This window comes from Podarcis filfolensis (assembly GCF_964270895.1).
Source record: "Podarcis filfolensis genome assembly, chromosome: 3".
NCBI lineage: Eukaryota > Metazoa > Chordata > Lepidosauria > Squamata > Lacertidae > Podarcis > Podarcis filfolensis.
In genome coordinates this window covers 43,482,170-43,554,258 of record NC_139606.1, presented here as the reverse complement: position 1 = coordinate 43,554,258, position 72,089 = coordinate 43,482,170, and the positions used below count along the sequence as shown (strand labels likewise).

At 41.9% G+C, this 72,089-nt stretch overlaps 1 protein-coding gene across 1 annotated transcript; it reads right to left on the bottom strand.

The window, feature by feature from the left end:
* Nucleotides 1-11,958: 11,958 nt before the first annotated feature.
* Nucleotides 11,959-31,207, bottom strand: SPACA1 (sperm acrosome associated 1). Its single transcript, XM_083608431.1, has 7 exons — nucleotides 30,629-31,207; nucleotides 28,803-28,859; nucleotides 23,891-23,992; nucleotides 23,493-23,599; nucleotides 21,128-21,263; nucleotides 14,462-14,582; nucleotides 11,959-12,468 (listed from the first exon to the last, which is right to left on the bottom strand). Exons 1-7 carry the CDS (start codon nucleotides 30,780-30,782, stop codon nucleotides 12,234-12,236), a joined length of 912 nt encoding a protein of 303 aa, XP_083464557.1. The 5' UTR covers nucleotides 30,783-31,207; the 3' UTR covers nucleotides 11,959-12,233.
* Nucleotides 31,208-72,089: the final 40,882 nt, after the last annotated feature.

The following is a 72,089-nucleotide window of genomic DNA, read 5'->3' as shown; positions in this document are numbered from 1 at the left end:
TACATTGTATCAGTAAATTTAAGACCTTAGTAAATTAGCTCTTTACTTGTATCAATCAACTATCAATTTTGAAATAAGCAGCATGTTAATACAGTGGTACCTCAGGTTAAGAACTTAATTCATTCTGGAGGTCCGTTCTTAACCTGAAACTGTTCTTAACCTGAGGTACCACTTTAGCTAAAGGGGCCTCCCACTGCTGCCTTGCTGCTGGTGCACGATTTCTGTTCTCATACTGAGGTAAATTTCTTAACCTGAGGTACCACTTTAGCTAATGGGACCTCCTGCTGCTGCTGCACGATTTCTGTTCTCATCCTGAAGCAAAGTCTCTGCTTAAAAACCTCCAGTGATAAAACCAGGCACTACAAGTGCAGAGGCTTGATAGAAAATTAGAAAGGCCATTTGGAGAGAGACAGTGCTGCATATAAATATTTATATGCTAATGCAAGGATGGGCAAACTGGAGTGCTTGCTCATAGAGGAGGGTACATAATAGGCAGAACTGAAACCTAGTGAAATGAGGCACAAGAGTTCCCATTGCTCTGTAAATCAAAGAGGAAGTAAGAGTCCAACAAGCTAGAAATCCCCAAAGAGGCAGACTCTTCCACAGAACTGCTACGAGTGGCGATACCAGACCACAAGAGTAATTTAGTACTGGGTACATGTGATATAGTTAGGTGTAAAGAAGACAAGGCCACATGACAATAGCACACATAATGCTATATTGGAAGCAACAAAGGACACTGATGATACTCGGTCAGAGGCCTACTTCAGAAATTGTGTGCTTTCTGTTTTGGTAGCAGCATTAACTGTCCACTTCAATGGTGTTCAGCACTTAGCAAAGGGAAAAGGAAGGTTTCATGTGGAAATATCTCACTATATTTGAAAGTGATGTGTTAATAAATCAGGAAATAAAAAGAAGAAAGAGGAAATTTCCCCCAAATGTGGGGATTGGTAAAAAAAGGAAGCTGAAAGAGATAGTCAAGTGCCAAATCTCTAACAAAAATATTAGAATTGTCTGAAACCACAATAATGAAGTTCAGCTAGAATATGTATCCTAGATCAGGAAAGTTACCACCAGGACCAAGAGAATGACAGTGGAGAGCATTATGTTATGAGCATGATCAGGTTAATGAGCAAAATTAATGAAGCTATTAGATTAAGAAGGCTCCCTTTAAGGAATAAAAACAAACCTGTGCAGCGGTGGTGAGCTCCCGTTGCTCTGTCCCAGCTCCTGCCTACCTAGCAGTTCGAAAGCACACCAGTGCAAGTAGATAAACAGGTACCGCTGTAGTAGGAAGGTAAATGGTGTTTCCATATGCTCTGGCTTCTGTCACAGTGTCCCATTACACCAGAAGTGGTTTAGTCAGGCTGGCCACATGACCTGGAAAGCTGTCTGTGGACAAATGCCAGCTCCCTCGGCCTGAAAGTGAGATGAGCGCCTCAAGCCCATAGTCGCCTTTGACTGGACTTAACCGTCTGGGTCCTTTACCTTTTACCTAACTATCCTTGTTTCCTAGGAAGTTTCACAGGTGCAGTTATCCTGCGAGTTCAGTTTTGAACATGCAGAAGGATACCCTGGGTGTTGTAAGTATGATTACTCGGAAGTGTGCTCCACGCACATGTCCTTGTCCTAATGTGGTGCTTGGCATTCCTGGCAGAGTACCCAGTGTTGTGTGGCAGCTGTTGCCAGGCCCTCAGAAGGAAAATGTGTCAGCTTTCTGCTCATTCTCATGCATTTTGCTCAAGGCAGATCCAATGGCTTTAGTTTTAGACAGACTGTTTCTTAACCATATAAATATAAAACATGAGTGTTATATAGCTTGGGGCCGTGGCAGTTCATTTTTGCTCCTTTCTGCACCATCAACTCTCATTGCAAACATCCATCAGTGTTCACCACAATCCATAGCTTCCATATCTCAATATAAATGTTAGATAACTTGGAGAGGGGGCACTTTAGGAAAGCAGTAAATCCCTATGTTGGGGAAACACGGGAGGGAGGGAGGAAGAATGGGAGATATTGAAAGAAGCCAGTGTGGCTGCACAGATTGCTCTCTGACAAGCTGAGATTCAAAGAGAATGTGTATAGGAGATGGAAGAAGAGATATATAAACAAAGATGAGTTCAACGGATTAGCTTGAATCTACAGGATAGTGTCAGGGAGTCTAAAGCCTAGAAAAACCTGAGCTGTCCTTTGCTAGAGGTATTTAAGGCTAGCAGAGGCTGGGCAGAGAGGCTGCAGTTGTTGCACTCCGCATTGCAGATCTTGCATTGAGCAAAAGGTTAGACTAAATTACTTTCAAGGTCCCTTCCGACTCTATCATAAAAGCTGCTAAGCAGTCAAGAAATGGAAAGAAGAAAAAGGATTATCAGCAAACGAAAGGGAATAAAATACTTCTCCTGTGCTGTGCTTACAGCAAGGCAGGTTTATGGGGCAAACGTCTCCCAAACCAGGAGATACAGGCAACTCAGCACTTTCAAAAATCACTTTGCTTATTTAGGTGTGTAACTAGGCACTTAGGATCCTAATTTTAGGCTTCCAGCTTCTAAAATCTAGGTCTGTTTTCTCATTGGTGTATCACAAGGGAATTTCCCCAGCCCAATTTTAAACCTGTTTCATAACAGTGCTGCAGATGTTGCAGTTCTACAAAACTCAGGAACTCTGGCTTCTCTTTAAAAAAAGCAAAAGCAGAAACTTAGCTTGTTTCAGGCTTTGGAGCACCAAGATATAATTCAGGGTGCAGGTTTCCATTAAACGTATATAGTGTGTCCCAGTAGAGGAATTCCATTTGTTTAATATATTCCAGGGATGTATTTCTGGCCAATCCTTGCTTCCTCACCAAAGGTACTGAAGGAAATATTTATGATGTGCTTGAGGAAAATTCCATCCTTTCAGAGCTCCATTCAGAGTAGACATTGCCCCTTCCTTGCAAGCAGGCAGGGAGCAGTTATGCTGATGCAAATGGCTTGTTTGGTAAAGCAGGATTGCCTTTTCCCTTGCAAAGTAGAATTACAGGGCTATAGCGTTCCTCACAGTCTGTTTAAATTCCACCGGCTTTGTGGGATTTGAGAAGCCTAACTGTGTGCAAGATTGCAGATGGATTGTATATACCCAGTCTGCACTGCAGTCTTAACAGGAGACCCTCTCATCCAACTCTCTCCTTAAGTGTTCTGAGTAGGAACAAAGAGCAGAGGATAAAATGGCAAGGGCTAATCTCTTCGTCATGTCCAATGGTAAGAAAAGCATAGCACATATCAGCAGTTTGTCTGAGATGAAGACCTGTCGGTTGCTACGCAATATTTTAATTTAGCAGCATGGAATTCACCATAGTGTATCAGTTTGTGCTAGAGATTGTAATCATGCAACTAAGTGTAAGAAGAAGAGGAGGACTGGGATAGCAGCTGTTGATATCACGAAGGCACTGTCCTTTCTGTTTTCCCTTTTGTAGTTCCTGTGGGAAAGTGGCATTTGTGAAGAAACGTTAAAACTGGAAAGTTACAAGCTGACCAAACCAAGGATATTAACTTTCCTTCTCTCTGAGCTTCTAAGCAGTAACTCTCTCACCTAAGCCAGTTAAGCTAGACAGATAAATGTTTCACTGCTAGTATTGTCTATTGTCTTCTTAAGCAAATACATTTGGAAACAGAATCAGATTATATTCTTTTTGCTAGCAGCAACAAATCATGCTACAATCCCATTTCCACAGAAACTGTATTATTCCATGGTAAGATTTCAAAGGGATGCTAATTGCTCTCTTGAATTACAGTATATGCACATAAATAATAAAAATAATAAATTTGTTCATTTTTAAGAAGCAATTTCAGTCGTCTCCCTGTCTCCTTCTTGGTTTAGGCTAAAGTATCAAGTGTGGTTTCCTGTATTCAGGAATCACTGAATGTAGCTAAAACCAATACAATTTCAATTTCTTACATGAAACACCTTATTTAATTGAGGATTACTACTACAGCTACCAAGCTACCAAGGGACGCGGGTGGTGCTGTGGGTAAAACCACAGTGCCTAGGACTTGCTGATCGCATGGTCGGCGGTTCGAATCCCCGCAGCAGGGTGAGCTCCCGTCATCCGGTCCCAGCTCCTGCCCACCTAGCAGTTCGAAAGCACCCCTAAGTGCAAGTAGATAAATAGGTACCACTTTATAACGGGAAGGTAAACGGCGTTTCTGTGTGCGGCGCTGGTGCTGGCTCGCCAGCTGCAGCTTCGTCACGCTGGCCATGTGACCCGGAAGTGTCTCCGGACAGCGCTGGCTCCCAGCCTCTTAAGCGAGATGAGCACGCAACCCTAGAGTCGGACACAACTGGCCCGTACGGGCAAGGGTACCTTTACCTTTACCTTTTACTACAGCTACCAATTAACCATTCATTTAGTAGTAGTACTCTCTCTGTACTAGAAATTGTATGGGGCATTAACTTAACCCATGACTGGTTTAGACATCACATAAAAACAATAATTTAGAGCCACAAAGTGGTGTCTCAGAAACTCTGGTTCACAATGTGTATTTGGAACTTCAAAACATGGGCTTCACACACTAGTGCTGCATATGAAACCTGAAGCATGCAGAGTTCTCTGACTCCTTGCAGTAGGCCTGCCACCCACAAGGCACTGGGCAAACCAGGCCTACTTGCTATTTCTTGCTCAAACTTGTTGAGACCTGGTTCTGGACCACCCCGTTCCCTGTCCCCCGTCCCATCAAGTTTGGTGCAGCAGCAGCAATGAGTTAGGCATGTCTGTGATATGGCTATGAGATGTGTATGTGTGTAATTCTGAATTTACAAGTGGAAAGAGGCATCAGTGATGCTCACATCTGAAAACTCCACTTGTGTACCACATCCAGCTTGGCCCACGTCTGGGGGATTATCTAATAAGACACAGCTATTTGCTTCGTCACAGATATCAGCTGAAAAATGTGGGCTTCGTTCACCTTTTACCTGGTATACTTTCATCTTACTAAATCTTGCCCTCCTAGCAACCTTTCAGATTTTGCCATTAAGTTCTTCTGCTATCAGGCTCAAATGTTCCTCTATATAGTCAGCAACATTAAAAGAAAAAAGAATGCCTTAGATAGCATGAAACTATTTCATGACTTTCCTATAAGATGGGGAACAGGAAGAGGGCAGAATCACAGGCCAGAATAAAGAATGGGTGGAGCAATGGATGTCACCCTTACCCTTGTTCTGTATGCAGGCCCTCCAAGCGTCCTTATTTTCCAGGGACAGTCCGTCCCAGTTTCTGATTTGATCCCAGAATGTCCTGCTTTTACTTAGGACATCCATATTTTCATTGGAGAAATGTTGGAGGGTATGGAGTTATGTGATAGCCAAGCCAAGGAGATAAGTAACAACCTTAGAAGACATCTGAAGGCAGCCCTGTATAGTTTTATTATGTATGTTTTTATATATGTTGCAAATGCCCTGAATGGCTGGGGCAACGTAGTCAGATGGGTGGGGTATAAATAAATAAAAAAAATAGTAGTAGTAATAATAATATTAATAATAATAATGGAATAAGATGTCCCTATTTTCATTGAATAAACGTTGAAGGGTATGTTGGTTGTTGTTGTTGTTGTTATTTCTTACCTCACCCATCTGGCTGGGGTTCCCCAGACACTCTGGGCAGCATACAGCACATGTAAAAACATAGTAAAGCATCAAACATTAAAAACTTCCCGACACAGGGCTGCCTTTAGAATCTGAGGTATCAAGACTATTGACCAGGAATAGAAAACTGGGTCTTTCCCCCATCCTTGCTGGAATATTTTGACAGGTGGAGCCCACCCAACTGTCAATCATCTGACATCACTATGATGTCACATAAGCCTTCTTTCCTCTGCAGTATTTCATATAGCAGGGGTGAGGAACCTGTGCCCCACCCCCACCCCGCCACCCAGAAGATGATGGACTCCAATTCCTATCCTTCCTAATCGCTGGCCACACTGGCTGAGGTTGATGTAAGTTGGAATCAAATAAATAACTTCTGGAGGGCCAAATGTTCCCCACCCCTGAAATATCAGTTCAGTACATCTGCTGAGGATGTACAGAAGCTGGCATATTCCCTTCATGGAGAGGCGTGTGCTTCTTAGTTTGCCGAGCAACCTAAAAGTGAATTCTAATACCAAGAGTGGGAAAACCTGCCTATGGGAGACATGCAAAAGAAGAGCAAGTGGAAAATCTTTTCAGTGCCTGCTGGTACATCTTCCATTTTCTTCTGCTTGGCTTTTCCACTTTTTAAAAACAAAACAAAACTAGTCACAAATTGATTTTATCTAAGGGAACTGAGAGGGATGTCAAATTGACAAGCGGATAGGAAGAAAACATAGACTTTAAAAAGAATGAACCCTGGGTGTGAGTAATAAGGAGACCTGGGCATTTGTGTGCGAGCAAGCAAAAGAGAGCGAGAGCGAGCAAGAGAGAGATGGGTGAATTCCTACATTGGAGCTTGAACCAACCAGACTCTAGAAATAAGAAAAAGGAAATGAAAATCTGAAATGATTAGATCACACCTTTTGCAAGGTCAAACAGCAGGGGAAGCGTATTTCAAAAGGAGTGTGCTTCTAATTTCCTGTCTTCATTAAGATTAAAAGCATGAAGCAATTTAGGTGTGAAAGTTGAATAACCAGCTTAACTTTACACTTTCTGATAGACAACAATTTAGCAGTATCTACTTACGTTTCTGTGGTCTGGGTTGGGAAATATTCATTTTCATACCAGAGGTTTTGGCAAAACCATTTGAAATATATCACTACTGTAAACTCTGTGTGTGTGTGTGTGTGTGTGTGTGTGTGTGTGTGTGTGTGTATTTCCCCCCAGCATTCAAGTTTATCTGGATACTATGTTTCTCCACAGACAACGGTATCGATCTAGTGGTTGTCTGATAAGCATACCAGCAACGGAAAACAAAAACACCCAATACCATATACATCAAAATACTTGCTTTTTTCTTGCATGCTGCAAGAGACTGTTTTCATTGTTTCTCAGTTGACCTGATTCAATGCCAATGCTTACCACAGATGGGAAATGAATGTTATCATTAACTCAAGGCATATATTTCTAGGTTGCATGACAGAACACCCATCATGTGCTAGCAGTTCCTAGCTATCACAAACAGAATCAGATCCAGGGGAATAATCCATATTGCTTTCCAACTGCTTCCAAGACCAACTAATTCGACTAAGCACCATGGAAAAGCAGTTTGCCGAATATCTGTGGTTTGCTAGTCTAACAATCATACAACATGTCACAGTGCAATCCTATGCAAGGAGACCATCTTGGCTGCAAGTCCTGGTAGACATGTTCCCTGTCTTGCAGGACTTTTTCCACTTGGTCCAGGAGGGCAGGGAGTAGGTCTTACAGGACTCACAGCCAAAAGGGTCTCCTTGCATAGGATTGCACTGGAAACTTGCACAACTGGCAGAACAGCAGCAGATATGTTCTATGCTTAGGATAATATTTTAGTCCCTTGTTTTAAATATGCATTTCATATTTGACTTCCTTTAGTAATGCTTTCTTTTGAAACATTGATATTTTTTTTGTTAACTTTGCTGTGTTAAATATGCATTTTGCAGTTTAATGTTTTATTTTGGAATCTTTTCCATAACATTTTAGTTCCCTGTTTAGTATGTTGCTTTGAATGCATACTTTATATCCAACTTTCTTCAGTAATGTTTTTATTCTGGATTGTTTTAGTTGATGTCCTGATGTGTGGTAAACCGCTTGGATATTTTATCTGATAAATGTAAAGCGGTATAGAAATTAAATGAATAATAGTACTTAGAAGTAAGTCCTACTGTGTTCAGTGGGGCTCACTTCCAAGTGTGTGTGGATTTTAGTCTTCATAATCTTATCCTGAAGTCCTTTATATACTTACCAGGGGATAAGTGGGATTTCACTTCTGAAGAGATATGTCTACAATTTCACTATTACAGAAAAACAAATGCAACAATTGTCAGTTATTCTGGAAATCTAGATTTTATTTTTAAGTAAGTGAGATTCTGACTTCCTATTATTCATAGCACTAATTAATTGCACAGGCAACATAGAATACTGCAAATTTCATTAAACATTTAGCTGAAACTATTCCTTGATTTACAAAGGAAATGCTCCCTGAATCTTAATCACACTGGAGTAAATATCACCACTAATAATACAAAATGAGATCTGCTTTCAACTGTAACTTTCCTTCATTTTATGGAGCATGTGGTTTTTAAAACTGTCTTTTTGGAAAGAAATCAATGGCGCAAGGCACCACAGGGGAACACCCCTCCCCTGGTTTATTCCTTAGTATTTTGTTAAATGTCTTTGACTAAATGAAGTAATAAAATATAATGAAAATCTTTCGGATTCATCATTAAGATTTCATTTTAAGCTAGGAATGCATAAAAACTGTCAAGAAAAAAAATTATTTCCATCACTTATGCCATTAGATCACACTTTTAGTGAAACTGGCTCATACATTATGAACTTAAAAATATTTTAATATTTCCTCAATTTCCTGAGAAAGAGATCGTATACAGACAAGCTGTGAATTTCAAAAAGATCGTCCCACTTCCCTCCTCCCAAGAAACAGGGAATGATCAAGAATCTACACTGATATGTGCAAGTTCAGATGGGGTCTGCAATTCACAATTGGAAAGATTATATCCTTATCTGGAAGGCAGTTATACAGACCACAGGATCTGCACAGTTGCCCTTATAGCCTTGTCAGCCCAATAAGATTATGTCAATCCAAATAAGATTACACAGGTGGGTCAATGCAGGGCAGGTGGGCTGCAGTTGGGCTAGCCCAAGATATTTTGTTGCCTGAGGTTGTCCCGTCTTTGGTCAAAATGAATAGCATCTTGAGTCAAGGTGAGGTGAAAATCCCACAAGCACCTGTTGTATTATAAACAAACAAACAAACAAACAAACAAACAAACAAACAAACAACAACTTAATTGGTTCCCTTATGAGCTGCTGGGATGGCAGCCTCACTCTACCTCACGATATGTCTGGCCCTGATCCTGGTAATTATCATTGTTTAATTGACACTGGAAATGGAGAATGGCTAAACTGGGGTTTCCCAAAGTAGCATGCTATAGACATAACGCACTGGCTTTATTGTTCAAGTGCTTTATTCTGTCAGAATTGGATCAAAACAGTAAAGCACCCCTGGCCTAGCATATATATGGTTTGTTTAAAAAAACAAAAAACATGTGTTTTACCTGCCCTGGTATCTGTATAGGTGAAGTATATTTATAAGTATTTTAATAAGAAAAAAGATAAGGTGTGTTCTATGTGTTTCCGTCAGTGGTGTATAATCATCCATATACACACATTTGCAAACTGTGGGATTTCACAACAAGAACCTGAGGGGTGTTTTGTGCTTTTGAATAGTTAGCAGTTCTTAAAAAGCAAAACGAAACAAATGCTATTTCTATTAAAGTATTTTTTTTTTGCGGAGGGGTGTGTGTGTTGGCATAAAACACCCTTCTACAATATTGGGCCCTTTAGATATTTTGGGCTACAAGCCCCATCAGCCCCCCCAACCCCATCCTTCATTTCCCTTTTCAAAAGTTACGATGACCTTCTGTACATTTGTCAGAGTTTGCAAATACAAAGTTCAGCAGCCTATTAATATCAGGAAATTTGTACAAAATGGATTCATAATTTGTATATTTGCCATTTTAATTATTTCTTTTAGTGCACAGTTCTCCTTCAACCACAAACATTTAACAAGATAAAATATTATAGAAAATTGCATTGACATTGAACAGCAAGTGAAATAAAAAGCTTTGGCCTTGACTAATGGAGCAGCGGACAGCGCTGCCACCATTGTATTCTGGGCTGTTTTCTTATCTACATTTTCTCTTTAGATTTTAGGATGCTTTTCCTCAATAACACAATAAAGCATTGCCCATCTCAGTGATTCAAATAGTTGCCAGTTTTAAGTGCAGAGTTCTATGAGAAGTAATGGTTAGTGTTCATTTTTCTTTTCTTTTTCTCTTTAAAAAGAAACCAAAAACATACAATTATGAAAAATGTTGATAAGCTCTTTTAAAGAGACGCAGGGGGTGCAATTAGAACATCTGCACAAATATCTGAACTTTGGAAATAAACCTTATGTGTTTTTCCTTCGATGAGCTCCCTTTTTAAAAAATGAACAAACGTTTAATAATGAGCTTTCTGGTTATTGAAAACCAGTTCTGTCTATACTTTTGTGTATTTGGCATAAACTCTTTTATAAAATTTCCAGCACAGCTGTTAATGCTGGAGCTACTCTGAGTCCCCATTAAATGTCAACGGTTGCTACTTTCAACAGCTTATTCTCTCCCTCCCTCCCCCTGGAAGTTTTGCTTTCTATAAAACTGAAAATATGTGATATAGTTTTACTATTTAACAGTTCTGCAGCCATGAATTCAAAATGGGGCTCAACTTGATCTATAAAAATGTGGTGCCAGAAAAGGGAATTTATTAAAGGAAATTGAGAATACAAGGTTTATTTCCTTTCCCCTACACAGTCATTTTCAAGCACAAATCTTTTTGTCTCAATTTGCAAACGTGTAACATTGCTCCCTCTTCTGCAGTAACCAAAGTTATGGTACTCAGACTTCCCTGAGGTTTTAACATTTCAGGAAAGTAAGGAAGGTTGATGACAGGACAAGTGACATGATATGAAATGTACTTTGTGTAGGCTGCTAAACGTCAGTGCTGTATTCCAGCTGAAATTTAGACCCATTGTGAAGGGAAATTACATGAAAATGATATATAGATGGTACCCAACGCCGAGTGAATTAGCGAATATGTACAAATCTGAATTAGGTATGTGTTGGAAATATAAAGAAGCAGAAGGAACGTTTTATCATATGTAGTGGACATGAATAATAGATAAGGATTATTGGGAAATGATTTAGAATGAGATGAAATTTTTTTAAAAAGAACACCCCCCCCCAAAAAAAACCCAGAGGCATTTCTTCTAGGAATAGTGCAGACAGAAGTTCCCAGGGGCCAGAAAAAAGTATGTATTCAACTACAGCAGCTCGGATTTTGTTAGCCCAAAAATGGAGGGTGGGAGAGGTCCCAAAGGCAGAATGGCATCTTAAAAGGATGGGGTGTGCAGTTAGCAGGTCTAAAGCAGAATAAGAGAACAACAAGATAGAGTTCATAGAGAGGAATGGAAAATATTTGTGGAGTATCTGGAAAATAACTGTAAACAAGTGAAAAAGTTAGCAGGATTAAGGTAAATTCAACAGTATAACCTACAGCAGGCACCCCCAAACTCGGCCCTCCAGATGTTTTGGGACTACAACTCCCATCATCCCTAGCTAACAGGACCAGTGGTCAGGGATGATGGGAATTGTAGTCCCAAAACAGCTGGAGGGCTGAGTTTGGGAGTGCCTGACCTACAGTAAGTAGAGGTAATATGTAAAAGGGGGGAATAGATGGCTGGAATAGAATATGAAGTAATAATGGGAAAATTAAAAGAACAATGGAAGGAGGAGAAGTCAATGAATGTACTATCTTATTGGATATTTTATTGTGGAAAATGTATAACTGAAAATTGTAAATATATATGACATTTAGACCCATTGATTTTAATGGGCTTAAAAGGTGCAAAGACCTGTGCTTGATTATGGTCTGCATGCACCTGTGCCAGCATGAAATTTATTGGAGTATCAGTCAATAACAGAGTGATCTTCAGTCTGGCCAGGAAGCAAGGGGGGCAGTAAGAAATGGTGGAGCCCTCTGAAACCCTGCTCCCCACCCCAGCCAGGATGGCACAGCACAGAGACCCCATCTCAGAGCATTGCTTGCGCCATACTTTCAAGACCAGCAGGTGGAGACGTCTTCTGGATCTTAACCCCCTCTACCAGTGTGGATCAGGGTTTGGGGCTCTAGCCTAATTCCACTATCACCATCTCACCAAGCATGAACTATGTCACAGACAGATACACCAGCATAGATATGAAGAACTGGAGTGCCAATGTATTTTATTGTGCGAGTTTGGGTATGCGAAAACATCTCACTTTGGCTTTTCAACAGCTCAGAAAGGCAGAGGCTCCTGATGAACCAGACTAATCTTGACAGCAGAAATCAGTCCTTAAGTCTGGTTGATGCTGTTTCCCACTACTGTCTCAATGTTCACAACCAAGCTTAATCAGAGCAGCAAAAAGCACTTCTCAGACCTGGTACTCTTAATATATCGAGCATACTTTAATCTCTCCCTTTTATAAAATAATCTCTCTTTTCTAGTAATTCCCCTTGTCTGCATCTCCTCCTTCTCCTCCTCCCCCTCCTCCTTCGCTGACTCTTGTTGGTCCAGTCCACTCCTGGTAAGTAGAAACCGGTTCTCCTGCATTGTTGTCTAGTTGCGACATCTGGTCTACTGCGGTGAATTGCCCTGATGACGTCCTCAATGAACTTGAGCTTGGCTCCTCTCTGCTTCGCCAAACTTTTGTTTGCCAGAACATTTTGACAGCAGCCCTACAAGATAAGCCGCAACCAGATTGTAAGACAAACGCCACCTGTCTTTGTGTCATTTTTAAAAAGCAGGCTAGAGACAGAAAATACTTTTTTTAAAAAAGTCTTGAATAAAGGTTAAGGGCATAGCTGTCAACGTTTCCCTTTTTGTAAGGGAAATTCCCTTATTCCGAATAGGATTCCTCGCAAGAAAAGGGAAAAGTTGACAGCTATGGTTAAGGGTCGCATCACTTCCAAAGGTGTACACAAGCTTTTCTTCTGCCCTGTTCTTGACTTCTGGTCAGAAAACGGTTCTACCTCTAAACCTTGTTCACCAGAGGAGTGTATGCACTATGAGCAATGGAACAGATGAAGCTGCCTTATACCAAGGGCTCATCCACACTTGTCCCATGTGTGGGTCTGTCTGAGTGGTTTCCCCCTCACCCTGCTCCTTTCCCAGGAAAACCCCACTTTTTAGTGCTAAATCAGAGCAAACATCAATCTGGAGAAAACCTAAATAGCTGTTTGCTCTGACTGAGCACGAAATAGTGGTTTTCAATGAGCAGGGGTTGCAAGCAGTAGGACAAGAAGAAGTGGGGACAAGCCCTGGATCGGACAATTGGTCCACCTAAGACTGAACCATGCAAGCATCATCTTTCCCCTTTATCTCTCTCTAAAAAAGCTATTTTCAGTCTTCAGCCAGACGGACAGCATACTATAGCACAAACCTTATCACATTAAAATGAATGCAATGCTTTTCAACCATTCTTCGAATGTCACTCTAAATACAGTACTGGCATTTAAACTCTTGACCTCTCCACTTCTAATGCTCTCTTCTCTCGTCTCCTCCTATTCTACTTCTCACTCTTTCTATGCCTCATGAGCCAATTTCCCCACCAGCAGCTTCCTTTATTCATTTCTTCCATTTTTCTTCTTGCAATCTGCCATGATGCTTCCTGTATCTGGAACAGTTCCTCTTCCCCTTTAAAGGTCTCCTCAGGGTTTTGTTTTGTTTATGATGCCTTTGCTAGTTTTGCAGATTCACCTGTTCTTTACTGTTTGTTACCAGCTAAACCAGATTCATAACTGCATCTAGAAGGGACATGGTTGGCGCTGTGGGTTAACCCACAGAGCCTAGGACTTGCCGATCAGAAGGTCGGCGGTTCGAATCCCCGCAACGGGATGAGCTCCCGTTGCTCGGTCCCTGCTCCTGCCAACCTAGCAGTTCAAAAGCACGTCAAAGTGCAAGTAGATAAATAGGTACCACTCTGGCGGGAAGGTAAACAGCGTTTCCATGTGCTGCTCTGGTTCGCCAGAAGCGGCTTAGTCATTCTGGCCACATGTTCCGGAAGCTGTACGCCGGCTCCCTCGGCCAGTAAAGCGAGATGAGCGCCGCAACCCCAGAGTCGGCCACGACTGGACCTAATGGTCAGGGGTCCCTTTACCCTTTAACTGCATCTAGAAGCCCCTGGCCAGCCTTATAAAAGAAGTTATGTAAAACAATTGCTCAGGGAGACAGATTCTTGAGTGGGGCACCTCTTTCTACGAATTTCATTTCGCAACAAGCAACTATGTGTGGATTGTTCTTGTCTTCCCACCTAAAGTATGGAGATGCTTGTACTTGGCACCGTTAGAAAGCCTGCTTTCACGCCTCATTGCCAGAGTGTATGTCTGCCCTAGTACCCTCCTTTTCCACAAAATATTTGTACTGTACTGCATATAACTTCTGGAGTTCTTACATCATCATATACAATTTCCTGACCAGTACTGTACTTGGCTTCTGCAACATAAATGCCATAAACTGAAAGCACATGACCTTCCCCCAAAAAATCCTGGGAACACTGGTTTGCCCTGTGCAGAACTACAATTCCCAGCACCCCTTAACAAACTACATCTCCCAGGATTCTTTGGGTGATGTAATTTGATTTAAAAGGCATGGTGCTTGTTGCAGCCATAATGTGACAGTTCGTTGTTACCCAACTGCAAAGTCTGTTTCAGTTTAACACTGTTTACCTACCAATTAAGGATGATGAAGATTATTGCAAAGACCACGCCAACACAAACAATAACTCCAGTTATGAGGACAAACACCAAAACTATATCTGTATTTGGCTTCTTCAACCGTCTTGTTTCTAATTCTAAAGAAAGGCAAAACTGTTATTATGGAAATGTTGGTAAACAGAATTTTGAAAAGGATGAAAATAAAAAAGGGTTCTTTTTAAACATGCTTTGTTATGTTTTATAGAAATCTCCACTAAGTTTTTCTGTGATGTAAGAAAGCAATTCTAAATTGTACAAAAGGTGCATCTTTTAAAAGGCAGGCATCACAAGGCAGACCATTATGAACTATAAACTTAAGCAAAACTGTTATGTCACTACTATGTACCATCCCTGTGCACAGTTTGAAAGAGTGCAACACACCAGGAAAGATTAAGAGCACAGCAGCAGAAATTTTAAAGAACTGACATATGGAGGAACTAAACAAGTAAATAAGCACAAGAACTTAGAACATCACTTCTATTTACAAAAGAGACACAGTATATTGCAGTAGACCTTTAAAATGCTCTTATATAACATGCTAATGAGTGTAAGGTTAAGATAGCTTATGTAAATAAAATGTTGATCATCAGAAGTAATAAAATTTAGCCGCAGATTGAAACAGTAAGATTTAAAGGGGTAGGTCCAAATAATGCCTCTGAGTAAAGCAACCCTTGGAAAAAGTGGTATCCACCAGCTGATGACTTAGTTCCTGAAACCAGATAAATCAGCCAAGGAAGCTTTCAGACATCATACCTTGCAATGATTATTTTCACCTACTAATGGAGCTGCCCTGGTTTGGTGGAAGGTGAATTAAAAACCAGCACCACCGTGTTGCCATATATATCACTGTTGGTCACCATGGGGTGGAAAGAAATGTGGCAAAGAATAAGGCATTTTTTAAAAAATCACAGGTAAAGCCTTCCTGTGGTTGATGCTCGCCTAACTACATGCATGCAGAAAGCGTGAGCAGTTGCACTCTAGCCTTCTCAGGACAACCTAGTTTCCTATGCACAGCTTACCTTGCTTTTATGTACTGCTGTTCTGTTTTTATTTTTAAGTGATAGCTCCAGGACGGCTGCACCATAACCATGCAAACAAGCCCACAAATATTATTAACATGCACTCTTATTTTATTTTTTTGTTACTAGCCTGATAGAACCCTAGTATCCTGCATTTCCTTTCAGGGAGGGGGGGACAGGGAATTGCCTTCTGCCAAGTGAGCTAGCGCTGGAGGGGTGGCACTGTGTTTCCATGCAGGTTGCAGAGGAAGGGGCTTCCCTTCCACCATGGCCAGCACAAAGACTGAACAGGGTGGCAGATAAGGAATAAATTGTCCCCTGCACTGGGACCAGCATGGAAATGCAGAGGAAGAGACAGGGTAACCTATCCCTCCGCCAGCCTCCTGCAAGCCCCCTCCTTAGCAGACCTCTGGCAATAAAGGAAAGCGATAGGGAAATGAGCCAGGAATTGTGGGGAAACGCTTGCTTGGTGCAACTGTAGTGTAACCTCCCCACCAACAGATCAGAATGAATGCTGCTTAAATAGCAGGCCCTGTCTAATCTCTCCGCAAACAAATCAGGCTTAATGTACATTAAGCAGGTAGCATGGAGGCAACCTCACCCACTTGCAGGGAATTCCTTGCTGTCTGGCAGCCAGGTGAGCAGTTAGGCAGAAGGTTGCTGCATTTAACTTCTTCTGAACATGCTGTTTGTTTGTTTGGTAGATTTTTACCCTGCCTCCCAATATTTTAAATGCAGCTCACAAATAAAACTTACTTTTAAAATTCATTGTGAGAATACCTCCCTGCACCAAGGTATCAAATAAAATAGTGTTCACCTGTAGTATATATTTTCTGAGCTGCTGCAAACAATCGAGTGTGCTAGCAGAACACAATCCTTTCTGTTTCTGAACTAGGATTTATAACCATACAATATTACACAGAGATTCTCCTAAATCCTTTTCTTAAGGCCTCCAAAGGCTTGAGATTCTGGCAGGAGGCAGGAAATGTCTGCTAGTACAGAATGTAGCATAATGAATTCCTGCTTCTAAACACTACTGTAAATACCGTGGAATAATCCAGCAAGCAAGATGACCTAGTTTGCAACACTACCTAGTTCACAATACTGCATTCTCACAGTTCAAAGTAAACTCCCCCCATGTGCAAATGACGTCAGGTCTGTTAAAAGGAACAGAATGCCAAGACAGACTTTTTGTTCCAAAATCATTAGAATTCTTTTATCTTTAGAGGAGGGATAGCATGGGAAAGACTGCATTACTGGAAACAAACCAATGTTTTCTATATAAGCTCAATTTTAGTGTGTTAACTCCATCCTGAATAGAAAAGGAGGCGGCTGCAGCCCCACAAGGAAAATGAGACAGAAAGGGGGAGGCGGCAACACAACAATGTGCTCAAAACAGAAAATATAGAACAATATGGCTTGCCAAACACATTTTGATGTGTCACATTATTCAGAGGCAAGATGATCTTAGAGCCAAACTACATGTTACAATAGCACGCTCCCTCTCTCTCTCTATATATATATATCTGTGCTTTTAAGTTTCTTAAAAACCAGATTGCTAGCATGGGGAGGAGGGGTTATATTAGCCTTTGTCCTTAACTAGGTGCTGACTTGCATAAGAAAAAGGTTGCCATGGAAGTGTAGGAGACACACACACAAACTGGAAGTGTAAGGGGCTAAAGGTGAACTGGAATAATAGGAGGTGGCAAAGAGGGCCACCCCTGGCCCTCTAGACTTATAGATGCAGGTAGGTAGCTAATTTAACATGTGCTTTGGCCCTTTTATTGCTATCTTCTTGGAGCAGTTTACTGAGAATATGCATCATTCTGAGCAAGTTGCTTGCACTTTACAGGGCAATGTGCTGCAATGCCATAGCCCCTGCCTGCGCAGGAAATGACCTGAATGAAAGCTACTCTACAAAAATTGCCTCTGCACAGCCAACTGGATATCACGTTCATGTGGGTGACGCTATCCTTTCTGAAAACTGGCCAGCTGCTGCGTCCACCTCCTCCCCTGTTGTTGCCAACACACACTCACTCACTCACACGGGTGATGGCACAAGGAGCACGCTCTGGATCTTGTCTGGCTGTCTCTTCCCATGGCAAGAGGAGGAGAATAACCCCCTTCACTTACAACACACTCCCTCCCACACAGAACTATTATCAGAAAACATGAATAAACTGCCTTATGTCACTGGTTTTGTCAGAAGTAAGCTAAGGCCCAAAATAGGCTGGAGTATGGAACAGAGCAACCGTAGAAAGGTTGCCTGATGCAGAATACCATTAACAGTTACGGTGATTTTCTTTGCAATAGCCAGAAGAAGTTGAAAAGACATGGAGGGCGGGGTTTCCAATTTCTGCTGAGAAGAACCAGGACCTATGAGCCTAGGTCTCTGCTGAAAACCAAATAGAGAACCTCACCAATGATGAGGAATTAATAGAGCATTAATGAGAAACAAATCATCCTGTGCAAAATACTTCTTATGGATAACTCTTGGTTTATGCCAGCTTTATCCTAACCCACACACACCCCTCTTAGAAACTGGAGCAATTGTTCATGTAGATTCTTCCTGCTCTTTTGACACACCTATCCACTCATCTCCCTGTTGTCTCCAAAACTACACTAAAAATTGCTGCAACACACATTTTGAGCAAGAACACAGTTATAATCTCTTATAGGAAAATTTCCCACCAGGCACAACATTATATCATTTACACACTACCTGAGAAAAAAGTGGTATGATCCCTCCTATAGTTCCTTTTTTTAAAAGAAGTCCTCAATTTTTAATGCAAGATGTCATCACTTGAATTAATTCCTGCCTTCTTTCCTCCGAAAGGAGATTCTATTTGCAGAGTGTACAATTGAGCCTAGATTCAGTTTCCAAGCTAATGTCATTATAGGGGTCCTAATGGTATGAAGAACCATTAGCAACAGAACAGAGCCCAAAGCAGCTCTGTTCTGATAGCAGATTGTTCTGATAATCCAGTTTTCTTCTCCACCTCCCAACTCTTCATTTCAAGAGATGACGGCTCTCAGCAATCATTGCTGCAGGGGTGTATATGCATGCATATGTATGTTGCTTTGGCAGACACACAAATGTTTAGGATGGGGCTGTACCAATGGCAACACCACTGAAGTGTCATGAAAAATGACACACACCATCAGGTATGTGCACTAGCTTCACAAGCTGACGCATCAATGCAAATGCTCAGGACAGGAATATGTGAGCAAGGATCAGAAGAAGCCAACAGACACAGCTCACCAGTTGAGGCCTGACATTCTATCCATGAAGACACAGCAGCCCAGATTAAATGCATTTTGAAGCTGACCAAACATAATGCTTTTTACTGGTCTCTGGGATTCATGAGTTACTCAGTAACAAGAAGATAAGTAAAGACCTACTGGCTCAGACCATTGATAAAAGTAGCCCATTATATAGTCTTTCTTAACAGCAACCAGTTTATCTAATAGCACCTGATAGTAACAGGGGAAATAATTCCTTGTTTTATCCCTAATGCCCATCAACATGAATTTGAGAATTTATAGTAACCAATTTCAGCCAATGTATGTTGATATTCCATTCTGATTTCTTTTTATCAGAGTATAGGGAAAGCCTTGATCTTCATTTCAATCAAATGGAGAAGAAAATATATATTGGAACCTGTAGGCTTTAGAAGGAGAAACATCCATGAGAAATATTTCCCATCCCTCTCTAGTTCCAGTAATTATTCACCTATGTTTGCCCTTTTGGTTTATGCTTTGACATGGAGGTAGCCTTAATTAAAAGGAATTACAGGCTGCTTTTTCCTTCAGAAACCAGAGCCAGGTGGATACTATTGAGAGTCAGGCCTTAGCAACTGCTTCCTCCTTAAAGATTCTGTGGTTCAGAGATCCAGCATGGGTCTCGAAGGTACAGCTATGCATTGGCACAAATTCAAAGGACAGTCAACTAAGGAAAAGAAACAAAGAAAACAAAGCACAAGACACAAGACAACACTGCATCAAAATAGGGCACTGCATAATTTCTCTCATTTTTAAAAGTAAATTTAGTCCATTCTGTCAAATACTTAAATTATGCCATTTGCTACTGGATCCTTTAAACTAATGTTGTCAAGGACTGAAGAAAAAAATGTCATACATAACTTCAAAATACCTATTAGGGCTGGGCGATATCTGGTTTGCAACATCACAATATAGCACCAGTTAAGCATTGTGATATACCAATATATCATGACGTCTGAAATAAGGATGGAGCTATGTAGAGGCATTGGCTGGCTTCATGGTTTTTCCTGCGTCGTGATTTTTGCTGACGCCTGCTCTTGTGATTTGATGCCTCCTCTAGGAGGCAGGGGAGAGCTGAGCCAGCAGAATTAACAGGAGCTGCAGGAATCGAGAGAAGCATTGACTGGCTTCATGGTTTTTCCCACATTGTGATTTTTGCATAGCACACACACACACACACACACACACACACACGGGAGACGGTATTGTGCAGCCCGCAGGTTCCATGTCAACGTACTCTTTCAGCCCACTTGGTATGAAAAGTTGGGCCACCCTGAATTTTAGCTATTTACTTTAAAAAACACATTTTTACAATTAGCAAATAAGGGGTAAACAAAAGACCAGCAAAGGGAGCAGCAAATGGAAATACAATCCTAAAACCAGAATAAAAACAACAATGACATCATATAGCATAGCTCCCACAGAAAAGTTATCCCTCTAGCAACAATACAATCACATATATCTAATCGCGTAGTGATTCTTTTTAGTTTTTGGTTACCAGTCTGAAGGCCATTTTCCATTTCACAAAGTTCAGTTATGGTTGTGTTCTCATAAGGAGATTTCTGTTCCGCGTAGCTATGTCTTTCTTGCAAACAGACACACATATCAATCATTTTCATGTTGATAAGATGGTGATTTTAAGAGAACCCCTTTTCAGGAACGCCTGTAACCTGTAACCACTGCTGCCTCAACATGGGTATTTTAACTGCAATAGAATAGGGAAGAGAACTCTTTTGGGAGAAATGGGGGGAAATTATGATATTCTTATGCTGATGGGCTTCTTTGAAGCTCTGGAACTGATATCTACTCTGAGTGGTAAAATTCAAGATGACAGCTGCAAGAAGTACATCAGTTAAATTCTTACTCTGTGGCATTGAAATACAACAGAGGGCCTGGGGAGAATTGAACAAGGTGTCAACAGCTGCTTCTGTTAAACTGCCTGATCTTTCTGTCTTTTGAAATCAGTGAGGGGGGAAAGCACAAAAGATATGCAGATTAATGCAGTACAGTAACAAATTAACAGATAAGGAAGTTTTACAATAAATCAGCATATATGTTTTTCAATTAAAACACTGCATTTCCAAAACAGTCTGCTTGATATGGGTGCAGTGCATCAAGTGTTGGCAGTGAGCACATTGCCCAGTCATTTTAATGGAGTCTGCACCATAGACACTATTCCCTCCGGCCTCCGCTTCCTGCAGAGTACAAGAAACATCACATGTTTACCGGATTGCTCCATTTGTAGTTTGCAAACTACAAGTGGAGAGTGAAGATCTTCTCATAAAGATTAATTTAACGCAAGCAACGTCTGACTAAATATTTATGAACTTCAATGAACTTACCAGCTGTTGTGTACACTGTATATTTTACAGATGCAATCAATTCATCGTTTTCTATTGTATCGCACTCAAACGCAACGGGGTGGGTATCTCTGTGTACCTCCAGAATAGCTGAATCATTAGGAAGAATGAGTGATTGCTATCAATTCAAAGGTGACAAAAAAGACAAAGTTGGATTATCTCATAACGAGGTATGTACTATGTGACAATGGGGGGGGGGGGCTTTTCTTTCTTTCTTGGTGCTTCAGTGATCCCTCATGATATATCCTAAACCATAAACTATCTGAAATCCCCAACTTTTTATTTCCCCCTTCAGTTCTTCAGTGGATAGGCAATGTCGGGTGACCCATAAATTTTGGACAATTTTTAATTCTTCTCTGAAAAACACAAAATCTGTGTGGGACCAATTAAATGGAAAGCCTCTTTCATCAATATTGTTTTAAATTAAGGAAGGAATCGCATGATGACGTGATAAGCAGATTGTTCTAGGAAATGTCAGAAAGCAATGGCTTTCTTGTAACTTGCCATGCCCTCTCCCCTTCCATGCCCTGTGCTGGGAGTAGTTAAGGCTCAGAATTTGATTAAGGAAGGACAATTTTATCCATTTCCAGCATGGAGGAAGTAGTGCAATAGAAGTGTGGGTATATGGAGAGGTGTTTGTTAAACTGGGAGAGTTTCATCTCCTTAGGGAATGGGACCAAGGAAGGTGGAGGGAAAGAGTGCTGCCTAGATGAGGAGTACAACAAGTAAAAATTAAGGTTTGGTTTGTCACACACCTTTTGATACACACTTGTGTATCATGTATTTTCTCCTCTAAAGTAGATGACAAATTTTGAGGGTATATGGATGCATATGGTGTAACTTGCCACGTATTGCAAAAGAGCCAGTTATGCTGTCACTGTCTTTGTGTGTGTTCATGTTTGCTCTTCTGGATATGTCTTACTAAGCAGGAGTGACTCAGCTGCCAGAAGGTCAGGTGAGCACTGCTGCCACACCACATCACCCACTACTGATACCTGGGTTTGTGAATAAGACAACAATGGCCTCATTTATGGCAGACTGCTGAGAGTGTGCGCACCCAAACCCACACACCCCACCTTGAGAGAGGCAATACATGTGCTATAATCTCATATCTCCAACTCAGTCTCTTCTCTCTTTTACTTAACTTTCCAAGAAGCTACTCATTCCACTTCAGGAAATGTGCAATTTAGATTTTGGACTGTTTTCTCATTTTGCTTGGACTCTATTCCCTCCCATTTCCTTATGTGGCAATAGCTTATACGTATAGAACTTGTCATACCTCTGACATACTTCTTTTCCTCACCCAATCTTCTCTCATCCTTGCCTTTTCTACAGCTTTAACATAATCATTTCTGCTGTCCTCTAAATGCACAACACACTTATTTGACTATCTTTGCTTTAAATCATGTATTCAAGTACTCTAGACCCTGACTTGTCATCTCATTCCCTTTTTCAGGAGCTGCTGTTCTTTCGTAGCATACTACAACTCCAGATTAAAGATACCAATGTGTCTTTTGGATGTATGTTTACATTGGTATACAAGTGTGGAAGAAAAAAAATAGCACGTAGTCATGCAAGAGTCACTGGCATAAGGTGAGATCCAGTAACTATTAATATTGTTCCACGCCACCTCAGTCTCTAATGAACAGTGCACAAGATTCCAGGGGTCTTGGCACTAAACCAGGGTTTGTCTTTCTTTTGGCAATGAGGCACAATGGAGGCTACAGTGTCTTTATGATATATGGTTTATTTACACATATACACAACCTGAAGCTTCAATGAAGGGGCTCGCAGCAGAACTCTAAAACATGCCAGCTTATTCCATAGTAGAATTAGCATCCTTCCTCTGCAGCCTCTCCTGCTCTGCAGGGCACATATCAGCTTAGCTGCCCCTCTCTGCTTCCTGGTTACATCACTGCCAACCCCTTCCCTAAATGAAGCTCTGTTTATCTACAGAGGAAGACTCCATAAATTCCCTTTCTAACACCTATTTCCTTTGAACACCTTATAGCTAAAGATGGTCACCTCACAAAAAAAGTTTGCCTGACTTCATTAACATTTGCTGATTGGACTAGGATTACAATGTCCAATAGGAATGTCCCAGGAACAAGCTTATCAGTGGGTCTATCACACCCCTTGCAATGCCTGAAAATACACACTAGGCTCTGGCTATTTCCTCCAAATAAATTAGCTTTGACACCCCCAAACCTTAATTAAATTCTAGCATCTATAAATCTACAATATTATACGCAAATAAATACACTCTAGGAAGCCTAAGTTTATGTGGAATCGTTAGAAATAAAATCAGTTCAGTATACATTGCACAGGATGGAACTAGATTACGTACCTGGTCCGGAATCAACATTTTCCAAATATACTGAAATCGATTTTCTGGAGGTACAAAAATACACGGTATCTTCACACTAGCAAGACTTTCAGAAATTGGTTTACCCCCTGCAGAACATAGTTTTAAAAGTCACTTTGTACCAATACTTAAACATTATTGTACACCTCAAAATACTACAAACAACTCCACTAACAGACTGTGGTTAGAGGAATTATCATTTAATCATTATAAATTGCATGTTACTGGCTTTTATGTTTAAACCTGCTATTAATTAAGAAGCAATACAGGGCATGTCACTTTTAAACCACCTCAGAATAAATGTATGGCATTTTGGAAATGATGCATGAATATTCACAGAAGCTAACTGGGAATAACTGTATCATTACATCATTACTCACATCCACAATCTGCTGGTCCTCTGCACTCTTCAACACGAACAATACACTTAGTTTCACCTCCAGGGCACCCATTGGTTAATATAACTTCTCGAATGCCAATACCTTTGATCAAGATGAAAAAGTTAGCATTACATGTCTGTTTGTGTTTTGGTTTCTTTCTCTTTCTCTGTGGCAGATACTCCTTTAAGTTCACCTTCTAAAATCAAAACACTCTGGTCTCTGTCAAAGGCCTTCAGAAAAGCAGTTGTCTTCTTTATAACCAAAATTTAGAAGATACCACCCATTTGTGTCTGAGACTATTGTCTATTTAGATGATGGTAACCCATCCATTCCACAAGGTAAAAACTTTCTCCTTTCAGTTGAATTTTATATGCGCTTTCATTTTAATGCATTGCTAAAAACAAACAAGTTAATTAAAATTTAAATATCAACGCTAGCTTGCAGCCTCTGTGAACCTGGCCTTTCAAAGCCTCAACCATCTGGTGCTTGGAGCATTTTTGCTCTGATGAGCTCATTCCGATCAGGTGCTGAGCATCCTTAACTCTTATGGATACCAATGGAAAATTACAGTGCTGAATACCTTGCAGGATTTGGGCTTCTCAGGAAGGAGGGTAAGTACTCTTGCAAATTAAGGAAATCTGATGTCACATTGATCTCACCTTGGTGCTAGCTTTAATTGGTGGATTCATCAACATAATCAAAGCTTTCTGAGGCGAGCTCAATTCTGATTGTTACTGTAGCCACATGTTAATGATATATTCCATTTTAAGCAGTTTTAAATTATCCAAGTTTTTAAATGATAATAAAAGAGATTGCACTGCATAACTTCCACCTATCAGGTTTATTCAGGAAGAAATCCCACTGAATTAAAGGGCACTTACTTCCTAGTGAGTGTGTGGAGGGTTGCAGCCTACAGGGAAAAGAACTACCTATATGTAATTAAGATTAGATAAGAATTGCAGATCTCAGACATCAACATTTCACTTGGGAACTTCATGTTATTTTCAAAAACACAAACATATTCAACACAAGTGCTGTGTTTCTTTGCTTTTCTCTTTTTTCCTTCTGCCAAACACTGTGTACCCAGCTCATTCAAATGGCATGGCATGCGAGGGAGGAGAGAATAGTATGTTTAGTCCCAGTAAATACAGAATAGATTGCCAGCCGTTATAGAAATATTTTGTTTATTGAATAAGGAATGGAGGAGATGGGGGAAAAAACCTTTTGTGACCTAAGCAGAATACAACCTATGCATATGAAAAAACAACAACCTTGTGGTGAGGTATTTTTGCATCCCTAAATGCTTAGAAAACCTGATATATTTTGTAATATTTCTTATATGACATGTAACATTACCTCAAGTGGCAGACGGAACGAACAACACTTACTGGAAATGTTGCAAAACGAGAATCATGCTAAGCTGCTGAGAATTTCTCATTTCAAAGGTTAAGAAAACAGAGGTGTATATAGCAATGAACTGACATTTTTATTAAAGACATTTTTCTTGTTTTGGAGAGAGATTTTTAAAAAACTCACATAATGGGTGTATAATGGGTGATACTGGAGATACCTATAACAAAGGAAAACAATGGACACGCCTTCTCTTTTAGTCCTGAAACAGGGATGTACAAATGGACAGTGTGTGTGTGTGTGAGAGAGAGAGTTGACAGTCTCCTTTTATTGGGCCACCAATCACTCTTAACCCCAACTCCAATCTCCGAGCTGTTCATGATTCCTTTTACTTCCACTATCCAAATTCCCTTGAAAACAGGAAGATACAAACTTCTGGGTAACAGTACAATCCTAGGGATTGAATTGTGATTGCAGAAAGATGGCTTCATCAGATTTGGAATAAAGCATGGTGGGACTAGGAGCACTAGACTTTGACTAGGGAGGACTTTTTGCTTCTTAGCTCAAATTGTGAAAATCCTCTGTAACTGACACCACAGGGCAGTGGTGTAGTGTGGGTTGCCAGGGCCCAGGGCAAGGTGGAGTACTTGGATGGAGTACGCATGTGCATTCAACTGCCTAACGGTATTCATATCACCCAGGAGATCATATTCACAGAGATAAAAAAAGATGAGTTGTACTGTTGTCTGGAGAGGTCATTTCCTGGTTTGCATGGAGAAGCCGTTTTCAATGGAGCCCAGCGACGGGTGCAGCTGTATTAAGGCAGCACTGGGTGTTGAAATTTTGCACCCTGAAGAATTTTGCACTTGAGGCAACCGCCCTTGTGCCCCCCCATGCTACGCCAATGCAATAGGAAAGTTGCCTTAACTGCAGCTACCTGAATAATAAATTTGGAGTTGTCATATATTTACAAAATATTTTCAGATACACTTGCACGACCAAGATGCAAATCCATAAGAGAAGTGCATTCAAAGTGAGAAAATAGCCCTGGCTAAGCCTTTTTCCTGGTTTTGTCTTCGGGGGTAGAGAGCAGGGAATAAACTTAGATCAATTTTCTAGGTGGCTAGATCTTGTATGAGATGCCAGATTCTGTGTTCATGCAGTGAAACCATGGATGCATGAAGCAAATATGGGCCAGGGGCAACAACCTTTGTGTAGGCTAAATTTAAATTTCAAGTCCTAAGAAGGTTGTTTCAGAAGATCTCAAGTTCCTTTGGTGTTTCACTATTTGGTTACTTTTTCTCCTTTTATTGCCTGGCAAGTTGGATAGTTTTACCTCCATCCTGCTAATTTTCTCATTGGATGCATCTGAACGTCATGACAAGCCATTAAATGTGGCTTACCATGCACAAGCTTTGCTCCTCCTCACTTGTGCTGGAGAGATATAAGACATGATCCTTGGCTTAGTACTCCATCAAAAACAAGGTATTTGGGTTTACTGACTTTAATGAACATGGCCATTGAGATATTCATTCAAATTCCCTCAAACTAGCAATGTAATTTGCAATGAAGGTTGGATGTGAAATGGTATTAACAAGTCAACCTTTGGGGGGTGGGGTTGGGGCTTTAATGAGGCATGTAGTTAAGTGGCATTAGACCACATCTAATCTGGCAGCTTTATCAATAATAACGAAGAAGTTAATGAAGAACTATGTTAATTCAATTAAGTTAAGGTGCTAAATTGAGAAGAAAGAAAGCATAGCCAAAAGGATTTAGAACAATTGATGGCTGGAAGATAATTTAAAAATGGTTCAACTTGCAGCTACATAGTAAAAAAAAGATGAAATAATGAATAAGAAAAAGTAAAAGTTTAGTTGAGCTGAATGGAGGGCTCGTCCATACTGTTCTTTAATGTAGATAATGTACTTCCATTAATTCTCTGTGGTCTTTAGGACATTCTCCTCCACTTTTCCTACCATAAATCTGGATTTTTTCACTCCTTCTTTTTGAAGCATCCCTGGTATGGTGTGGGATTTGGTAGAGAATGTCACATGGACAATTAATAATTAATGTTGTACAGGAAGCTTATTACCCAAATTAGACATCAGTATGGATGAGCCCAGATTTTGGGATTTCAGCAGGGAGACACGAGTTGTAATTCAAGTTGATCATGTTGCTTTCCTGATCAGGTAAAAATGGGAATTGCACAAATCTATCTGACAAGATTGTCATGAAGAAAAGCATGACAAGTACAAAGTGCTTTAAGATACTGTATAAAATATAAACAACAGCATAGTATAAAACATTTATATTTTTAAAAAAGGAAGTGGGAAAAGCTAGGAGCACATGGGTAACACTGAATTCTAACAATTATCAAAAGGATATTGTGAATTTGCACAATTACCATAAATATATCCTGGGAAAAGCAATGAAACAGAGGCTTCTACACATTTCAGGGGAGGGGCAGTATTAAAGAAACATGGATTTGCTGAGATTTGGGGGAATGGACAGCAATGTAGCCTCTCTGCTATAGACCAAATTATAGATGTGGCTACCTTAAAATAAAATTAAAAAACACTCTAAATGAGAGTGACACAATCAGTAAATGCAACTCTTTCATTATAACACCAACTGTTCATATTTCTTTTTTAAATGTTACATTTATAATTAAAAGAACCCTGTGAATATATGGAGTGGGTAACTTAAAGTATGGAAACATTGCCAGAATGGAGAGCATTCTGCAAATTTTTCAAATTTTGAATAGGGAAGGGATGCAAACTGCGCTAAAAAAAAGTATTAACTGGAACAAAGAACATAAGAATAATATTAAAAATGTTTACTGGCACAAAATAACAAAAATATGCTGCACTGATGGGGGAAGTAAACATTTCCTTTCTGATGACAAAGGCGTAACCATCAGATTTATGAACATTTGCTTCTCTTGCGAACTACCTGAGAAACTGAGCCATTGTAAGAGATGCAACAATTATCCTATTTTTATTTGCTCTGCATGAACACAGGCATATTCGACTAGAAAATGGTTACCCTATTGGAGATCACTCTTTCCACTCATTTTTGAGACCTCAGCTACCTTTAGCATAACTAATAAGCTGCATGATGAATACAGCATACACTATTGCAGAGAAGCCATTTGCTTTATAGGACTGGAAATATTGTATGTGGGAAGACATCTGTGAGATGCATCAGGAGGTCTTTCAGCTTCTGAACGTTTCACAGATGTTCACAAATAGAGAAAATTGTTACTCTGGTGAAGGCAGCTCCATGAGCCAATAAACAAAAGGAGCTGTTTTTTTAAAAAAAGAGCCTGCAGGCTGTGAAATTAATAAAACAACAGATCTGACCTAAATTTATAATGACAATCAACTGGATTGTTTTTGTTAATTATAGTTATCAACAACTGAAATCAATGGAAGGTGAACGAGGGCATGCAAATTACAATGGTTCAACAGCTAATGTTAGTATATTGTTCCTAAAAAGTTTTTTAAAAAAACCAAAACCCACCCAATTATACTATGTTTTATCCATCTGCTTTTCTGCTTACCACATGTAACCGTGCATTCTCCAAATTCTACTTCCTTGGGTTGTGTCAGATTTGCTTCTGAAAAAGATATCAAGTTACAAAAAGCAGGTTACAGAAGTAAGTTAAGTATACGAAAATATAGGGTGGAATTCAACATTATGGTATTGCAAATGTTCTGTCTGCACAAGCATGTCAGCTTGAGAGGTGGAAAGATCCCTTCCCCCCTTTGATGTTCTGGAGGTTCTCCTAACCCCCTCAGAGCAAATTTTGGCAGGTGCAGGAAGAATGACAGGGCAGGAGAGGGGAAGCCCCACTGTGCAAGCCGAAGCCCTTGTGCAAGACTTCCATTGACAGGGTTCATTGGGTGACTCTCACCCACCTGTAGCTATGAAATTCTTCCCCAGTGCTTTTCACCTGAAGCATAACATTTTCTCATTCAGTGGAGCAATGGGAAAGAAACCAGGATTTCTGGAGCAATAAATTATACTAAAACAAATCAAGCTGGACACATCTCATTATTTAAATATTAACTGATTTTGAGAAATAGGGTGTACATCCCTACATGATAATTTATTCTTTTAATATAGTCCAGCAGGGAAATTGAAAAGCACAACATTATCTTTATTTCAGTGACTGGTGAATCACATTGTAAATATGTAGTAGAGAACATTATTATACTGCAGGATGCCTTACTTTTCAGCTTGCCAAATCAAAGCTATGTTACAATAATACAGTGGTACCTCAGTTTTCGAACGTAATCTATTCCAGAAGTCTGTTCAAGTTCTGAAACGTTCAAAAACTGAAACGCAATAGCTGGCAGATAGGCTTCAGGATCTTGCACACAGCGGAAGCCACATTGCATGTTCGACTTCCAAGGTGTGTTCGAAAACTGAAGCATTTATTTCCAGGTTTACAACATTCAAAAACCTGTTTGTCAACAGAGATGTTCTAAAACCGAGGTGCCACTGTACAAGCCTATGCATGTTTACTCAGAAGTAAATCCTATTATGTTTAATGGCACAGACATCCGGGTAAGTGTGTATAGAACTGCAGCCTAACATCTAGTGGAAAAAAAGTTATGTAAAGAGTTTTACACATGAACAATCATCATCGGAGAGTTAAAAACGTAATAAGAGCCTCCTGGATCAGGCCAATGGCCCATCTAGTCTACCATCCTGTTCTCAGAATGGGCCGGGAGTAGTATGTACACAGTCACAGTCTTGGAAGGATGGTCCACTTTTGGAAAGCAAGTCCTTGCACAACGATGTCGCACTGACAGCGCATCCAATTCGTGACATAAAAGACGCCAGGTGGATCTCGCATCCCAGGGAGGGATGATTAAGCATTGACTTTTCAAAAAACAAAAAACCCGCGACTCTCATTCAGCCTGGCAAACAGCTGGCTTCACACGCGAAACACCTTCGCTTTGACCTAACATCGTTCCAGCTTCTCAAGGGGAGAAATGGGAAGGAACTTGCCGGGACCTGCAAAGAGCAGCAGCCGGGCGGCGCAGCGAGCGAAAAGGAAGCGCCGGAGAGCCTCTGAGGCTGGAACTTGGCCCGGGGAAAAGAGAGGAGGAGGAGGCAGCTAGAAGCAGCAGCAGCAGCAGCAGCAGCAGCCTCGCCGCGGGGCTGTTGCCTTAGGGGTGCGCTTTCGCCTGGAAAATTGCCAAAGGCCCGTTTGCACAATGAAGACAGCGAAAGTGCAAAGGCGGCCCTTCGCAGCCGCGGACTGGGCTTCGAACAGAGCCGAGGGAAGCTCTCGCTGGTGGGAAAGGGCGCCTCTCTGCAGGCCGCCCTCCACGGGCTCGACAGGCTCCGGACGTGGGTGAGCCGCTCGCCGCTCACCCGATTCCTCCAGATGCAGCAGCGGCTCCGACAAGGCCACGTCGACCGAGATGGTGTCGTTGAAGGCGCCCGCGGGCTCGCTGGCCAGCAGCGTCAGGAGCAGGCCCACCCGGAGGACGAGCTTCCCCGTGCCCTCGGCCTTGCAGAACCCCATTTTCTGCAGCGCCCGCCGCGGCCTTTGCCCTCAGCCGAGCCCGCCGCGCGGAGGCGCTCGCAAAGGGGCAACCATTGAGGCGTCACAATGAGGCCTTGCTCAGCGTTCGAGCGGCACGCGGCGCTGGGAAGACGCGGGGGGCGAGGAAGCAGGAGGCCGCTCGCCCCGATCGTGCTTCTCTTCCTTCTCCCCACCCCGAAACTGGAAAGTCACCCCCCCCCACACACACACATGCACACACGGTGGGCCTTCTCCCTATATGAAAGTATTTGGGGACTGCCTCCTGAGCCCATCCATCTATGGAGGTCTTCAGAAAATGTGCTTTGCGTCTTTACTGATCTCAGAAACTCAAACCTCGCATCCTCGCAACCACCACCTTTTCTAAAACAGACTCCTGAACTGTCCTCACGATTTTCAGATAACACACTAATAATGCCTTTAAGAACCTTGTGCTTTTCCATAGCGCAGGAGGATTGACAGCCAAGGGAGTGGTATCTAATCTGCAGTGTCTCTGGAGGTGTTGCTCAAGTGTTTTCTCCCTGAGAAGCACTTCGCAAGAATTGCACATAAACAGCCAGCAGACAAGTCAAAACAAAACCTGGGTCTCTCCACTTGCATATCCTGTATTGGTTTTTAACAGTTCTGGATTTATAGCTTAGTCCTATACATGCCAACTCAGAGTAAATTCCTTTGAGTTAAGTGGTAACTGTATAGAAATGCAACCATAGGCTTTTGTTTAGCATTTTGGAATACAGTGGTACCTCTGGTTACAGACGCTTCAGGTTACAGACGCTTCAGGTTACAGACTCCGCTAACCCAGAAATATTACCTCGGGTTAAGAACTTTGCTTCAGGATGAGAACAGAAATCGTGCTCTGGCGGCACGGCAGCAGTGGGAGGCCCCATTAGCTAAAGTGGTGCTTCAGGTTAAGAACAGTTTCAGGTTAAGAATGGACCTCCAGACCGAATTAAGTACTTAACCCGAGGTACCACTGTATAACAAAAGTGCTGGTTGTCTTAATTACTGAGTTTTGCTCAGTTAGCTTCTACTCGGCATCCGAAATCTCATCAGGTCTTTGAGCTGACCCACCCATTGTGGCTATTATGAGGCCTCTGGGTGCCCTAGAATTTCTAAACCCATTCATGTATGGATGGATCACTGCATTGTTGGCATGATTCTTTCACACCAGTACAAATCCTTTTTTGACTAATTGCAATGCAGTGTTCCACGTGGACAGCTAACTGACCTCTGCAGGGCATTCATAACTTGTAGTCATGTTAACTTTGTCAACACTTGCATTCTGAGTTTTCTTTCTGAAGTGTTTGTGGTCTCTCCATCTGACAGTAGAACAAATGTAGATGCCTCTGGCAGGAAGTAGGAAGAACTATTACTAAGTATAGATATTAGGTACTCTTGAGTCCTTAGGATAAAATAGTCTATATATTTTAATAACTACTGTATATCTGGTATTCTGTGCCATTCTTGCTGGGGGAGATTTTGGCCATTTTGGTGAAATAAGGAATCCATTTAATAGTGTGGATAATGTTCAATATGACATCTTTATCCTTTCTCTTCACAGATTCCCCTTTGAATTTGGGAGCTGTAATCAAAGGTTTTTGTGCTGGTACTCTTAAAGCAATGGCAACAAATAATCTTCAGCTATCAAAAAATCTGTCTCTTTTCAATTATTATCTCCTTCAGTAGCCACAACAGCTATCGTCCTCCGGAATAGTTAAATGTCAACCAGTATAAAGGTTTCTGAGTACAGTACAATGGAGTGGACATTGACAGAAAGCTGGATTGAGACAAGGCAGTGAGATGGGAAACATTACAGACCTCTCTATAGAGGGCAAAACTAATTCGTTTAGCTTAATTTCCTGCCAGTAATTTCTCCCACACAAAGGCAAGCAAAACTCCCTGTCTCAAACACATCTGAAAACTGAACACGTTTTTCCTCCAGGAAATGAGGAAAATAATGATTATGGCATATTGGGGGAAAACTCATTGAGGTGGTCAAATAATTAGCTGGAGACTATAAATGCATCTAAGTGGGAAACGAGTCTTCATGAAAGTCAAAAATTGTGATGGTATCTTGGTTTATTGTGGTATGAGCTCTTGCAGGCTACTGAAATAGGGGTAGTGGTTAAACATGTGTGCTACTAACTGGAACCTTTGAGTCCAGTTCTTAGGTATGAACTTATCTGTTAAGACAAGATCTTATTCATTGGCATTAACCTTCCATTTAGAAAAGGGCTCATACTACATACCTATCCTGGTAGCTGTTGTAAGGTTTAATGTAATGATGTATTTGAACTTAATGCACAATGGGAAAAGCTATATAAATACTCTAATTGCACAACTATCTACATGTTTACTCCGAGGTAAGTTCCACTGAGAGCCAGTGTGGTGTAGTGGTTAAGAGCGGTAGTCTCGTAATCTGGGGAACCGGGTTCGCGTCTCCGCTCCTCCACATGCAGCTGCTGGGTGACCTTGGGCCAGTCACACTTCTCTGAAGTCTCTCAGCCCCACTCACCTCACAGAGTGTTTGTTGTGGGGGAGGAAGGGAAAGGAGGTTGCTAGCCGCTTTGAGACTCCTTAAAGGCAGTGAAAGGTGGGATATCAAATCCAAACTCCTCTTCTTCACTGTGCTAAGTGGGACTGGCTTGATTTGCTGTAAATGTGCATAAGATTGCAGCTTTAGGTGTATTCAATCCTGTAATTTCATACTCTTTTCAGTGGAAATTTTTCAAATAAATGTACTTAGAGTCACAACCTTAGATTGAAGGGTCTTGCTGAAATTTTATATTAGCATGGTAAATTGCAGGGAAGTCAGAATAGAATACATTTGTGCTAATGTTTAATGCATTTTATTGTAATGTAATGTTTTATCTATAATTTTACTTGTACTCCGCTTGGAAAGCCTTTTTATTGTGGTTTATAATTTTTTTAAATAAATGAATTTTTGCATATAAAAATGTATTTCATCTTTCTGCCCATGTGCATTTTTAAACCTATTTCTTCTAACAGTGTAATCGTCTGCATGTCTATTAAGAAGTAAGTTCTACTGAGTTCCAAAAAAACTATAATACGATTGAGGATCTAGTAAGCAAATGCTGCAAAGTTTCAAGGGCACAGTAGATAATAAAATGAAGACATTAATTCAAATTAATTCAATTTTATCAGCAGATAAACTGTAAACCTTATCAGTTGTTTCTCTTCAGGAAAGCTACAGTGAATGAACATGCTGCTGTCCTGAAACCACATTTTAAAAAACATTTTGTTAACTCTTTATGAAGGTTTTCCTGGGCTAGTGATGGATCCTGGAAGGGCTTCCTTGGGCTAAGTATACGTTATGCATTAAAAACACATCACTTCCTCGAAGAATCCTGGGAACACTAGCTTACCTTTCCCAGAGCTACAGTTTCCAACAACCTTAACAAAATATGGTACCCAGGATTTTTGGGGGAAGATAATGTGCTTTAAATTTATGGTGTGTACGCATCCCACATCCCACCCCTTTCCACTGCACCCGGGGTTAGACTTACTGAAAACAGCTACAGGCAAGGAAAGACTTTAGAAGTATATCCCAACCACTATTTTAGAACCACAGAATGGAATATATTTTCAAGGTAGGCACTTGGATATTTTCCTGGGTAACATTGTCATGAAGTGTCCTCATTTCCATTTTCCAGGTAAGCAGGAAACAGCAATAATCATCAACCAATCGTCAGCGGAGGAAGAGATCTGTCAGTGGTTGGCTGTATTTTGCTTAAACCTGCAAATGTGTAGGAAGAAGGCTGCTTCCTAAATGCAACCCCTGCCCCCAACCTATCATCAGGATGCATCAAGAGCATAGGAAGATCCTTCCTAGATAAAGCCAAAAGTAGTTTAGTTCCTCATCCTGTTCGCCCAGTGGTTAACCAGATGGGAGAGGAAATCACACGAGCAGGACGTGTGTGCAATAGGACTCTCTATAGCAACAGGGATACGCAGACATATCACCACTGATATCGGAGGAAATGTATACATTGCCATCATGACTAGTATTTGCCAATAGTTTTGTCCTCCCAAGGTGGGGGGATTTTATTTTATGTACTGTCAAGTGGCATATAGGTTTTATGAAATAAATAAAAAATACGTTTCGAACCTCCTAGATTGGTGGCCGTCAGTGTATCTTGTGTAGCAAATTCCGTGGTTCAACTGGTGTATGAAGGAGAACTCTCTGAATCTTCCCACATTCAGCTTCATTAAATAATCCTGGATTTTAGTATTTTGAGAGGGAATATTTTTCTCTATCCAAACATGCTCGCCTTACCCTTTTCCAAACTTAACATATTTCATCCCATTAAGATGTGCAGTGGAAACCCTGCTGGCAATTCTGCCATCCTGTGAATTTCAGAAGTGAGAGATTTTTCTCTTTGGTGGCACTCAGTCTGTGAAATGAAGAAGAGGAGTTTGGATTTGATATCCCGCTTTATCACTACCCTAGGGAGTCTCAAAGCGGCTAACATTCTCCTTTCCCTTCCTCCCCCACAACAAACACTCTGTGAGGTGAGTGGGGCTGAGAGACTTCAGAGAAGTGTGACTGGCCCAAGGTCACCCAGCAGCTGCATGTGGAGGAGCGGGGACGTGAACCCGGTTCCCCAGATTACGAGTCTATCGCTCTTAACCACTACACCACACTGGCTTCCCTGTCCAAGGTGTGCCTGGCTTCTTCATTGTATACCCTTTATGTCAGGTCAAGAGGCCCCTTTTTTTCCACAGGCCTTTGGGGTAGAGAATAAGATCAGAAGATATTTCCCACTGTGGAATTGTTGCCGTTTCTGACTGTTTCTGGTTTGATTTAATACAGCCTAAGTCCCAGCAAAGAAAGAATGGGTGCAAAAACTTACAGAATATGCAGAAATTGTGAAACTTAACGGAAGAATAAGAAATCGAGATAACAAACCTTTTATGAAAGATTGGAAATGGTTTATTGAATATTTACAGATAAATTGTAAACATATAAGAACATTGGCAGAATTATTGCAATAACCTGCAGTTTTATAAGAGTATATATTTAAAGTAAACAATAAATGAGCAAATGAAGTTAATTAGGATATGCAGAAGATATTAAAAATAAATTTAAGGGGGGAAAGAAGTCAAGCTTTGAAATGTTAAAATGATTGTAAAATTAGTGAAATGTATAAACCTGAAAAGCATAATTTTTTTTAAAAAAAGATTTAATACGGACTAGTAATGTTTTACGTATTTAATGGTTTACTTGAAATGAGCTAGAATCACATGGTGAAAGGCAGGCTAAAAATGTATATCAAGAATTCAAGTCCCAAGCGCTGTAACCTTTACTTTTCCTTATAGGGGAATAGTGCAGCCTCATTATTATTTTGGATGCCCTTTTCTTAACCTTTTCCAGCTCAACAATATTCTTTTTGAGCTGAGTAGACCAAAGCTTAAACACAGTATTCCAAATGTTGCTCATGCCATAGATTTTTATAACTGCATTATGATATCACACTTTCATCTCCAACCCCTTTCCTAATGATCCCTAAAACAATTTCCCTTTTTCACAGCTGTCGCACTCTGGGTCGACATTTCCATTTATCTGCCCGCTGTGACTCCCAAGAGCTGTTTCTCTGTTGGTCCCTGCCAGTTCAGATCCGATAAGTTAGATTGTTTTTGCCCCTGTGTGCATCATTTCACATTTGCTAAATTGAATTACACTTGCCATTTTAATGCCCGTTCACACAGTTCAGAGTGAACCTTTTGAAGGTCCTCACAATCCCCTTTCTGTTCTTGCCACTTGGGCTGACGAGCTTATGAAGACCAATAAACATCAAGACGTTTCCTACAGTCCTTGCTAAATGTTGGACTCTGGCCTAATTTCTCATATAATGCATATTTCAAAAAACAGAATAGGTGTGCAACTTGTCAGATGCTATTTCACATAAAATCCCATTCATCTCAATGGAGCTTTCACAGGAATTGGATGGTAGATTGCACCCTACATAATACAGACAATTCCAGTTAATTACACCTCACTCAGAGAGTCTTCTGCTTAATTTGATCACCGGTTAATTAGATTGTCTTATTTGATCAGGTCTCTAGTAACGAAATAATTTGCATTCACCTGCTGAGGCTGTCTTTCTTTTAATTGCTTTCTGGTATTGAAAACTTTGCTGTTGGATCAGTTTAGGGCTATATTAGAAACATAGTACATAATTTACAATTTATCAGCTTTAATGTAAGATGAACGGATTATGGATCTTACACAGAACCATGTTTAATGGTTCTTTCTGCTTTAAATGCTGTGTTTTCCCTGAGCTGAGAAGAGAGCCATATATAGACAGCCAAGCAAACCTTCTCAAATCCTGCTGCAGTGTGCATTTTTATTGTGTTCTTTGTGGCGTGCAGGATACCATTATTTTACATATCTCCACAAAATGTGAATAATTAAGTAGTACCTAAATGTTTTAAATAAATAAATTAACTGAAGCCAGGGGTATTTTCTCCCATTACTTGTGATTAAGACCCAGATGCCACCTGACACCTTTTTGTGGGTGGGGTGGGGGGGTTCAACTGTGTTGCACTGAGATGCAGTTTTAATATTGGCACCCCAGCTCAGTGCCTCTGAGCTACAGTCCAGGCAGTAAATCAGCAGCCATTGTTAAGGTTTTGGAACTTGAAGGCAGAGATTGCTTACATATATGGTGTCATGTAGTTGATGGACTATATTTTGTTTCTGAGGATTGACCCAGAACCAGTTGGTTCAAATGAGAAGGAAACAGATTTAGACTGAACATTAGGGGAAGCATCCTCCCAATGTGAGCTGTTTTGACAGTGGAACAGACTGCCTGGGAAGGTGGTGGAATCCCCTTCATTGATGGTTTCCAAGCAGGGACGTTGTAGTAGTGGGGTTTTTTGTTTGTTTGTTTTGCATCAGCAGGGAGTTGTACTAGACTGAGCTCCCAATCTAGTGATTCTATGTGAAGCAGCTTGAATCAGAAGGGTTTTTAAGCCCGTTCCTAATGTGAATACAAGACTTGGGATTGGTTGCATTTTATCATGGTTATTTTCCCCTAGAATTCTCTCGCCCATTAACAGGATTCATCTATGACTCCCACATATACAGGTTCATAAGTGCTTCTTGGAACCCTGGTACATAAGTGCCTGCTGAATAAGGCCAATGGTCCATCTAGTTCTGCATCCTGTCATCACAGTGGCCAACAAGATGCCTGTGGGAAACCCACAAGCAGGATCCGAGAGCAAGAGCACTCTCTCTTTCTGTAGTGCTAAGCAACTGTTATTCAGAAGCATAGCTTCCTCAAACTATGGAGGCAGAGCATAGCCACCATGGCTCATAGTCATCGATAGCCTCCTGCATCAATTTGTCTAATCTAATAAAGCCATCCAAGTTGGTGGCCATCACTGTCTCCTGTGAAGCAATGTGCTGTGTGAATAAGTGCTTTCTTTTATCTTTACACTCATCATATATGACTTAAATATATGAGCCACTTTAGCATCATCCTGGAAACTCGTTGGGACAATCTATAGGTTAGCTAACTGTTGGGGGTTTATACAGCACAGTCTTTAGCATATGTGCCGCTGGGGTGCAAAGATCCGCCCAGCACCCCCAAATTTAGTTTAGCCCCCAAATTAACTTTTATTATGATGTAAGAGAGTTAATTTCGCGTGCACGGCGCCATTGAGAATGACAAGCTCCGTTGTTGAGTTTGACAAGAGCCACTGTTGTGAATGACAAGCGCCGCTGCTGGCACAGCGCATCTTTGGTAAATGAGCGCACAAAGTCAAAAGTCCTTTAGTGAAACAGTAGGTATACATTTTGGTAATATCTAGGTATATATGTATTTTGCTTTTCTAGCTTGATCAAAATTATTATTTCAAAACAGGTAAATAGTTAAGAGCTTAGGGGGCTTCAGCGGTGGGCGCCTGGCGCCCCCAAGAATTTGGCATCCAGGTGCCCCACACCCCTTGCACCCCTGGGTAAAGACGGCTCTGGGTTTATATTTTGCTGCAGTCCTTTTTTCTCCCCTCCAACGGCATTTCTAAAGTATTGCAAACTGGCATTGGTTTCACATATTGATTTAAGTGTTGCAGCTTTCCTCCAAAATACAGAAAATGGTAGGTTGGGGAGAAGGCTAAAAATACCCCCCCCACACACACACACAGTTCCCTTAGCACCCTTGCAGAAGGACCAGGGATTCTTATAGAGCAGCAGGAACTCTTAAACTCATTTAAGACTATAAAGCCAATGGATACAGTTTTGCAGTTGTTGGGTGGACAGGAAATACCCTGATCACACACTGAAGTGCTATACATACCAAAGCAATGTACACATGGCTGAGTTTAATAACTTCAGGAATTGTGGCGGTGTTAAGTTGTGCCATGCCTGACTGGAGCAGTTACAAAGTTTTGCATCAGTATGACAGCAGTGGAAGGTGCCGAAAGAGATTGCAATGTTGCCAAAAGGGCATACTCCTCACTTTAGCACTAGATTACATGCGCAAGAGAACATATTTTGAGCACTCTATATAGCATAGGTTATCTAATAGTTAATCCAGCCCGAAGGGATGGATGTCCAAGAATATTGCAGTAAAGGTCAGGATTTAAGTGAGCTGTGCCATATATAAAGAAATCAAAAACACAGTTGAGATTTCAGGTATCTCATTTTTTATTGGATTTTGACTATGATCTTATCTGTGATGTAAAGTTCAAGGTTTTCACTTCCAAGAGGGAGAGGGAGAGAGTGGGTGTGAGAGAAAAAGTAACCGTTACCATAGAGTGGGATTTATACATCAAAATATATATGCATAAAGGAAAATATAAAAGAAACAATTGCTTGGGGAAATAAGCCCCCTACCTGAGGCTTGAGCAAGACTTCAGAAAAGTTATATATCTTACTAACTCCAGACTGCCTATGCTTTTGTAAAATAATAAAACAATCAAAATTTAAGGATTCTCTGAACTCTTCATAACATCTGTTCCCGACCCACACGTTCAATAAATAATAGACCTTCATTGTGTAATTGTTAGTTTGATTAGGGGAGAAAAAGCCCAGGCTGAGTCAAATAATTGAAATAAGGCTTCTAAGGGTACTATTAAAGGTTGAGTTTTTAATTGAATCTTTTGTTTTCTAGCAAATCAGTTTGCTTGTTTAAATAATGAAAGTTCCCCAAAATTAATTAGATATTGGAATATCTATTTAGATGTATCAAGCATCTCTTAATACCTACTGTCCTTAATTTGTGATGCAATTATCAAAGTGCTATTTTATATTAAAATTAAAAGCAGAGGAAAATTATAATTATAATGAACTACTTTTACACTTGTTATCTCCACTGACTTCAATTCATTTGCTTCCTGTATAATGCAAGGCTAGAAAAGGGAAGAGGGAAGCAATTAAATAGAAGAGGGAGGTAAAACAGCCCATTCTCATTCCCAGCATTTTCTGGACATTAAGGTTATAAACACTTGTGTTACTTGAAGTAGACCCAGTGAAATGAATGGATTCAAGTTAGTCATGGTCATTAATTTCAGTTGGTTACTCTGAGTATGACTAATGTTCGGGTCCAAGCCATTGAATACATACTTCTGATTTTAAGAATATATGGGATTGCACTTTAAGGAGGCAAAAAAAAAAGTTAACTCCTTGGGTCAATAATGACTATCCTCCCCAAGCAGACCCTCTCAAAAGGATGCAGAAGCAATCAGGACTGGATTTAGGTTTGATGAGGCCCTAAGCTACTGAAGGTAAAGGGGCCCTTTATATGCCTAGCTGTCCTTTGTCAGCAACAAATTGTCGCTGTTTTTTGTGTTGAATATATGGACCTAATAGGTGTAATTTATGGACCTAATAGGTGTCTCAAGCCATTTGTACATGTTGCCATGCGACCAGTCCATGCAGAATGTAGGCACCCTATATATAGAAATGAGCAAACCAGTGATATTTTTGGGAGCAGGCTAGCAGGCGGGGCCCATTAACTTACATCATAGGAGCCTACACAACACAACACAAAACACTGTTGCTGTATGTAGGTTTTATTTTATTTGTTTTTTATCTTATATTATGGAAATGTACATCCAGTGTTTTTCCCCTTTAATTTTTTTGGGGGCCCCCAAGAGAGTGGGGCCCTAAGCTATAGCTTGTTTAGCTTGTACGTAAATCTGGCACTGGAATAATATAGCACCTGTATAGGCTTCAATGGTGAAAGCAACTCCTCATTGTACACCATTTGACTATAAGCAGCATTTACTACACTCCTTCAAGGGAGCTCCAAACAGTCCTTTCAGACCAGGCTGTATACTGGAACCATTGGAATAGATGGGGGTATTAAAAACAGGTCAGAAAATAATGACTCCCAGCAGCTGGACAGAATTCATTCTTCTTCTTTTTAAAGCATTGGTTAAAAAGTAATTTTGAAAATACACATTTGAAATCAATTACATGCTGGAAGAGCTATATAACATCCTCTCTGGATGTCTTCAGTTTTTACTTCATTCTTTTGGAATTCCACTCAATAGAATAAAAATAATGGATCACCTTAGCAGCTGCAATTCAAGTGCCTCATATTGTTATCCCCCCCCAAAAAATGTCAGCAACTATAATGTGAAATGAAAGACATTTTCCGTTTTATTTGAAGCAATTTGTTTTCTTTTGTCCTTGGACATCCTGCAATTGTGGAAATGATGGCTCAGTTCCACAAGTAAATGGCAGTGGGATGATGTGATTAACAAGGGCGATCGAGTTCCTGATTAGACCTCTAAGGAATAACGGACCACATTTAGAAAAAACATATTGAATTTTGAAATGTGGCATAGGCAATGCTCTTAAGTACCTGTAAATTTTAATTATTTTAATTAAAAATGGATAGTTACAGTTTCATAAAACTTGGTCATGAAAAGCTGAGTCACAGAATCTCATCCCTGCTCTCTCCACTGTGTTAGCAGCCTTTCCTCTCTTGAAATTATGCCCTCTCCTGACTGTCCTTATGGTTTGTTGTTTCTAGTTCTTTTTTCAGTTCTGTTGAACTATATCTTTTGGGACACTTGGACTGTTGGGTGAAGCACTTGTCATTTTGATTCAGAACCATAATATAGAACGGCCTTTGTATACACACTTGGCGTTAACGGCCACTGAACTACGTAATTGGGATTCGGTTGGCATCCATCTGTTTCAGGAGACAATAGAGGACTGAACCTTTTTGGGTGTACCATGGCATTTCTTCTTTCTGCACTCCTCTCCTCATTGGGATTTATTCAGAGTAAGCAATCATGAGCCCCACAGCGCTGTTGGGTTTGGGTTGGCAGCGACTGAACAGGAGCTTGGGCAAGAGGGTGCAGTGTCGTCTCCTAGAACCAGGCACCTTGCTTGCAGATGGGAACAGACCTGCCCACCCCAATGTAACGCATGCTTGAAATCATGATGCTCCTACAAGGCAAGAAAATCTTGCAACTGAGCACACCATTCTGCATCTTCTTGGTGGGAGCAGCAGGGAAATGTGTTGGGACATCTTCATCGCTTTCACCCTTGTTATGTACTGAGTTGAATAGGATCCAAACTGCAGCAGTCTGATTGGTCCTAGAACAATAGGATCCAAAAGGCAGCAGTCTGATTGGTCCTAGAACAATAGGATTCAGAATGCAGCAGTCTGATTGGTCCTAGAACAATGCAGCAGTATGATTGGTTGGCAGAAACCACCCAATCATGCTCCAGATAGAAGTGAATCCACAACCTGATTGGCTTACAGTAGAATTCCGGAATTAGCCAATCATGTGCAGCCCATTGTGTAAATAATGTATATAAGCAGATACTTTGAGGGGACATTCATTCCTCCTCACCACTATGAGCTGAATAAAGAGCATGAAATCACTTTGCGACTCTGAGTATATTTCAACCCTATTCTGAACTTCTTGCCCTGCTCCTGAACTCTTGAATCGGGACTCCGGAGTGCTGTGTCTGCTTGCCTGAATAAAGGCCTCGTTCTTCCTTGCAAGTGAGAGCCTCTGCCTGCGTTTATTGGGTGGCAGCCCAGACAGAAACAAGCCTCCAATCGTGCCACATGTCTTCTTCGCCTCACTGCATCACATCATTTGCGTCTTACTTTTCCCACTCAAGAGATTTCCTTTGCTGCATCTGAGAGGCTCTTGCCTGCAGAGAGGGAGCTATGCAGCATCCAGCAATTTCTGGTATCTAGGAATGGGGGAGAAAATGGATTCCGTTCACGTTTAAAGGCAAACCTCTCTGATCTGCAGCATACAAAACAATATGCAAACTGAAACACGGTGATCCTTTGGAATGCACACTTCTCCAAATTTTGCAACCCAAGTAATGTGTGCAAAAATGCATAGACCAAAGTATGTGTTAACATGTGTAAAGGTAAAGGGACCCCTGACCATTAGGTCCAGTCGTGACCGACTCTGGGGTTGCAGCGCTCATCTCGCTTTATTGGCCAAGGGAGCTGGCGTACAGCTTCCGGGTCATGTGGCCAGCATCTCTTAGCCACTTCTGGTGAACCAGAGCAGCGCATGGAAACACCGTTTACCTTCCTGCCAGAGCAGTACCTATTTATCTACTTGCACTTTGACGTGCTTTCGAACTGCTAGGTGGGCAGGAGCTGGGACTGAGCAACGGGAGCTCACACCATCGCAGGGATTCGAACCGCCAACCTTCTGATCGGCAAGTCCTAGGCTCTGGTTTAACCCACAGCGCCACCCGCATCCCTGTTAACATGTATACATTCATGCAAATAATATAGAAAAATGTGCTGTGTCAGGGGAAATTACTTTTCAGAACTGTAGATTGGGAAAACTGCATAAAATGCAGGTGAATGTTCATAATTACGTTAAAAAAGGGGGAAACTGATATATGGAAATGTGGAGAGCTGAACTTAAGACTGGGAAAATTAGAAGCCATGGGAACCTACAATTAACAGGTTAACCTAACCCTACTGAGAGTTTAGTATTGCTCCTCAAACATTGCGGCCACAGTTATTAGATCTAAGGTCTTATATGCTGTCCCACAAAACCAGCATTTAGGGGCTCGAAAGTCAAGCAAGAAGGCTCCTTGTGCCTACCTTTCACTCATAGAACCATTTGAACTGGAGGGATCTGGGAACCCAACTAGTCTACCCCCTGCTCAGACCAGGAAAACCAGACCTAGAACATTGCCAGCAGGTCCAGCCCCTTCCTTGAAGATCTCCAGCATGACAGTGACATCCACACCATATATTTAAAGCTAATGGCTTCTCTCAAAGAATCATGGAAACTGTAGTTCGTTAAAGGTGTGGGGAAGTGAAGCTCTGTGAGGGGTAGATTACAGTTCCCAGGAATGTTTGGGTGTAAAAGTGATATAAATTTGCTTTTAATGTAGGATGTCGATGTGACCACAGTCTAGCCACGACCCCCAGGTAATTCATGTTAATATGAAATGAACCATTATTTGTCTTTTTTTAAAAAAAATCTTAACAAAGTAGCCCAGGAATATTTAAGAAGAAGGGGGAGCATGTACCTTCAGGGCCAGATTTAGGGGTGCATGTCCCCAGTGAGTCCTTGGGTTCAGGGTTTTCTATCAGCTGCCCTCTTCACCTGAAAGAAACAAAACTGGAAAAGCTGACTTGCATTGCTGTTGCATTAACATTCCTTGTTTGTTTGTTTGTTTTTATTTGTAAGAAAAAAAGATTACAGCGTGTGTGCCTGTTCAGGCAGCAGTGTGTATAAGAAAGGTTGTGATCAAATCCATGTGCAATTTATTTTGGTCTTCCGTGACAAAAATAAATAATATATATAGAGGAAGGGAGGGAGGAGAGAAAGGGTATTGAAAAACTGAACAAATAGAGGTTGGGCCACTACTTGGTCTAGGGCCAGCCCTAGGTAACTTTGAGATTTCCGTCACCGCTGAGTAATCACATCCCACCTGTTTACATCTGGAACTAGGAAGCAAATTTTCAAATTCAGAAAAGCGTAGCTTTGGGGAAAGGCTTGAACTCTGAAAACTTAACTTAAACTACAATACAAAATTATCTGTGAATAATGCCCATCTCGTTTCAGTTTACAACCTTAAAGCCTAATGTTGTTCATCAGGATTATGTTGATACTGTGTGTAAGACACATAATTTTAACTTCGTTTTGTTTTATTATCTCTTGCAACAGAATAGGTTGTGCACTTATTAAGCAGAATAATAAGCAAACTACCAACAGTAAAACTACTGGCTTAAACTGAACTTCACAATCATATATATCTAAACCCAAATTTAGTTTATTATAGAGACAGAATCAACCCTGTGGTGTATATCTGCTTATTGATGTGAGCTCCCCCCCCCAACACATCCTCTTGGTACCTGAGGTTTCATTTGGCCCTCCTAATATCACAAAGAAAAATATTAATATTGAAGAAAATGCGCCTGAAAATTATTCAATCTAAAACATTTCTTCCTTTCGCCTCTTCCTTCTGCCACCTTGCATAATATTATCTGGATTACGAGATGCTGCAAGTGTTTAAATATCATAAAGATTGGCACCTCCAATTAACTTGATTTCTAAAATCAGCAATGGAAAAGGATATGGTGATACACCACAGGAAATACATAAGTCCGTATTTCCTATGGAATTAGCATAACTTGTGGCATATCTGACTTTTGAGCAATCAGAATTCAAGACAATGGCTCATCAAAATCCTCTCAAAGGCAAATGGCATTTTCTCATTTTCCAACTTTTTACCACAGTATAGTGTGCCTATAGATAGATAGATGGATTGATCGATAGGGCATACGTTAAGAGACTTAACCCACTGGAAATATTCACCAGGGAGCTGTGATTATGTTTAGGCAATCCTCCAAATCGTGGTTTGCAGGTTTGGTTCTCAATTTCCATGCTTCAGGCCTGAAGAGACGAGATAGGAACTCCAGATTGTGGTTAACAACAAACCACAGTTTTCTGAATATGGAAATCTGTGGTTTGTGCAATGGAGCTTGGAGTCATCATCTGAACCAGGTCATTAGTGGCAGCTTAAGGCTTCTAGTCTTGAAGCATCACAGAGCAGATACACAATGTTTTACTTCTTCTCAACTAGTGGGGATGGGGGGGGAGAGCAAAATATATAAAACAAAGCTTGCAGCTTTAATAGGCTTATAAATTGAGAGTGAGGGAAGATATCAGAGAAGTGGTGCTTTCATAGAATTGTAGAGTTGGAGGGGACTTTGACGGGAGTTCACACTCTGTGGCACTGATACCTGCCTTATGCCGTGTCTGGTCCACCCAATATTGAGTGACAGCAGCCCTTCAGGGTTGCAGGCATAGATGTTCCCCAGCTGTGCCAAGGAATGCCAGGGGTTGAATCAGAGACATTTTTTTTGCATGCAAAGTGTATGCTCCTCTATTGCTGAGCTAGAGCCCTTCTCACTGGAGAGCAAGCCCCATTCACTAAAATACATAATCCATGGGATTTACTTCTGAGTAAGCTTGCATAGAATTGGACTGCACCGTTCGACAGATGGCAAAGGTAACAAGGGAAGGATAGGCACGAATGTAGCTGCGCCTCTTCTCAAGCTCACAGCAGATTCAGACGGCCCATTCATGCTCTGTTATCTACACCGCTGCAAATCTTCCTCCTGTTGACACCTGAATCCGATGAAAAAGCATTCCAGAAAGAGGAGGGCTTTGGATAACCAAGTTAGCATGGTTTGAGAGCCAAAATAAGATAGTAAATTCGAATGACCAGGAGGGCACTGTTTGATAACCACAACAGCTGCTTGGAAAATATTGCTACTCTCTTTAGAAGGAGGGGAAATACATTTTTCACAATGATTGTTTTCTGCTTCTCCGTCTCCTCTTCTACAGAACGTAGCCAGGTGTCCTGGGATATGATCATACATGTGTCTATACTTAGGCTTCTCTGGCATTTTTCAGGAAGAATGTTTTGCTTTTGCTTAATAGAACCACATTGGCAAAAGCAAGTACTGAGAAAGGGCCCCTATCCTGCCTCTTTCCCATCTCCTCACTGTGCCGTCGAGATCAAGTATCAGAAGGCCAGGCAAAGTCTATTAGACAGCGACTCCTCCAAGCAGAGTCAAAGGATTCCATGTTATTTGCTGTACTTGCCAGCGACTGTCAAGCGGAAAAGAGCAAGATGAGTTCTTCTTGCAGTGTTACGTGTTCAGAATGGATGATCCTGAACAGAAATATCTCAGCTTGCACTCGGCAACAAGCTAGATATCATATTCTGACAACTGAACAGCATTCGCAGATGACTAAATGAAGGCTTAGTGGCAAGGATGTGACGTAGAGTTTTAAATTTGCCACGGCTCATCTGCTATGTGAGTGTTCTCTTGAACGGAGTCCAGGAACTCTGCCGTCAGCTGCATCCATATGCTAGGCATGTGTTCATCACTGCCAAGCACATCTTTTAAATTTAGTCCTGGTGGGAGCATGTTCTACACCTTCCTGGCGCTTGAGGATGAGTGTGTGGTGGTGTTTCTTTTTCTTTTCTTTTTGGTCTGTGTTTGAAAAATGAAGGCACATATTCATTTCAGAATACTGTCCTGCTCAGTGCCTGAAAGTTATTTGATTTTAAGCAACAATCCTTGACAGGTTATGCTACCACTTTAATTTTGAGGGGAATATGATGGGCCAAGTAGGTTCTTCTTTAGTTTTAAGAACTTTAATATGTGGTTTAATAATGTGTCCTTTTAAAACAATTGAGTCCTGTCATTGGTTTCTTTGATTTTGACACAATATGCTCAGCCATAGGATGCTTCCCATCCAACACTGGGTTTATGGTCCTACGTCACCCAAAATTCAAGCTAATTTACCACCATGCTATAGGAGGACGGGCTAACCTACGGGGCTTCAAATTTTTGATTCCAACTCCCATCAGCATGACCAATAATCAGGGAAGATGGGAGCTGAGAGTCCAACAATATGTAGAGAGCCAAATGCCATCCCTGTGTATCTACAGCCCTGGCAAAACTAAGCCTTTTCTAAGGTAAAGGGACGCCTGGCCATTAGGTCCAGTCGTGACCGACTCTGGGGTTGCGGCACTCATCTCACTTTATTGGCCGAGGGAGCCAGCGTACAGCTTCCGGGTCATGTGGCCAAGTATTTTTATTTATTTACTTGATTTTGGAGGGGGCAGCTGCCCCCTGCCCCCATAGCTATGCCCATGGGTTAGACTGCAGCACACACATACCAGATAAGTCACTTCCAATATAAGATGCATGTAAATAGCAGTTACAGTGGTACCTCAGGTTAAGAACTGAATTCGTTCTGAAGGTCCGTTCTTAACCTGAAACTGTTCTTAACCTGAGGTACCACTTTAGCTAATGGTGCCTCTTGCCGCCGCCGCACGATTTCTGTTCTCATCCTGAAGCAAAGTTCTTAACCCAAGGTACTATTTCTGGGTTAGTGGAGTCTGTAACCTGAAGCATCTGTAACCCGAGGTACCACTGCATATTATTATAATATGCTCACTGAGGGAGAAAGCAGCATCTTTCGCTGTAGAGTTTAAGAGATAACTGTTCTGAAAGGCTCAGTGGGGCCTCATAAGTGAAAGCTATTTCCCCAAAGTAATGATGGATCCGACAGAAAAATAAGGTACAGAGTTACTTAATAGCATGACAGAAAAACACCCCCCCTTGACTTATCATAAAACCTTCATTTCTGGCAGCCATTACCACCTCTACCTGCATCCCCGAAGCCTTTTCACTAGAACAGAACGTGCTGCCCTAGACCAGAGAAAGTACTTCAGAGTCAGTGTAACTGTGAAAATTAGATTGAAGAAAATGAGTGGTTTCTTCCCCCCGCCCCCCACCAGCAGATACTGAAGAGCACTAACTTTAAAATCTAACACACATTTGAAGATTCTTCACATAAAAAGAATCATCATCATTTGGTAAAGCATAAGACTCTTAATCTCAGGGCTGTTGGTTTGAGTTCTACGTTGGGCAAAAGATTCAGGCATTGCAGGGGGTGGGACTACATGACCCTTGCGGTCCCTTCCAACACTACAATTCTGTGAGTCTATCATCATCATTGCTAGGAGCATGGAAGAGCATTCTTGATCCAGAGTTCAAGGCATTGATCCCGAAAGAGACCTCTGCTTGGGCAAAGCACTATCAATTCAAAATAAACATCTATCTGTCACATACTATCGTAGAACCATAGAGTTGGAAGGGACCCCAGTCCAACCCTGCTGCAATGCAGGAATCACAGCTAAAATGCCTTTACAAGTGCCATGTCTTTTCGTTTTAAAGACATGACCATCTGGAAAAATAAAGATTTAACAGTTAAGGTAATGCTGAAGAACAAAGCCTTTTCCCCCTAGAAAACTAGGTTTTGTGACTGCATGAAGAGAATATTTTCAGAGTTCCATGCAATGGATGGAGTAAATAATTGAGGTAAATAACAGTGTTTATTTTTAATTGACTTGGGGATGTGTGTGTGTGTGTATATGTGTTGTTGGCATCCCTTTGTCTTGAGAAACAGTGGAGTATGCCACTGGGGGTGAAGTCAAACCACTGCATTAGCAGCACGAAATTGATCTCCTGGGGCACAAGCCTGGGCAGCATATATGGAGGTCCTGGGCTACCCAGATGACAAGACTCACTCTTGGTCTCGCTGATGTGGTCCAAAAGAAAGCAGAGCAATACGTTTGGCATCAGCTTGGTTCCTGGAAGGAGGCGTACAAGGCACCATTCAACCAACGCCCCTCCTGATTTGTGTAGAGTTTACTCTGAAGATGTCCCACAAGGCAGCAGAGGTTTAGGGTCAGAGTTTTCCTTCTCCTTGATGGGCTACCTGCCTATGTTGATGAGCCCCATCTGCCCTTCACTTCCCTCTACAGCACATGCAGAAACGTCCTTCTTGACCATTGGATCCACTATTAGTCTTGTCTGCTCAATCTGCCAGAGCCAGTCAAGTCAGTCATTCATATTCATATGAATGTTATATCTATAGCTATATCTATACAGTGGAACCTCAGGCTGCGAACGTGATCCATGTGGGAGGCACGTTCGCAACCTGCAGCACCGCATCTGCACATGCGCGGGTCGCGATTCGGTACTTCCGGGTTCAGTGTGGTGCGCAACTCGAAATTGCATAACCTGAAGCATCTGCAACCTGAGGTACCACTGTATCTCTATCTATCTATCTATCTATCTATCTATCTATCTATCTATCTATCTCTATCATCTATCTATCTATCTATCATCTATCTATCACCTCACAATGAATATAAACTATGATGGAAAGTCAGGGTATTCCTTTTAATGTATGGATAGTATAGCCCACAGGGATAAAGTGGATTTTCTGGCTGTGTTCAGACATGTGGGGAAATTTTGATATGAAAACTCCATAGAGTAAGAGTACACGGAGCTCTTTTCTGTGATTAGATGTTATCCTAGCAAGCCACACACAGATCACTCATGTTCTGAGCCTGCTGATGCTCTGCTTATCTCCCTGCAAGATTCATGATGGGTGAGGAATCACAAACTCAGCATAGTGCAGTCCACACACACAGAGGGAGGGGGGAGGGAGGGAGGGAGGGAGGGAGAGAACAGCATTGATGCAATAGATTCCATTCCAAATGCAGTCTTTCTTTCTCAAGTTGTTCCACCGGCAATTATAGTTTAAACAGTGAAACTCCAAAGCCAGGAACATGGAGAGATCCCAAGCAACTGTGCCTTTATTTGCTAACTTCCAAATTAAAGAGAACAGTTCCCAGCATCTTATACTAGTCTGACATCTTTCCTAAGCAGCCATTTCTTAATTATCTGGTGTTAGCTAAATTGATTCTAATTAAACAGAATACTGTCCTGATTAAAGAGCAGTAATTATCTCTCTGTGTCATTAGGCAAAATCAGTTTTACAAATGTTTGTAGCTCTTTAAAAAAAAAACTTTATCCCTTGGAGATCACCCAATAAGATCAGATGGATGTCCCAAGTCAAGTCTGTTCGGTGTGACTCACTGTAAGAATGCTGTTAAGCTTCCTTCACTTTCCTGAGTAGCAAGAAGCGCAAGGACAATGTTGAAGCGTGTACCGTAGTTCCCTTTTTGAGGGGGGAGGGAGTAGTAGAGACCTATGAGATCTTTGTAATAACTGTGTTTCTTATACAAATAAGTGTAGTGCATAGTGGAAGCAAACAAACACAATGCAGAACCACTTGCGCTACATCAGGCATAGGCAAACTCGGCCCTCCAGATGTTTTGGGACTAAAACTCCCATGATCCCTAGCTAACAGGACCAGTGGTCAGGGATGATGGGAATTGTAGTCCCAAAACATCTGGAGGGTTTGCCTATGCCTGCACTACATCATACCCCCCAAAACAACAAGGAGCCTGGCAGAGATAAAGCGAGCTTTTAAAACAGAATTTGACTTGCACCGCCTGTTTTGCCAGTGTAACTTACAGGTTACTAGGTTAGGCAGTTTGGAATTGGGTTAAACCTCCCCTTGCCCTGTCCCACCCCCACCACAACCCTAAAATACCCCCTTTTAAAGACTTATCACAGCCTTGGCTCAGCCAACTGAGCCCTGTCTGATCCAGGATGGAGGACTAACACTATCTCTGACTGAGCCACAATGAGGGACTTCAGCCAGTATAGCCTTGGCTGAGGCAGGCTCAGTCAGAGATTGACCTCTTCCAAACCCCTTTCATCACAGCAGATCTTGGAGTCCATTTATTTCTATTTTATGTCTTCGTCAGATACAGCCTTATAAGTCTGTGCATTAATTCACTGATTCATCTCCAAAACCTGTTTCCCCTTCTCTTGTAGTAGCCTCTCCCTCCCTTGGCCACTGTTATTTCAGATTCATTTTCACTCATAAGACTGCTTAGGCTTCTTTTTGAAATTAGTATAGGAACCCCACCCCCAAACCAGTCCAGTTCTGGTCTTTCAAGAATATTCTCATGCTGTGTGTGTGTGTGTATGTTCATTTTAAAAAGAGGCACACTTCTCCATATACCATTCCTGAGAGGAAGACGAGTCCTGTCACTACCATGTGGGAATACTGAGGAGAAATATTTTCCACTGACATAACATCTTACAGCAGGCAGTGCCGGTCTGCTTTATAGACACCGGCAAATTTATCCTCACTGAAGCAGGCGAGCATTTCTCATCTGGGTCTCACAGCTTGCCAAGTCTGGAGTTGGCAAGTTTTGCTTGCTGTAACTAACAGAAATGTTGCCTCATGGACCAATCATTCTCATTCAGGAACTTCTGAGTAATGCAATATTAGGGGTAGAAGGGACTTGAAGATAATCTAGTCTATGATATGTGGATAGATAGGTAGACAGATAGATAAATAAATATAGGTGGGTGGCATAAGACCTTGTCCATGGAAGCCCCATGGAAATCGATGACAGGTTGTCTTCTGTAATCAGCAGAGGAAATGCTGATCTGCGTCCGCCATTTTACAAATGGATCCAGCTGGGGGTTCTGTTTTCTCCTTTGTAATCCAACAGAAGGCAGAAATAAAACTCCAAAATAAAGGAATCCATCTTCTCACCTCCATATATGAGATCTGGAGGAGGGTTGAAGAGCCTGGTGAGCTTTTGCCAGATGTTGTTGGGCCCCGTTCCTGCCACTCACCACCTGGCCAGGGCGTGGCCTGACAGGCCTCATAAGGATGGTTGCTGCTGCTGCTACCCAGGAGAACTCAGAACAGCACACAGTTCTTTTTAAAACGTTTTTCTTTTTTACCTTTTAAAATTCTTTTTGGTGTGGGGGTGGGATGAATGTTTAGTCGGGTTTGGGAATTTGTTTAATTTTGGTATGTTTGTAATTTTTACTGTTTTTGGTTTTTAGTTTATTGTGGTTTATTGGTTTTTGGTTTATCTGTTATTGGGTTTTTTTGTTTTTATATAGGTTTTATTTTGTTCTAAAGGGGAGGTGTCAGGGCTGCCTGGGAGTGGGTCCCAGCCAACAAAATGGCTGGGGCATGTTCCACTGGGGGAATGCACTGAGACAACCAATCTCAGTGATCACGGGTAGGAGGAGGAGTTACACGAAGACCAGACCATGTCATTACCGAGGAGGCAGGTTTAGTCGTTTGAGGACTATTCCTGCCTCCAGGTTTGGTCCTGACCGGACGGATACTAGAATCAGCAAGGGATACCCACATGACCTGAAGGTGCTGCTGTGCAATGCCAAGTCAATGATTAATAAGACCACTGCCCTCCATGACTTGATCGTGGATGGAGGACTTGACCTGGCATGTGTAACAGAGACTTGGTTGGATGAAGCAGATGGGCCTGTCCTTGCTGCTGCTTGTCCACCAGGTTTCTCTTACACACAGCAACCCAGGCCTTGTGGGCGGGGAGAGGGGCTTGCAGTTATTTTTAGGAAGACATTAGTTTGCACCAGGCGTCCTATTGGGAAGACCCAGTTCTCTGAGTGCATGTTCTGGAAGTTGGGCAATAGGGGCAGTACAGGATTCCTATTGGTGTACCGACCTCCCCGCTGCACCAAGGATTCCTTGCCCAAGCTGCTTCAGGTTGTGGCGGATGATCTCCTGGAGACAATTAGTTTGGTTGTCCTAGGGGATTTTAACATCCATGCCGACACGACCTTACAAGGGGCCACTCAGGACTTCGTGGAAAGCATGTCCTCCAGGGGCTGTTCCTGAATAAGTCTGGCCCAACTCATAGCCGTGGACATGCCTTAGACCTGGTGTTCACTTCTATGGATGTTGGTGATCACTAAGTAAAAGACTTTCTTCACTGCCTCTATTGTATCTGCAGAAAACAGCAGCAGGAGACTCTTTCAGGTGGTTCACAATTTAGCGGAACCACCTGTTCCATCAGGGCCCAGTATGGGCCACATGATCTCCTGCAATGATTTTGCAAAGTTTTTTGCAGATAAAGTCGCTCAGATTTGGGAAGAGGTAAACTCCACCATGGGAGCAGGGCTGGGCAAGAGAGTGCTAGAGTCCTGTCTAGTCAAGTTGCATGGGATCAATTCCAATCTGTTACCTCTGAGGATGTGGACAGACTGCTTGGACGAGTGAAACCAATCACCTGTCTTCTTGATCCTTGCCCATCCTGGTTTATAAAAGCTAGCTGGGAAGGGCTGGGCGATTGGCTTCACGGGGTGGTGAATGCTTCTCTCTGTGAGGGAGCCTTCCCAGACCCGCTGAAAGAGGCGGTTATCAAACCGCTTCTTAAAAAAACATCTTTAGATGCGGCCAATATGGCCAACTATTGCCCAGTCTCAATTCTTCCATTCTTGGGCAAAGTGATTGAGCGAGTGGTTGCTGAACAGGCCTGGAAGAAGCAGACCATTTGGATCCCTTCCAGTCAGGATTCAGGCCTCATCATGGGACTGAAACTGCCTTGGTCGCACTGGGCGATGATCTCTGGCGGGCTAGGGACAAAGGTGAGAGCTGTTTCCTAGTTCTGCTGGATCTCTCAGCGGCTTTTGATACCATTGACCATAACATCCTTCTGGACCGTCTAGAAGGGCTGGGAGCTGGGGGCACTGTTATACAGTGGTTCCGTTCCTTCCTCCTGGGCCGTGTTCAGAAAGCAGTGGTGGGGGATGAGTGTTCAGACCCCTGGGCTCTCACTTGTGAGGTGCCTCAGGGTTATGTCCTCTCCCCCATGCTTTTCAACATTTACATGCAGCCGCTGGGAGAGATCATCAGGGGATTTCGGCTGGATGTTAACCAGTATGTGAATGATACCCAACTCTACCTCTCTTTCAAATCAGAACCAGTGAAGGAAGTGAAGGTTCTGTGTGAGTGTCTGGAGGCAGTTGGAGGATGTGGTTGATTCCTGACAAGACAGAAGTACTGTTTTGGGGGGACAGGAGGCAGGCAGGTGTGGAGGACTCCCTGGTCCTGAATCCCCAGGTAACTGTGCCCCTGAAGGACCAGCTGCGCAGCCTGGGAGTCATTTTGGACTCACAGCTGTCCATGGAGGCACAGGTCAATTCTGTGTCCAGGGCAGCTGTTTATCAGCTCCATCTGGTACGCAGGCTGAGACCCTACCTGCCCGCAGACTGTCTTGCCAGAGTGGTACATGCTCTGTTTATCTCTTGCTTGGACTACTGCAATGCACTCTACGTGGGGCTACCTTTGAAGGTGACCCAGAAACTACAACTAATCCAGAATGCGGCAGCTAGACTGGTGACTGGGAGTGGCCACTGAGACCACATAACACCAGTCTTGAAAGACCTATATTGACTCCCAGTACGTTTCCGAGCACAATTCAGAGTGTTGGTGCTGACCTTTAAAGCCCTAAACAGCCTTGGTCCAGTATACCTGAAGGAGCATCTCCACCCCCATCGTTCTACCTGGACACTGAGGACCAGCGCCGAGGGCCTTCTGGTGGTTTCCTCACTGCGAGAAGCCAAGTTACAGGGAACCAGGCAGAGGGCCTTCTCGGTAGAGGCACCTGCCCTGTGGAATGCCCTTCCACCAGATGTCAAAGAGAAAAACAATTACCAGACCTTTAGAAGATATCTGAAGGCAGCCCAGTTTAGGGAAGCTTTTAATGTTTAACAGATTATTGTATTTTAATATTTTGTTGGAAGCTATACAACTCCTATCACCCCCTCAGTGTCAGAGTCCAACAACATCAGGAGAGTCACTGGTTTCCCATCCCTGATCCTGAGTATGAAAGCAAAGTTGACTAAGATTACCAGGGAAAGGGTTTCCTTAACTCTTGAGCAAAAAACCTCCACATCTGTCATACTCTCTTCTGTTGTCAGTAACTTTGAGAGGCAAAAGTGAGATTAAAATGTGAATATGGAAAAGCTTCCTGAATCTAATAGGCCAATGATGAGGCATTATTAGAGCACTCTCATCATGAAACATCTTATGTAAATATGTCTAGCTCAGGATTGCAGCGAGTGAGGTTTGTTACACGCAAGACAACTATAGGGCGAGTACTTAGAAATCTTGTATGTCTTCAGCGCACTTAACTTACCATGAATCACGGCGTATACATTACCAAATTGCACAAGTACTCAAATGCACCACTGCTGTCTGGCTGTATACATGCATCCCAAGAGTGTTTTTTCCTTATGCCTGGCAGAAGGCAATGCCTCCCCCAAGCACTGATCGGTTCATGCAACACTGCTGTGCCCAGCAGTTTATATATGTTCTGATTGCATTAGCAATTCCAGAATCACTTCTCTTACTCCCCGTGCCATGAGCCTCGCTGACACTCTCACCGAAAAAGAACAAAATGTGAGAGATGGCACTGAGTTCCAATATTCAGAGGAAAATTAAAGCTCTAGCATTGAGGCCCTGGAGCTGGCAATTCTACCCCCATAACAAACAGAATCCTGCCACCCCCACCCTCCTCCAGATGATTCTCTGGGGTCTTTCTTTTCCTCCAAAAGTCTGCTACAGAATCCCTAACGAATGCTTTCCTAATCTGTCATTTGTAAATCATGGTAAATGTCCTGGGAATTCAATTCTTATTTGTTCACTGCAATAGCCATAAATAAAACCACACTTGGAACCCAGAGCTGGCAAGCTGGCTTTATTTACAGCCTGTCAGACATATCTCAGTATATCTTAAGCTTTCTTAAATCTTTCTTGATGCAAGATTTGCATCTCAATTGTTGTTATTTTCCACCTTCTTCTCTGCAGACATCTAGTTGTGACCAAACATTGACAATCCTTTCCCTAACAAGTTAGCTGAAATCTGACCATCTGCCTCATCTCACAAACATTTTGCTTATGTGAACCTTAACCATTTCAGTTGTTCTCTCCTTTGCAAGGCCTTTCCCAATTACTTTTCCTTTGCCTTCTCACACTAAGTATTACATGGTCAGCAATTAGGGTTGCCAGCTTTTGATCTCAAAATTACTACTGTGGCTCTGGGTGGAAGTTAGGAGGCCAGGACAGAGCCTGTCAGCTCAGGGACTGGGTTTGATATCTCAGGGATAGAGTCTGGCACAAGCCTTGCATCTTGAGGTCAGCATCATCAGGCACAGATTGGGGCCCATGCAATGGCTCACTACCAATCATAGGCCCTGGATGCTATTGCAGAATAACAGCTTCATCTCCTCCATGCTATTGTCATGTTCTTTGACCAGCCCAACCTCTCCCTCTCCAAGTTTCTCTGGACTCAGTATGTCCAATAGTTGCAGTTTCTCCTCCTCCTCTTCTTTTCCACCAGCCTCCATTGGCTACAGGGAAAGGGAGAAGGCTGTGAGCAATTTGGCAGCTCCTTCAAGGAGGATGAGCACCTGTGTCTGCAGATGTGCCACTATCCACAGATGTGCCGCATTTCCACCTTAGATTCCCTGTCTCATCGGCAAGGACAGGCAGCTGTCCAAAGGCAGATATGTAGCATGGTTGCTGATGTAGCAGGGAGCTGTCCAGTGGAGACCCACGAGGAACTAGGAACAGAGAGGAATGAGACATTACACCAGCAGCAGACACCTCAACCAAGCCGTTTTATAGCTGGCCCTATTGCCAAACCCCTTTCGAGAATATCTACAAGGCCCTTATCCAGAGCATGCATTGGCTCGTGTTTCCTTAGTGAAACAATCCTGTCCAGTGCAAAATAAATCAATGATCCAAGCCAAAGAAAATAAAACACAGAAGTGAAAGACAGTACACAGCAAAGAAACCTCTGCTATAATTGGTTCACCAGTCAGAACAGTGTCCAAGAATGAGTTATGGGTATGGATGGGGGTAGAAGCAAAGTCATGCAGAGTGATACCCAAAGGTTGGCAAACATGCAAGCACGTAAAAAATAATAATTTTGAAATATGATCTTAATAAATGTCTATTGAGTTAGGTTTTCCCCAATTATTATGTGCTGATTAATTTTAAAATATCATTTGGACAACACCACGTTCCACAAGCAGAAATCGAGAAACTGCAGGAGTTCATCACTCAAGCCTGTCTCTTGCATAATTCAGTCATGATAAAACCCCACTTTTTTCCATTTTTAGCTTAGATTTAGGATGAGGTGGCAGCTTTACCAAAAAAATTTAAAAAATCAAACAAGGTAAGCCTGAATGGCTGAAGTTTCTGACTACAGCCACGCATCATGAAGGGTCTTCCCCCTGCCCCAAGATAAACCAAGTTAATAGTAGAACTACTAGGTATTTGGTCCCTGCCAACCATATGATTCTATTAAGCAGAGGCTATATGGTCACTTATCAAATGTGCTGAAGTAAGTGGTTTCCTGGGAGCAGGTTGGATTAGATGATCATTTGAAGTCCTTCCAACTCTCTCTTTCTCTATCAAATGAAATTTGTGGGGCAGGGGATGAAAAACCAAATGGTTCAAGTTTTGAAGGACTTGAGAGTAAATGATACATGACCTTCTGGGGAGCTCCCTTGCTGCAATGACGTCCATTGAAAGGTTTCATCAGCATCAACTTTACCCAACTGGCTAACTTTTTTGCATTTTGATTTGGGGTTGTTTAGGAGTATTTGGCAACATTAAGTCATAGCACATTGATTCTGGTTCTTGACTAGCTGACTCAATCTGTCTCATGAGGCTAGGAGATTTAAGAGAAGGCATTTTTATAGGAGAGTTGTATGATCTGAGCCCATGGGGGACCCATTAAACAGTATCTTCGCAATTCACTCTGCTACACAGTCATTTGTCACTCCCTCATCTATCCAAGGGCTTAAGAGGGTAGCCTATTAATTATAGCTGACTTTTTTCGGCAGAAAAAAACAAAACAAATCCAGACTTTCTCGTTCATGCAATGACAAATTTGCTATGAGTGTAGTGTCTGTGGCAACCTGGGCTTGCCTGCTGAACATTTAAAAACACTGTGAGTGCTGTGCTTTCGTATGATGCGTTTTCGAAATATATTTCAATAATTAAAAATAATGGATTCATTCCCAAGTGTCAGCCTTGACACAAAGAGTAGATTTAGACGTTGATGATAAATGTGTGCCTTGCTATATTTGAAACGCATCATTTTTCAAGTAAAGTTATAATTGAATTACAATTGCGTGGGTACAGAACAATAACTAATTAACATTTAGATTTCAACTCGCTAATTAGCATTTACATTTTCAACATACCAAGCCTTGATTTTCAGACATGCAGAAGGTAACCGGTAATGTAGCTGCTTACGTGCACACTAAGCTCCCATGAGCAAAGTTGAAGGTTTCCAGAACCTCAGTGATCCTCGGAATTAATTAGTTTCTACCACTGAGCTTCTTACAATTGCATCCAATATCCTAACTTCTCATTATTGAAATATTGCACAGAAGAAGTCAGGGATAGAAATAAGATCAGCTTCATCCTTATATCTTTTGGGAAGCCCAATCCAAAACAGCCAAACAGATACAAGATAAAGCAATATTGATCTGAGGCACATTCCCCGTTCCCCCATGCTTAAAATTATGCACGGGGTGCAGAAAAAAAGACAGATAAAAGCTTTCTCATACGACAGGATCCTGGGGCCATCCAAGGAAGCTAACTGTTGGACGGTTCAGTACAGGCAAGAGAAAATGCTCCTTCACACACCATACTGTATAGTTGAACTATGGAATTTGCTACCATAAAGGCCATGAACTTGGACAGCTTTAAAGAAGGGAGTAGACAAATTCATGGATGATAAGAATATCTGTGCTACTAGATACCTACAAGATTGCTTTACCTCACATGTGCCCACTTGAACACTTTGATCCGCAGCATTGGCAGTACTATAGGTGCCACGTAATACCCGTTTGCACTTTGGAACTCCCTGCAACAGGTAAACTGCCATGAAACTTAAGTCTTACTTATTGAAACAAAGCCTGAAGGACTTCAGATTCCAAGAGTTAAAATTCTGAACAGACAGAACTATCTAGCGTACTCAAAGGTGTTGTTGTTTAGTCGTTTAGTCGTGTCATGACCCCATGGACCAGAGCACGTCTTCCACTGCCTCCTGCAGTTTGGTCAAACTCATGCTGGTAGCTTCCAGAACACTGTCCAACCATCTCGTCCTCTGTCGTCCCCTTCAACTTGTGCCCTCCATCTTTCCCAACATCAGGGTCTTTTCCAGGGAGTCTTCTCTTCTCATGAGGTGGCCAAAATATTGGAGCCTCAGCTTCAGGATCTGTCCTTCCAGTGAGCACTCAGGGCTGATTTCCTTAAGAATGGATAGGTTTGATCTTCTTGCAGTCCATGGGACTCTCAAGAGTCTCCTCCAGCACCATAATTCAAAAGCATCAATTCTTCAGCGATCAGCCTTCTTTATGGTCCAGCTCTCACTTCCATACATCACTACTGGGAAAACCATAGCTTTAACTATACGGACCTTCCACTCAAAGGTAAGTGCTGCTGAATTCAGCATAGCTCCTTTCTAAGCAAGTTGGGTATAGGATTGCTGCCAATGTCACCTGGGAAATAACACCATTTTATTTTCAAGGGCATGCCTCTTTCGGAGGACGCAAAGCCTTTCATTTGGTTTCAAACCACATTCTGATCCAGCACTCCGACAAACTTACACAGATGCTTATCACTGATTCCTTATGATTAAAGTTCTCCATCGCTGCGACTGCCACTTCTTGCCAAGCTATTCCAACAAATGAATGCTTCAGTTTTAAAATGTGAAACAAAGGAAAATGTGCCACTGGGGAAATGAGGCAGTGATATATAGGACTGCAGAACTGCAGTTATCTTCAATTCTATTAGGATGCAATATAAAAAAAAAACCCTTTAATAATTCCCCCCCACGTATATATTGCCATCACAGGAGGTAAAGTTATTTCCTGGCTTTGGTGGAGAAATAGATGACAATGCAGAACTTCACATTTTAGTGTTTATATCACAAGAAAGAATAATTACAGTAAGTTTTGTGTTTTAAAAGCTGAAATTGCATCTCAAAGTCTTTCCCACTTTGTATGCTACCGAGGTTGTCTAACAACCTTCAGTGAGCAAGTGCATTTCACACTCCGGGAAGCTGAAGAGTGTCAAGGTGGTCCATTGTCCTTTCTGAACAACAACCAAAAAAAAAGCTCAGGAAAGTGCTGGCTAACCTTAATGGAAATTTGAATGCCATTGCTGTATTCAACTCTCTCTCTCTCTCTCTCTCTCTCTCTCTCTCTCTCTCTCTGAAGAAGCATACAAAGTAATAGCTCTTGTTCAGAGCACCTTGCATCACAACAGAAGACTACAAACATGCAAGCATCTCTCCACCTGGGGAGATAACACCTCTGATGCTGTTGGTGAGGAACACACCTTGCACATCACCTGATTCACCACCCCTACCACCCCACCAACTACAGCCCAAAGCTAACACTGCAGACTCACCTGTGCAGTGCATAATGCTGATTACCCAGTATTAGAAGAGCCCTGCTGGATCAGACCAAAGGTCTACCTCAGGGGTAGTCAACCTTTTTATACCTACCGCCCACTAATGCATCTTTCTTGATGGTAAATTTTCCTTACCGCCCACCAGTGCTCGATGGAAAGAGGATTCAGCTTGTGCCGTAGAACCCCCTACCGCCCACCTCGAATCCTGAAACACCCACTAGTGGGCGGTAGGGACCAGGTTGACAACCCCTGGTCTACCTAGTCAAGCATCCCTGTATTCCAGATGCTTCTGCGGTTCCTATGAGGAAAATCACTCTCCTCCACTGTCACCCTCCAGCACCTAGCATTCCAAGGATGGGTGCCTCTGAATCTGGATGTGCAAAATAGTAGGCATGCTCAAAGTGGATCTAGCCTTGAAAATGGAACGGGCGCAGAATGTGGTATCTAGATTCTAGAAAGCCTGTGGGAGTTAGGAGTTCAGATTGCATGGCACCAGTTCTGTACCTAGGCTGCCTATTCATTTAAAGGTGGCTTTGACCTTTAAATCCCTAAATGCTAACAGCATACGAATCACCATGGCTAACGTGACCTAAAAACCTACCCCTCCACACACACATACCAACAAACCACACTCTGTCTGGACGTCTGTCTCTACATGTTATGGTGGTATTCAACTGTCATTTGGGTAAAATGTCTAAGGGAAATAAAAATGCAGTCGATGTGTTGATGCTGAGCCTGCTGATTAAAATAGTCTCTGGATGCTTGCTTGGAGGAGTCATAATTTTTCCTGTTTCATTTCCGGCTCAGATGTACAAGCTTTTAAAGCCCATCAAATAGCTGATGAGGTCCAAGTTCAGAGTGCTACGTTCTGCAGCAAAAATTTTGAATTTATCATCCAATTCATCTATTTGGCCCCATCATTCTACATGCTGAAAGATTTACCACAACAGAACCAGAAGCCTCCAAGCTGTTCCATAGCAGAGGACCTATGCTACAGGTCTGTATGACAGTGGGGAAAAACAGATTTAAGAAAATAAATAAATTCTCAGTACGAGAAACATTTACTTGTAGATAATACCCAGTACAGCAGCCTTTACATATTTTGCACTGCAACTCCCATCAGCCCAAGTCAACATGCCCAATGGTCTGGGATGAAGGGAGTTGTATTCCAACACATCTGGAAGCCACCAGGTTGGAGAAAACTTCACTAAAGTTCTATACAAAAACTACCCACAATGCATCACCAATGATGTTGTCGATCATGTACATAGATTACCTCTTCCCACACTCTGTCTTACAACTGAGACCAATACAAACTTCATGGCTCTAACATCAAGCTAGCTTTGCTTAGCAACAAGACTTCTGAGAAGCTGAAAGCTTGTTCACTATTTTGTGACATTTTGGGTGGCCCTATTATGGATTTTGGGTTTCCCCTTCCCTCACGAACCAACACAGCTGCCTTTGCTTAATGCTGTTGTTATGGGTCATAATCCCCACATCTTTCTTATCCTTTGATTTATTCTGGTTTAAAGGGGGGGGGATTCTATGGTATTCATCTAGGCTCTCTCAATACCTTATCAAGACTATGAGCAACACTATTGAGTACGAGAAGCAAGACTGATGGTGGCAAAGGCAGGAAGACATTCTTCTATGTCATTAGAGCTTTGGGAAAATCAGCTTCGGAACTTTGTATTATTATAGTATATAAGGTCACCTCCAGACTGTCAGTATTTTGTGGGAGAGTTTCAAGAGCATAATGGCAATTTCAGTTTGCACAATTAAAGTGGATTAAAGGACTCTGCCACCCTAGGGCAACAAATCCACTTTTTAAAAAAAGTTCTGTGGTTTAGAAAGTGACAGGCAATCTCCCCGGACCTTGGGGGGGCCCCTGTATTTTGCAATAGTTGTTATGTGATTATTCGCTCATGCTACGAATTTGTGTGTGTGTGTGTGTGTGTGTGTGTGTTTATTGGGTTTTATAAACAAGAACAATGTTATACAAATAAGTATACCAAGTTTTCTCATGTCATATGTATATCACAAAAATAGCATAATAAATGCGGGAAAATATCTACAACGTATGTTTCATTATTAGTCATCAATGCATGAGTTCTTGGTTTATGAATTGATTTAAACAATTAGGGAGAAGAAGAAAAAAAGGGAGGAAGAGGGGAGGGGGTGTCGGATGGGGTGGGGTGGTTATGCTTCTATTATTCTACTTAGTGTGTGTGAGGGGTTGTATCAGCATTACAGTGGTACCTCAGGTTACATACACTTCAGGTTACATACACTTCAGGTTACATACTCCACTAACTTAGAAATATTACCTCGGGCTAAGAACTTTGCTTCAGGATAAGAACAGAAATCGTGCTCTGGCGGCACAGCGGTAGCAGGAGGCCCCATTAGCTAAAGTGGTGCTTCAGGTTAAGAACAGTTTCAGGTTAAGAACGGACCTCCGGAACGAATTAAGTACTTAACCTGAGGTACCACTGTACTTGTATGGGTTCTGTTACTATTCACTTGCTGTATTTCCTTGGTGGTGAGAGAGGTTGGGTGTGGCTTAGGGTGTGGTTGGTTGTATTTGGTTGGCTGTGGTGAGAATTGGTTTTTTTTGTGTGTGTGTGTGTGAGCGGGGTGTGAGTGTGCATTTCTGAATCAGGTTAGCCATATTGATTTGTATGCTGTTGGGTGATTCTTGTTGTTGTCTTGTTGGGCTGTGTATGTGAAAAAGGGGAACCAAACCGGGTGGAGGCAGCTTCTTCCATTTGTCCCCGTGTCAGTTTCAGTTTATTGGTTAGTTTTTCTAATAAGGCTGTTTCCCATACTATTTGATAGCACTGGTCCATGCTTACTCCTGAATGCTACTGCATTGTTGTCACCTGAAGGGTCACTTTTGCACCATAGCACAACAAAACCACCACCAACAACAACTGCAAAACTAGCGTGGTTCTGATAACACCAAGGTTACAGGTTCGATCTCCGTATGGAACAGCTGCCTATTCCTGCATTTCAGGGGGTTGAACTAGATGATCCTCAGGGTCCCTTCCAGCTCCACAATTCTATGATTCTATGATTTGTGGTATGAAAAGTTACAGGATTTTAGAAGGGAACTATGGGGCATGCACCTATTGCAAAAAAAGAAAGCAGAATGACAGACCCAAAACCTTTCCAGGCACAAATGCATTGTAGAAAACACAATTATATATACCCACCCAAAGCACAAATCAGGGTGAGTGCTCAATAAAAAGGGGCTCAAGGAAATGCACTGAAAAGTGTGACATGAACACATGATTAACAGGAAGATGTGTAAACATCTCACAAGCAGAGCAGGATAAATGTTCATGGTTGTATAATCTCCCCACAAACAAATCAGAACAAATGCTCAGTAAAGACTCGACATAGTCTAACCTCTGCATAAGTTTTGTACAAACAAAACAGAATGACTTCTCAATAAATAAGTCATCTGGAGGAGTGCTAACAGTACAGAAGGCTAAAGGACATGTATATGTAGAAGAGTTTTAGGTCACTTGGTGTGATTTCAATGCTTTTATAAATAAAAGAAACCGCTGATGGTTTCCAGAAATCGATGGTTCAATCTGACATGTTCTTTGAGGTCAAGTATGTGTGACATAGAAAGCTGTATCTGTGAAAGAAAAGGTGAATATTACTGGCTCTCATGTTGGTTTGTACTTGTTAGCTACTCTCTTGTATGAAATATTTAATGTCCTGTTTTTTTCTGTAAAATGCTAGGCCCTCCCCCCAAAAAGCAATAAAAAGAAAGAACATTAGAGTACGAGCAGCACTTGTCCTGAACAGTGCAAGCATTTCTTGAGGCTTTCTTCCCAAGGACAAAATGCTATAAGACTTCTCATATCTGTAACCTTGTACGTTTTGCCCCCATCTTCTCTCAGTCAAGGTCTCCCTTTCATCTGAGGAAAGCAGCTGTAGGAAACTGAGGAGAAATCAGGGATGCTATGAGGAAAATTAGACATGGCCTGAAAGGGGTGGGGGAAATCAGTCAGAGAAGATGTATGAGGAGGGAGGCAGTCAAGGAGATGGTAGAGCCTTATTCAGTCACCGCCTCCAATGAGCACACGCCCCCTGAAGCAGTTCAGCATCCAAGCTTGGGGAGTGATTGAGAGATTGGAGGCCTGCCTGCATCCCACCAAGGACTCTGTAATAGCTACAATTTAGGCAGAGAGGGGCTGGAGATTTACCAAGGCCTAATTGCCAGCCTGCTGCCAGCCTGAGGGAAAACACTGATACAGGAGCTGTTTCAAATAAACTCCTGATTATTGCCAGGAGAAGGGCAGCCTACTGCAATGGACTCGGTGCCCCTCTTCCTAATAGCTTTGTCTGAAATTGTGCATCTTGTTTACCTTGATTTCTTTCCCTGTTCCCCTTGAGTGAAATAAACCCTATTCCCTAAACCATTTGGTCCAGCAGCTATTATTGTACCTGCATACAATTTCACTGGAAAAAGGAAATAGATGCTTGGCTTTCTTCTTCCTTCGTTCATTTTCTTTCCTTTTGTCTTCTCTTTGTGTCTGCCTTTCTCTCTTTATTTCTCTTCTCTCCAATGTACTGGGTTTTAAATGACACCCCCCCCCCAGGAAAATATAGCATATGCTGCTGCGTGATGCAACTCTCTTAATTCTCTCCTCTTTACAAACAATATTTTCAATATGGCAGTCAAACTGAGGGAAGATTGAACAAAGTATAAAAGATGAGTTATGGGATTAAAATACTAATGGTTATCTGGATTACAACTTTGAGCTCTTTCCATAAAGTGAGCACAAATATATTAGATCAATTAACCAGTTAAAGACTTTTAATTGATAAAGTGATAAATGTCTGGTTTATCCATTGATTACATTTACATTAAGTGCACTAACATTTCTGAGGCAAAGTGGATTTGTCTGTTTTAGTGTGGAGGGTTGAAAGTGTCAGATAATTTTGAGGTGGTACATGACACCAGGCAAGCTTGCAAAAATATATCATTTGCCTGATAATAAATGTTGGAAATGTAAGGAGGTTGGAGGTACATTCTTTCACCTTTGGTGGACGTGCCCAAAGATTAAGGCTTTCTGGGAAATGATTTATAATGAAATGAAAAAGGTATTTAAGTATACCTTCCTGAAGAAACCAGAGGCTTTTCTCTTGGGTATAGTCGGCCATTTGGTGCCAAAGAAGGACAGAACTTTCTTTATGTATGCTACAACGGCAGCAAGAATACTTATAGCAAAGCACTGGAACACGCAAGATCTACCCACTCTGGAAGAATGGCAGATGAAGTTGATTGACTGTATGGGACTGGCAGAAATGACCAGCAGAATCCGCGACCAGGGAGAAGAGTCGGCAGAAGAAGATTGGAAGAAATTTAAGGACTATTTACAGAAATATTGCAAAATTAATGAACTTTGAAAGATGCTGGATTGAACTTATGTGGTCTCTAGCTGTTATGATAAAAAGAACTGGGATTAATATTGTTTAAGTCATAAAATTTAAAAAGTTGATTGGAAAATAAGGTGTTAGTTAAAAGGAATGTTAAGAGATTAGGATTTGCTGGATTAACAATTTGAACTAGAAAACAAGAAGGGGAGGTATGAGGAAGTCAAAGAAACATGTTATTGAAAAATTGTTATCGAAATTGATTTGTTTTTAATATTTTTCTTTTTCTTTTTGTGTTTGTATAAAATTGGAAAATTGAATAAATATTTATAAAAAAAAGAAGAAAAAAGAAAGTGTCAGATAATTTTGGACGGCTCTGCTACCCGTGAACATGGACCAGGAGATCCAGAATGGGGAAACCTCCATTTGCCTAGATGCACTCCATGTCAGGCAGAGTGAGGGCCTCTGAGACATATGCTGGTGGGGATATTCAGTGTGTACTGATGTGGCATGAAAGGCAATGGATAGAGTTGCAGGTCCTGAGTGAGGAGAGGTCATGTATGGCAAGGCCCTGTGGAGTAGGGAGAGATAGCCATTAGTGGAATGCCAAGAACAGTCCTCCATGAGCACGTCCCATGATGCACTGTCACTGAGCACAACAAGTGATCCATGCCTGCTAGCAGCTCTGGAAGTCCCCATCAAGCCTTGCCACCAGGTCCTGGAGTGCTGGACAATTTCTTGTCTCAGCTTTGCAGGAGGTGCGCAGGTGCTTCAGTGGCGCTGCCAGCCAAGGGTGCATAGGAGACAACTGCTAGGGACCTAGGTCCCTTCACCACCCACCCAATAAAATATTTGAGCCCCCAACCCCAAGCTGATGGACATTACCATCCAAATGGTGTGTGAGAGCCACATCTTGTGATCGATTATGCAGGGTGGGACATACCTGCCCCCACCGCAATATTTTATTCAAGCTGGCACTCCTGCAAGGGTGTCCATGGAAGAGAGGACTTCCCCACTTGTCGTCACACCATCCCGGTTTGAATGGCAAACAGGCTATCAGGAAGGGGTCTGAAGTGTCTCAGTGGACCCACTGTTTTCCTCTAGGCCATTGAGAAGTGCAGGACCTTCATGCAATGGACAATGTGTGCTGTGACCTAGCCTCCCTCATGGAGGAGGTTGCTGAGCTCAGTCCCCTCCTCCATGAGCTGATGCAGGTGACTGGCAAGGAAACTGGGGTTGGGCTCAGCAGGCTGGCCTGCTGCTACTGCTGCCCGTGGCCCTGTCCATGGTACTGGGGTGGGGTGCTGCTGCTATACCTGCCCAATCTTGTTGATCTTTTGCTTCCTGCTGTGCCTTTGTTTGTTGGATGGTCTCCTCATTTGTCCACTTCTTGTCTGGGTGGAGCTCCCTCACCTGGGTGGTGAGGGCATCTCTGCTCTGTCCTCTCCTTCTCTGCCTCCTTGTACTATGTCCTCTTTTCCATCACTGCAATAGAGAGCCGTTTGCATTGTTCTCCCTAGTACCAAGGTGTGGTTGGTGTGTGTGTATGTGTGTGATGGGAACTGGAGACAACCTCCATATTGTTAAAGTACACCACTGCTGCATATCTTTATTTACAATGACACCAGTGGATGGGTGTGGCATGAGTTTGAATACCTGATTGGTCATGTGTGTGACAGACAACATAAACATGCATGCTAGGAGCTGTGCCCAGACTGGCTGCTCTGGGCACTTGCAATTGAAACAACCTATCCTCTGGCAGATTTCCCCACTATGAATTGCTCTGTAACTAGGAAGCAGACCCCACTGAGCACCGTGGGACTTAACTTCTGAGTAAGCATGCACAGGTTTTTTTCTGTAAGTTTATATATATTCACATTTGGTATTTGGTGGTTGCTGCATCTGTTCTGCCAGGCAGTGGAGGGCCATTCAGGAAGTTGAAGCTGCTTGCTTTCTTCCTGGCCAATTAATCTAGGAGCAAATTTTAATCAGCCGTTGAAACTTAAGTGACTAATCACACTGATTGATTTAAGTTTCTTTTCTTCAAGCCTAAGCTTGTAAGCAGCAAAATGCTTCTAGGATGGCGAAGAAGGAAAGCAGGGGAAAGTGACATTTTGAACTCTGGGAAACTTCATTTTTAAACTCAGTAAACAGCATGTTAATATAAAAAAAAAACCAACCACTTTCATATCACTTTCCCAACTATCAGAACTACTTTAATTCTAACCTCCAGGTATATCTAATCCCTCTGGCAAAATGGAAAATTGAGGGAGAAAATGAAGGTATGATTATCTTGTCTTCCAGAGGAGAGAAAAACATCTGCGCATTTTTTATTAGTGGCAATAAACTCCTGAGAAAGAGATTGCAACACTTCCTTTGTGCCAGAACCCACTAATGCCTACCCTGAGAACATACATCTTTTTGTGAAAAGCGTTTGTCCTGCCCAGGAAGGAAAGCCCCCCCTCCCTGCCCCACCCCAACTTCAGGCACCACCTCCGTTCGATGTCCCTACTATTCTGTGGGGCTTCACGAGGATATAAAATATGATGTGCCTATCCTTCCAGCTCAGTTCTACCAGCACCTATCACATGCCTTCCAGCTAGGCTTAGGTGGATATGTTATTTTCATGGCTAGGATAATGGAAACAGAAATCTCCAGCACTTCATTCCAGCTGACACCAAAATCTGGTGTCAGGCTCCAGAGCCTGCATCTCGCACGCCAAAATAATAATAAAAAAACCTAGCTGTTTTCTCTATAACTGCAAGCCACTTCTAACCATGTCCTTTTTCCTCATGCCTTCCATGAGGAGAACAAAGAAATGATGTCAACACACAAGGTAAATTGTACTAGATGTTACGGGGGGGGGGGGGAGAGAAGTCTTGTCATAGAGCTGCCATTTTTGGTGGCAGCTCAATGTTTCCTGCGATCTTTAATTCTACCCTAAGTTGCTAGTTTTCAGCCAACTCAGACTAGGGGCGATGCTGCTGCTACTGTGGAGTGTGGCTGACTGGGTGTTCGCATGCATGCATATAAAGGGTGTCAAGTCCACCATGAAATCTTAAAATATATCTGTTATGTACTGAAGTTCTCACCCTGGGCCAGCAGGGGGATACTGTAGATAGTTATGCAAATCAAGGATCGAAAATGACGTTCAGTGATTGGATAGTTTTAGAAAGTTGTTACAGTAACAAAGTACTGGAGCTCTATATAAGCAGGCTGACTCAGCCCTTCAGTTCAGTTCTGGCCTCAGAATAAAGAAGAGCTGTTTGAAGAATCGCTGTGTCGTCTGATATGTTCACCCACAACTTAACAATGTCGCTGGGATATTTTGGAGGAATAAGAAAGGCTCATCAGGGGTAGTGTTTGTGGTTTATTCAGGGTGCTGCTGTGGGGCTGCTGCTCTCATAGCAGTGGCATTACTGACCCTTATCAGGACAATACGAGGAAGGAGAAGGGTGGCCATTGAGGTTGGAGCTGTGTAGGCACACCAGCAGGAGCCCCAGATTGGATCTGCAATGTGCTCTTGTGCAGCCATGAACTCACAGCTGCCCTGCCCTGCTCCACAACACTGCCTACCATGCTGTGCTTTTTGGGGAGCTGGGACTGTTGTGAAATAAGGCACATGGCTTCACCCCCTATTCACGCAATCTCTCGGCTCAAAATAGCTGGAAGTGTTGAACACAGTCTTTACTGTTAGCTGGGTGTGCACCCCGATGGTCTTGGTGCCATAATGATAACCACGTGATAGAAAAAGCTGCAAGTCACTTTAGAAGAAGACACAGCAAAAGTCAGAGAGATAATGGAGAAGATTTTTTTTTTAAGGTGTCAAATCAGGACTCAATCAAGGGGATGTATGCTAGGCAGGCATGCGTCCTGGCATCTCTCACGATAACACCAATTAAAACTCTTGGGAGCCTTTTTTGACAATCAGTTTACCAAAGCCAACAAATATTGTTCATCTGTTGGGTGGGCAGGAATCTTCCTCAAGAAAGGGTATGTTTTTTCAGGATTTTATCTATTCTAAGTACTTGAACTGGAGCTGCTGGGAGGGTGGCATATTTCTCCCCCCCCCCTTATGAAAAGACTGACCATTGGCCATGCTGGCTGGGGCTGGTGGGAGTTGGAGCCCAACAACATACAAAAAGCATGAAGTTAGCTACTTGTGACCTAGCGTTTAATGCCTGCTGTGTTAGGGCTCCTTCTGGTTTCCACTGCCAATCGTCTTTCTCTTCCCACCCAACAATGCTGGAGCTTTCAGGTTTTTCTTTAAAAGAAGTCTTTCCCACGTAAGTACCTGAGGCATCTGCCTTCCTCTAACGCATAGACGCACAGAGCCCATGTACAGATTGCCAAACCAATAAGATATTATTGAATTGAATTGTTTTTATACTGCATGCTGCTGCTGTTTTATTGATCCCTCCATCTGTCAGGATTTCTATTGCACTAATCACCACAGCATCTTTGAGCTTTATATAGACTGCAGCCTGCCGTGAGATCCATTCATCTAGCTGGGCATTCACAGTATGCTCATCAATGGGATTTTCTTTTTCTCCAGATGGAACCATCAACTCTAGATCCTGCTCTGTGCTTTAAGGTAAGGTGACAATTTCAGGGCATTTGGATTCTCTGCCTGTTATACCCTCTACTGAGATCGCATGAGTTATAGAGTATTAATTTAAAAAATGCTGCCTTACATGCCTCTTTTTAATACTGTACATCAAAAAGAAAAATTATATAATATTTTAAAAAATTGTTCATTGTTTCATTGAGGATAAAATCCATGATCTCCTTGAGAGAAGCTTAGCATCCTGAGAAATAAGAAGGTATCTTAAAAAAGAAAAAAGTCCTCTTGAAGCCTGGAAGGAGGAAATATTTAATTGCCTATTCATGAGCCAGCATCAAATTTCCAGGGAATGGAAACTTATTAAAGAGAGTATTTATGCTTATGAAAACAATGGCGTCATTTATTTCAGACCTTGGTATGAACAGATATATTTTTGTCTTTTTAAACAACTGAAATGCCTCCAGGTTAATCTTTTGTATCCCCTCTTAGAGGAATAAGCAGCGTGCCGTGCAATCCTTGTCATGTCTACTCAGAAGTAAATCCTACTGAGTTTAATGAGGCTTAGGCTGTAATTCTATACACATTTATCCAATATTAGCCGTACTCAGAGTACAGCCATTCAAATTAATGGACATGACTTACTTAGGTCTACTCTAAGTTCAACTAACTGTGGATATAACCCATTGAGTTCAATGGGTTTCACCTCTGTCTGGACATGTGTAAACATGTTACTTACTAGAGCACAAGAGCATTCAGCATTAAATCTGTCAAATATTTGCCCTTCGCTATCAAATAAATATCATAGTCATCATACAATAAAATAAGTAGGTTGTCATCACAGCCTCTTAGAGCCCTAAAGTCTTGCATGAAATGGGATTTTGTCAAGTGGGAAATACTGGTACCATATTGGCCTGAATATAAGCAGCCCCCACAAATAAACTACACCTTTAAAATTCGGGGGGGAGAGAAAAAAAAAGACAATACAGGAATATAAGCCGCTCCCTTAAAATTGGGTTACAGACTAAAAATCACTGCGGTTGGTAGAATTGTAACTCCGAGCCAATTTAAGCCTTTGATCTTGCAAGCCTGCAAAAGTTACCATACAATTGCTAAAA

Coding starts and splice junctions, on each gene's coding strand:
- SPACA1 (XM_083608431.1), bottom strand. CDS start 30,782: ATGGGGTTCTGCAAGGCCGAGGGCACGGGGAAGCTCGTCCTCCGGGTG. Junction 21,264..23,492: donor AAATGTTGATTCCGGACCAG/GTACGTAATCTA, acceptor TTGAATTGATAG/CAATCACTCATTCTTCCTAA. Junction 12,469..14,461: donor ATCTTCATCATCCTTAATTG/GTAGGTAAACAG, acceptor CTTATCTTGTAG/GGCTGCTGTCAAAATGTTCT.